The following is a 58,148-nucleotide window of genomic DNA, read 5'->3' as shown; positions in this document are numbered from 1 at the left end:
GTCGCTAATCAACAGTCCCTACTGTGAACTCCCCTTTATGCTTTTCTAGGAGCTTTCGCTTCTGAGGTCCCCACAGCACCTTAAGTAGATTAAGCAGGAATTATCTCAATTTTTAATGAACAAAATCTAGGTTGAATGAAGTGCGAGGGTAACTGAATCATAGTCGGCTTTCAGTTCAGTTCAGTTCAGTCGCTCCGTCGTATCCAAATCTTTGCGACCCCATGGACTGCAGCATGCCAGGCCTCCCTGTCCATCGCTAACGAGTTTACTCAAACTCATGTCCATTTAGTCAGTGATGCCATCTAACCATCTCATCCTCTGTCGTCCCCTTCTCCTGCCTTCAATCTTTCCCAGCATCAGGTCTTTTCAAATGAGTCAGCTCTTTGCATCAGGTGGCCAAAGTATTGGAGTTTCAGCCTCAGCATCAGTCCTTCCAATGAATATTCAGGACTGGTCTCCTTTAGGATGGACTGGTTGGATCTCCTCGCAGTCCAAGGGATTCTCAAGAGTCTTCTCCAACAGCACAGTTCAAAAGCATCAATTCTTCAGCCTTCTTCACAGTCCAACTCTCACATCCATACATGACCACTAGAAAAACCATAGATTTAGTGGACAGACCTTTGTTGACAAAGTAATATCTCTGCTTTTTAATATGCTATCTAGGTTGTCCATAACTTTCCTTCCAAGGAGTAAGCATCGTTTAATTTCATGGCTGCAGTCACCATCTGCAGTGATTTTGGAGCCCCCAAAAATAAAGTCCGATACTGTTTCCACTGTTTCCTCATCTATTTCCCATGAAGTGATGGGACCAGATGCCATGATCTTCGTTTTCTGAATGTTGAGCTTTAAGCCAACTTTTTCACTATACTCTTTCACTTTCATCAAGAGGCTTTTTAGTTCCTCTTCACTTTCTGCCATAAGGGTGGTGTCATCTGCTAACTCTTCTTTCAGCTCAGTTCAGTTCAGTCGCTCAGTCGTGTCCGACTCTTTGTGACCCCATGAATCGCAGCACGCCAGGCCTCCCTGTCCATCACCAGCTCCTGGAGTTCACTCAGACTCACGTCCATCGAGTCAGTGATGCCATCCAGCCATCTCATCCTCTGTCGCCCCCTTCTCCTCCTGCCCTCAATCCTTCCCAGCGTCAGAGTCTTTTCCAACCTCCTTGTAACTCATGTGGCTCCTCACAGGGTCTTGCACTTGAATTTTCCAGCTAGATTGTAAGTTCCCTGAGGGTGGGGACAGGGTCTTCCTTCAGCATCCCAGGTACTTAGGTGCTGAGTAAAAACAGACTGCAGCACAGTGGACCCAGAGCCAACATCCAGACCTCGTGTCTCCCAGTCTGCAGCCTTCACTGGTCAACAGCATCACACCAGGACCTTTCTAATTCAGCCACTGAAGTTACTGTGTTCGTGGAAGAGAGAGTCCACTTAATTACAGTCTTCTGTACTCGGAAAGCATTTTAGACAGGGAAGATGGCAAGCTGGGGGTGTTGGACAGATTTAGGACGCAGGAAAGGCAAAGTGTAGGTTTTCCAGACATGGCTGCTGGGGACTGGCCCATTTCTAAACTCCTCTCTTGCCACCTCCTCGGGGATTGCACTGGGTGAGTTTGTGTTGAGAGGTTTCATTGTATGTTAAGGCCACAAATGGGCTGCACGGCACTGCCCGGATCTGTGTGCCCACCTCGGTAAGTGAGGGTCTCCTGTCAACCCTGTCACTGCAGCCGCGCCTCCAACACACACAGGTGCACATAGGCTTGGCCAGTTTCCCGATTGATCCTGTCAGAACTTAAGAGTGTTTCCTCTCCAAGTTCAGTGATAAAACTGGGCCCCGCATACTTAATAAAAGTTTTGTTAATAGTTCACACTTAACAAATGTTTCCTTAACAGTTGAGTGAATGAATAAGAGAAATGGAAATGTTGGGGTTTATCAGCTGGAGGAACGGGACTTAGCTTGCAGATAAGAGAGTTAAATTAGTTGTCATTTAAGAATTTCCTGACTATTAAACTTTGGAATGATCTATGAATGGAAGTGGTGGGGTTTCTTTCTCAGGAGACTTTTACCAGGTCTGGGTTATTTACTTATGGCCCTGCCTACAACCATAACTAAATGATGATCTAATATTTCTGAGAAGGGCATGGCAACTCACTCCGGTATTCTTGTCTGGAGAATTCCACGGACAAAGGAGCCTGGTGGGTTACAGTCCATGGGGTCGGAAAGAGTCAGTCACGACTGAGAGCGACACAGTATTTCTGAAAAGTCCTAAAGAGGCCTGTGATTTTTATGACTCCATACCCAACATAACCAAAGAGGTAGGTCTGTGTTTAAGAATCCATTTAAAAAGAAACTTGCAGTAGAGAGGAGAGGCAAAGTACAGATACTCCACGGTGAAACTGTGTGTATTTAAATCCTGTGCCCCGTCCTCTCCCCGGCCTCCTATTAGCTGTGGGACCTTGGGAAAATGACTCATCTGTGCCTCAGTGTCTTCATCTGTAAAATGGGGGTCAAGTTTACAGGACTATTGTGAGGATTAAATGACAGACTGAGAAAAGCATGTACAACAACATTTGGCCAATTTTAAGTGTCCAATAAGCATTAGCTATTGCTGGTTTAAATAGGAAATTTCCTTAATGTATTCTTATATGTGAATTCAGATTATTATTGTAATTAAAAATTTTTTAATTTGCCTGCATTGGGTCTTAGTTGCAGCCGCATATGGGATCTTCATTTCAGCTGGCAGCTCAGTAGTTTCAGAGTGAGGGCTCAGTTGTCCCGAGGCACATGGAATCTTACTTCCCTCACCAGGGATTGAACTAGCATGCCCTGCATTGGAAGCATGGATTCTTAACCACTGGAGCAGCAGAGAAGTCCTGGATTCAGATTATTAATATGACAGAAAGTGAGAGAAGGATGAGCTCTAAGGTCTATGGTTTTGAATTGTAACTAGATGAAGGCTTATCAGAGGAAGTGATAAGGGATTCCAAAATGATACCTCCATAAATGTTTACAATACAGTTTTCATAAAGCATGACTGAATGTTTTCCACATACCAGGCCCTGTGCCTTTCCCATTTTATAGTCTTCGGCTTAGCCCTTTGAGTTCAACTATTTTAGAGAAGGACGTTGAAGCTTGGAGAAGTTAAAGGAGTGTCCAAATCACAAAGCTTTTAAGTTGCCAAGGCCAGATTCAAATGAAGTGAAAGTGTTAGTCACTCAGTCGAGTTCGACTCTTTGTGATCCCATAGACTGTAGCCCTCCAGGCTCCTCTGTCCCTGGAATTCTCCTGGCAAGAATACTGGAGTGGGCTGCCATTCCCTTCTCCAGGAGATCTTCCTGATCTAGGGATCTAACCTGGGTCTACTGCATTGCAGGTGGATTCTTTACCTTCAGAGCCACCAGCGAAGCCCATTAATTCAAATGACCCCAAGTCTATTTCTTCATTATAGTAAATGAATTAGAAAATAATGATGCAACTTAAAACACATACACACACACTTACCATGTTTATTTCAAGTGTAACTTTGCAGGAATGTAGATCAGTGGTCAGATATTGTGGAACTTTAAGTTGGGCTGGTTCAGTTTGGAAGTTGAAGAAGGGTTTTGAAAAAACACGCTCACCTCAACCATCCACGTCCCCCAATCTCTGGATGGCTGTTTAGTCCTCCAACAAGTTAATTGTTGATGAGGGTGCTACTCCGACAATGGAAGAGACACCTTCTTTCCATATTAGAACCCTTTTCATCAATAAGTGGGTTAGCCCTGGAGCAACCAGGCAGCTCTTAAAATCTTTGGCTTCAGTTCAACTATATCACAAGGGTGGAAGTTGCTGGAAGAAGTTTTTTTGTACATTTGAATTTTCTTCTTTAGCTAATGCTCTAAACAGAGAATAGAGGTCATCTTCTAGGACATTTGATCCCAGTAAGATTTTGGTTGGGGAAGAGGAGTGAAGAACGGCAACCTTAGTCATTACGAGGGCTACTCAGAACTTTTCCAGCTGGCAAACCTAGGGCTGGTTGTCTTGTGACAACAAAAGGATATTTGCTTGGGGCTAATGACATTTCTTCAAGGGAGTTCTGTAAAAGGATCAAAGAGAAATCATGAAAACAAAATTGAGTTGGAAGTCCCCTAGAGATCATTTTGTGACTATATGTTTTTACAGCGTTATTGAGGTATAATTGACATACAATAAAATGCACATAAAACATGTAGTTTGATGTTCTGACATCCATACATACCCACAAAACCATGACGACAGTTAAGATAATGAACGCATGCATCACACCCCAAATTTCCTCATGCCCTGTGTAATCTTTCTCTCCCAGCCCTCTCCATGACCCCTAGTTCCCAAGCCAACTCATCTCCTTGTTATTCTAGCTTAGTTTGTAGAATTATGTATGTATGGAAATGTGCTGTATGTACTCCTTTTGGAGGGAGGGGGATGTCTAGCTTTTTTTTTTTTTAACCCAGAATAATTACTTGGAGAGTCATCTAGGTTGTTAACTAGATCAAAAGGTTCCCCTTTCATTGCTGTGTAATATTCCACAACACAGTTGTACAACAGTTTGTTTTAGCCACTCAGATGTTAATGGACATATACACTGTTGCCTGTGATTTTAATCCAACATTTTAATTTCACTTCTGGAAAAACAAAGGGCAAAGGGGAGGATGTCTTCAGAGAGGCGGCTTGATCAATGTCCACAGTGCTTTAGGGAGTGATGGAGTGATAAGAAAGGAGTCAGCAACCCTGGGAAACTATGATGGAGGCCTGATGGCATGAAGTGTGGCTTGGCTTGGCTTGGTTTGCCTGGGGTGCCTCTTCATTTGAATCTTCGAATCCATAATAATATTAGGAATTTTTTAAAAGACTGTATAGCATTTGTTCTGCATATATTTATCCATGTTCTCAGTCACTAAGTCGTGTCTGACTCTTTTGAGACCCATAGACCGTAGCCCACCAGGCTTCTCTGTCCATGGGATTTCCCAGGCAAGAATACTGGGGTGGGGTGCCATTTCCTTCTCCAGGGGATCTTCCCCACCCAGGAATCGAACCCATGTCTCTTGCATTGGCAGGCGGATTCTTTACCACTGAGCCACCAGGCAAGCCCACAGAACTATTGGTGTATATGCTCGGAATGTAGATCTCAGCTCATCTTACTGAAATGAATTCCAAAGAGGGAGATCGCTTGTTCTTCAGAAGATGAGACATGGGGAGAGGCCGGGCTGTAAATCTTAGAGGGGAGGACTTTAATGCCACTTAGAAATCAGGCCTGAAACACCCATAATGTTTGTCAGTTCACATTTTAGTGTTCTTGAGTAAGTGTGCAGGGTGTGGGGGGATGAAATATGGCAGGTATTTGATTTAAAAAGCCTGCCCAGATTTAATGTCCTGATATAATGTATTAAATCTTTTAAGGTTTTAATGAATCTAGTATGTGTTTCATAAATCAAGAACTCTGCTAAGCCGTCTCCTGGTTTAATAAGAGTAAACTCGGAAATTGCTCTGAGCAGAAGCAAAATACATTTATATCACATTGGAAAGTAATAGATTTTTAAGCTGAGGGGGTCTTTCTGGGCCTTTTAAGCTGTTTGCTTATTACATTGCTCCAACTCCTTCAAATATTAAACCCCAGGCAAACACGTGCTTAACCGTATCAAGATGTGAACTAGCACAAAGGTAAAGATTATTTGAAGGAGAGCAGAAAACAAAGCCAGTATTTCCTGACCTGGAGACCTCAGACCAAGTTGCTTTCTGCACCGAAACAGGCTTTGTGTATCTAGGCTTATGGTGGTTGGCTAAAAATCATTAGTAACTGTTATTAAACTTCCTTTCCTAAGTCCTCTAACTCCTCCATTCTCACCCCAGCACATTTGCTGGACTCAAGCGGTAAGTATGTAACACCCTTCTTGGGTTTTACAGCTGTCCAGAGAACGGCTTGTGAAGATCGCTGGTCAGACTGTCTATAGAGCAGGCATATAGAAGCCTCTTCTTGTCTTCAACCTAAGGGCCCTATGTTGCTGTGCTTAGTCGCTCAGTCCTGTCCGACTGTTTGCGACCCTGTGGACTGCGGCCTGCCAGGCTCCTCTGTCTGTGGGACTCTCCAGGCAAGAATACTGGAGTGGGTTGCCATGCCCTCCTCCAGGGGATCTCCCTGGCTCAGGTAAAGGGTTGCTTTTGTTCCTTTCCCTTCCTTTCTTTCTTGAGTTCCCCCAGCACCCAGGGCTCCAGCTCCAGCAGGGGTGGGGAGAGGGCTCCTGGGGGAGTGGGTGTAACAGCTGGGTCTCTCTGAGCAGGCTGGGATGGGAACCTCCTGGTACCCATTTTGCGACCACGGCAGATTCTGGGTGAGATGGTGGTTCAGGACACTTGTTGGGGGGAGGTGGTGTTGGAAGAATGAAGTGGGGGTGGTGGGGCTGGAACATTCCAGAGCACAAAAGCTGGCAGGGCTTGTGAGCTCCGCAGGGGAGGGAGCCGGGCCCCATAAAGCTCAGTGTGGAGAAGCCTGTCCAACCTCATTAGCTGTCACGGGCAACAATACTGATCTGGCAATAAAGGCGATTCCAAACCTGTTGGTCATTAATCACCCGCCTGACAGTTGCGAATGGAAGTGGAAAAACCTCATCCCGCACCCCCTCCATCCTCCTCCCCGCCTGGCCCAGCTCTGGGGTTTCAGGTTACCTCTTGGTATATATGGGGTTCGCTGCTGGGGGCTGGTCCATCCCCCTCCGCTTTTCCAGGGGCCGGGTTCCGCGTGGACAGGCCACAGGTCGGCCAGAGCAGATTCCTGCCCGGGGACCAGGAAGCAAGGAGGTGCAGGGAGGCTCCCCCCACCCCTCCCAGGTCGGGCCCCTGGGATCCAGGCTGGAACTTGGCCAGCAGGAGCATGGGGTTGGGGAAAGCTTGTCATCAGCGCTCCAGCCTCGTCTCTCCACACCCCCTCGCTCTCCCTGGCACCCCCCCTCTTTCTCTCCCTCCTGCAGCCACCGGGTGCCAACATTATTTCCCCTTCTCTTCCTTTTCTAGTCTTCCCACCCCTTACCCTCTGATCCGCGCCAACCCCCCACCCCCCGCCCCCCGCCCCGCCCAGGCAGATCTCCCCTCGGGAAAAGCTTTCATCTCAGTCCTTTGCGCCCTGCTCTAAATGTTAGCCCCGTGTCCTTTCCCAGAGGCACTTGTATGGTCGAGCCTCGTCCTGAACCGTGGCATCTGGCGACAGGCGACTTGGTTGACAGTGATGGTTTGTGCGTGGGAGGACCGGGCGGGTCTGTCCCGGCGCCCCCTGAAGGCAGCTTTCGGGAATTGCAGCTGAGTCTCCTGCTCCGCGGAGTGGACCTGGAGTGACCAGTTAGGGATAGGTGATGGGCCAGGCCAGGTGAGGACTCGCCAGCTCTGCAAAGTTCCTGGCCTGCTCATCAGTACGCTTGAGCCACGTGACATTTTAGAGCCAGGCGGTACAACTTTGACTCCATTTCAAAGGACCTAGAGGAACAGGAGGGCTTCCCTGGTAGCTCAGGGGTAATGAATTCCCCCTGCCAAGCAGGAGACGCAGGTTCGGTCCCTTGGTGGGGAAGATCCTCTGGAGCAGGAAATGGCCACCCACGCTGATATTCTTGCTTGGGAAGTCCCATGGGCAGAGGAACCTGGTGGGCTGTAGTCCATGGGGTGACAAAGAGATTCTCCCCCCCCCCCCCCCCCCCCCCCCCCCCCCCCCCCCGTGACTTAGCAACAGAACATCAACAGAGGGAGAAAGGTGTGAAGAATTAGCTAGGACTTTCTGAAATGATAGCTTGACTTTAATTTGAATGCTTCTTTTGGCTGTTAGGATGGGCAGGCACGAGAGAGAGGAAACTGAATTCTAAAACCTAGGATGGGGAGAAATTACAACATAAAATTGCAAGTGATCCGAATTGATCCTCTAGTTTCCTCATACTTTTCGGACTCCCGTGGGCAAAGATTGACCTGGCCTGGCCCACATTAGCTGGTACCGTCTGTTCTGCCCACAGCAGAGAATAGCAGCGTTTGTCCCCAGCTGATCCATCCAGACTGCTGTGACAGAGATGAATTCCCATGATCGACTACCAAATGGAACAAAGTGGAAAAGAGCAGTTTTTAAGGTCTGTTTCATAATTTTCTTTACATTCCTCTTTCTTTTATTTCCTTCTTTTTTTTTTCTTCTAATAATATGGTTGTTCTTAATTCTACCTACACATTAGAATCACTGGGGAGCCTTTAAAAAGTAGTGATGCCTAAGCCACATTCCCTGATACTTTTTTTCCCCTAAACAAGTGACATTAAACTTTTTTTTGCCTATTTATTTTTGGCTGCACGGCATCCTCTTTGTTGCCGCTTGCAGGCTTTCTCTGGTTGTGACGAGGGGGGCTACTCTTCGCTGTGGTGTGAGGGCTTCTCATTGCGGTGGCTTCTCTTTCTGCAGAGCAGAGGCTCTAGGTGCTGAGACTTTGGTAGCTGTGACATGTGGGCTAAGTCATTGCCGTGCACACGGGCTTAGTTGCCCTGTGGCACGTGGGATCTTCCCAGACCAGGGATCAAACCCGGGTCCCCTGCATTGGCAGGTGGATTCTTAACCACTGGATCACCAGTGAAGTCCTCTCTGATATTCTTATTGATAACACTGGTGTGGGATGGGGTCCCCCCATGGAAATACCTTCAGGTGATTAAAATCTCTGGTTGGGCTAAGAACTATGGGTGTAACAGCTTTACACTTATCATGTCGCTTCCTACTGTGAGGTCTTTGCTTTTGAGTTTCCTCCGCCTGGAATGCCCTCCTCTTTTCTGTCTGCCTGTTGACCAACCAGCTGTGCCACTCAAGTCAGCTGCTTCTACTGTGAAGCACAGTCTTATTCGAGAGAGGAAAGCAGCAAAAGATGTGGCCCTGAGCTGGGGAAATAATACAAGTCAGATGCACATAATGTTTCTATGTGAAGACTAACTGGTCTGATAGCAGAAGTAGGTGCAGTCAGAGCTCAGAGGAGGGAGAAGTCAGGGAGGGCTGGAGCAGCCACGGAAATTTGTGTAGAGGAAAGGGCTGCACTGAGCGCCCATGGGTATTGGGGTTTGGGGAAGGAGGCAAGGAGGATAGAGGACTTCAGGCAGAGGGATGACATGAGCGAATGGGTAGAAGCTGAAATGATCTGGGCATGTGCTGGGGACAAGGAGAAGATTTGCTTGACTAGACAGAAAGTTCAGCCCTTCCCCCTCCTTCAGCCTTGCACTCGTCCCCACCAGGCTTCCTGGAGTGTCACTGTGGATTCCACTTCATCCCGAGTTGTTTTGTACTGTTTGCTCATTTTCTCTTCCTTTCTTTTCTTTTAGGCTTTTATTTAAGGGCACTGATCCACGATGGATTTTAGATCTTGTTTTACGCAGCCACGTCCATAGACGGCCCATACTTGTCAAAAGCAGTGATCTACTCCCCTAGTATATCTCTTCCAACTTTGTCGTCTTCAACTGCACACTGTATTTGAAGTTTCTTGAATTCCATACCCCACCAGAACTAGTTTAGAAGAGCCCCACACCAGGCCATCTGCCTACATGCTTCTGACGCCCTCCTCTAGTTTTGCCCTATCTGTATCATCACTCCAAGGTCTCACGTCTAGTAAGAGGGAAGACTTGGCAACAAGGGCTGGGATTTTGGCTTTCTTTGACTCGTGCTGTGCAAGGCATTCTTCTCTTAGCCTCCTGGCTTCTTCGCTTTCTCCTTCCTCATCAGACCCAAAGAGATCACCGTCATCACCGTCTTTACCATCTGTAGCTCCGCTTTCTGTGGTGTCTTCCGCACTAGTAGGGCCATACTTGCCCAAAGCTTTCTTCACTCCTGGCAGGCTGCCCTTTTCCTTTTCGTAAGATTTGATGTGATTGTGACCTACCACCACAGGTCATGGCACAAGGTGACAGGTGGTAGGTCCGAGATGGCTTCAAATACCGCCGCATTGGCTTGTGATGCTGTATGTCTCTTGATGTAGATTTTGTCTGCCGAGTAAGTCATTGAGCACCTGGAGGCCGATGGGGGCTCTCAGGTTTCCAAAACCCAAGGCGTGGGCTGACGGGGGCCTGGGCAGCAGTGGAGGAAGAGAGGAGCTCAGGCGGTCAGTGGCAAGTGCTAAGAAGAAAAAGGACGTTTGGTCAGTTTCATGTGTGTGTCTCTAGACCCCGCCAACAGATCTGTAAGCAACAGGGAACTTGTATTTAAGTTGGGACTGCAATTCAGTTCAACATATCACATATGGAATGCCAGTTATAGGCTTTTGGGATTCAACTAATCCCAAGCAGAGGATCTACGTCTTTTGAGCTGAGATTCTAGGCAGGGGTGATACAGACAACAATAAACACTATAAATAATATATAGTACTTATAACTTATATGGTTATTAAGTACCAGGGAAAAAAGAAAAAGAACAGGGTAAGAGGAATCAGGAGCAAGCAGGTGAGTGTGCACATGTGTGTTTGTGGGTAAAGTTATTAAATGGAAGGTGTTAAGTGCAAGGTCTGACAAAGTCTCATTGAGAAGGTGAGTACCAACCAAAGACTTGGAGGAAATGAGGGGTGTGTCCAAGTGGATCTCTGGGAGAAAAAGAGCCCTAGACCGCAAAAAGATTTCTGTGTTGCCCCAGGCCTGGCCTCTTGAGGAGAAGCGCAGAGGCCATGTGGATGAGGCCCAGTGTTGGAGGAGACGGTGATGGGAGGGGAGGCCAGAGAGACATAGAGATCTGGACCATGCTGGGTCTCAGAAGCCACCCTGTGGGCTTTGGCCCTTGTGGATTTCAGGCAGGTGAGTTACATGATCTGAGTGGTATTTTTAAAAGCTGTCTTGGGCTGCTGGATTGAAATAGACAATGGGGGTTGGGGATAGAGTGTCGGCAAAGGTATAAGCCAGGAAGTCCATCATGAGATCAGTGTTTCCAGGCACGGCTGAGCCCACGCAAGTAAGTGAAAGAGGACCTTCAAAGCATTCACATGGGAAGGCGGTGCATTATCATATGTGTGATCAGGAGCATCATTAGAAGATGCCCATTATTTCTATTGGGCTTCCAGGGTAGCTCAAATGGTAGAGTCTGCCTGCAGTGCAGGAGACCTGGGTTCGATCCCAGGGAAGATCCCCTGGAGAAGGGCATGGCAACCCACTGCAGTATTCTTGCCTGGAGAATCCTGTGGACAGAAGAGCCTGGTGGTCTCCAGTCCATGGGGTCATAAAGAGTTGGATACGACTGAGCGACTAACATAACAACATTATTTAGATTCTTGACCAAACTGAATAAGCCTGACCATCCAGCTTGGCTTCAAGAGACAGTTCTCTCCCTTGGAATTGCCTGGCAGTCTAGTGTTAAGACTCTGAGCTTCCCCTGCAGGGGGCACAGGTTCGATTCCTGGTTGGGGAACTAAGATTCCATATGCTGTACAACGCAGCGCCTCTATCCACAAAAGGGGCATTTGTCTCCCCTAATCAACACACACAACTTTGTCATTGCCAGTAAGGTATGTGATGGGCTTTGAAGATTATTTTAAAAGAGGTTCACAGCATTTCAAGGAAGGTAAGAGAATAGAATAAAATGTATGTCATTCCAAAGCATCCATTTTGAGTGGGACAGTAGTTTGATGTCTAAGCCCTGTTAAGTCTGTTAAAAAAAAATTCTGTTACTTTATAGTATTTCTTCCTCTGTACTCCCTTCTTTTACTGAGCAGGGAGGGGCTTGGCACTCAGCATGCAGTACTCTCAGTAAGCACTTGGGGAATGGAATTAAGCCTTGGGCATGTTGATATGTGCTCAATTGCAAGGCAGTATTAAAAATTCCATTTGAATTTCCAAATCCAGCTAGTTTCAACGGGGCAACGTCTTTTTTTTTTTTCCCCCTTAAAGAGAAGTGAGACCTGCATATTTAAAAGAAGTTCTTTACCTCCACCCCGCCTTCCCTGCCCTCCCCTCCCACCCACCAACAAGAAGCCAAGGTGACCACTTTCTGTTCAGTTTCTTACAAGTCCATTTAAATGAACATGCAACCAGGGGGGTAACCAGTCTGTCACCCAGTCAGCAACATTGTTGAGTGGTTTCTCTGAGTATTAGTCACCAAGAAAGGATACCAAAGAAATAGAAACGGTCCACTTTGTCCTTGTGTTGCTCCCAATCTGCCAAGGAAACCAGGAACCATGAAGGCAATAAGGACATTTACAAAGACACGCTGGTGGGCAGTTCCAGGAAGGAGACTCCTTATTGCCAAATGTGCATGTATCATTGTAAATCCCTCAATAACAGGATGTCTGTTATCCCCGTAACGATCCTCTGAAACAAGATCACAGTGTCCCAGCTGGAAAGAACCCTGCTAAGAACCCATCTTGTCCAGACCTCTCCCTCTGTGAGTGGGAAACCCGAGGCCCAGGTATGTGGAGTGCGTCACCCTGGGTCACCCAGGGAGCAGGAGGGGCTGGAACCAGGTCTCTGGACTCGCAGTCTTTCCTAAAGTTCAGAGTGAGAGGAAGCTTGATGAAGCTGGGAGAAAAGCTTGATTTGGCAGGAGGAGAAAGAACAGGCAGCTAGGGGGGAAAGTGCATAACGGTTTGTCATTTCACAGAGGAGGGGTCCAGGCGGGGAAGATGTACTGGTTCATCTGAGGGATGTGGAAGGGGAGGGGGTTCACAGCAGGGGGACCCCTCGGTCCAGAGTCACAAGAACATTAGCTTTTGATTATTATTTGCTGAGGCTGACCCTTCCACAGCTGAGGAGGCGGTTGGAGAGGTCAGGAGTGCCAGACCCACCGAAGGCCAGCTGGGTGGTAATGACACAGCGCAGGCCTCAGTGATAAATGGGATTTTTCAGCTGGGGTGTTTCGGTCCCAACCACTGAGCTGGAACAAAGACCCCAGACCAGGGACACCCAAGGGAGAGATTCACCTACTTCCGTGACCCACACGCTTCTGCTCACAGCGGGGATCAGATGTGGATGAGCCTTGCAAAGCCATCCAGCCGGGACTTTCCCATTGTAGCAAAGCCTGAAAACTGAGTCTGTCTGGCTGTCCATTTCAAGTCCCTGCTTCAAATGGAAAAAAAGCAGCAGGACCTACGCTGGTGATTCTCTGCAGTGTTCTGGCCATGGTTCACTGGGCTGCGGGGAGTGAGACGAGAGTGAGGTGGGAACCCGGGTCTTTTACGATGAGCAGCCCTGTGAACAGCCCTGCCAGGGGACTTGTTACTGCCCTGAAAATAGTTTAATCAGTACTGTCTTTCTAGATTCCATATATATACATTAATATACAATTAATGTATTAATTAATACTTATTAGTTAATAATGTATTAATTAATACACAAAAATATTTATTATCCTCTTTCCGACTTACTTCACTCTAATAGGTTCTAAGTTCATCTGCCTCATCAGAACTGACTCAAATGCATTCCTTTTTTATGGCTGAGTAATATTCCATTGCATGTACGTACCACAGCTTCGTTATCCATTCATCCGTCATGATGGACATCTAGGCTGCCTCTGTGTCCTTGTTATTGTAAACAGTGCTGCAACGAACACTGGGATGCATGTGTCTTCTGCAGTCCCACTACTAGGCACATACTCTATGTTTGGGTTTTCTGGCCCCGAGGCACATGGGATCTTAGCTCCCCGACCAGGAATCAAACCTGCACTCCCTGAGTGGAAGGTGAAATCTTAACCACTGGACTGCCAGGGCAGTCCCAGGGCCCACATTCTGAGGAGCAAGCCTTTCAAAGGGAATTCATGTGAGTCCAACTTTCTAAAACCCTCGCCTGGAGAACGGCCTTCCCAGCTCTTTCTACCTGAGGGCTGCCATCTTTCAGAGTACTTTGTGTATTCTCCGCCTTTTCTAGACATTTCCAGCCCTTCCTCTGAACTGACCTCTCCTCTGAAGGCTGGTGCCCCTGAGCATCTGTGCTGCTCCTTGGGCCTCAGCATCCGTGGCCCACAGTTCTCCTATACTTGTTATTTCCCCAACTCGATTGCAGCTACCTGGGTTCCCCCTCCCCCGCCCTGTCTCGGTAGAGCCAGGATTCCATGAGCCCAGAAGCCCTGACTTGATCTGCCCTCTTGGAGCCTGGATCTTCTCTCCTGTGCCCTTTGTCACCTTGCTCAGTTGGCCCCAAGAATCCTTGGTGGGCGCCATCTCTCTGTCCCTGTTGCCCAGGACTCTGTTTCTAGAACAATAGGATGGAGTGTGTTCCTCTCCTAAGAGAGGGCTGAGTTCCGGAATGGGGGTAAGAGTTCCCTCTTGGCAGAGCTGGGCCGGCCCAGTCAGGCGGCCAAGGGACCATTGATCTGAGTCCAGTGAAAAAGTGGCTTCTCGGGAGCCCTGGATCCAGGCCCACTTCCAGACAACTTCTTTCAACGCGCTTTCATGTGTTTTAACTGCACAAGCACGCCGGTTCCCAGCTGTCCCTGAGAGACGGGGATGGTGCTGGTGGTGACCACAGCAGGGGTCAGATGGAGGGGCCGGAGGGGAGGGCGGGCTGGGGGCATCTTGCTGTATTCGAGACCTTTTCGTGGTCAGGACTGAGGGGATATTGTGGGTCTGCAGATACAGTCGTTTGGACTCTCTGGCTCCTGCGACAACTTGGTGATGCCTATGAAAGCATAGACGTGAGTGTAGGGTGAATTCACATAGACATCTCACCTCTTTCTTCTGCCTTTTATACCTCCCTCTCATTTTCACTCACACACACACACACACACACACACACACACACACACACACGCTCACTCACAAACACTTAACCAATTAAGTCTGTCGGGCGCTATTTGCGGATGATGGTGTGGAATTGTGCCGGAGTCGTGTCCGGCATCATTAAATGTCAGCATTAACAATACGGCACTTGGCAATCAAGGCTGCTCTGTGGCTGTTAGTCATTAATCACCATCTGACAGTCCTGAATTGGAAACGAGGAGTCTGTTCACATGTGCTCCGTGGACCCAGTTACCCTCTCAGTCTCGGAAAACTTTTCTTTGACTCTCTGCCTGTGAGGGCCCCTGTCCTGGCGAGGGGGCGGGGGTCCTTAGGCTGAGTCCCTCTCCTCCCCTTCTTCCTCCTCCCCTTCCCCTCCTTCTCCTCCTCCAGCTGCGGAAAGGAGCCCAGTCCTAAAAAAACAGGGGAGAGAGGAGCATATTGTTTTTGGCCTACCCTTTCCCTCTTAGGCCTGTTTTATGTAGCCTTGTTTTTCTATTTTGGTCCCATGGCCAGGAAAATTCTTTTTCTCCCTGAAGAAATTCTGAAAGACAGCAGGGAGCTCGGTTCTGTTCCAAAAGCTGGTGGGGTCAGTTCGTCAAGTGCGTCCTCAGGTGTGGACCTGTGTCTGGTAGATGGGAGGGGGGAGCTTGACGAATTTGGGGGGTCGCTTCCAGCCATTTGGGTCTGAATTTCCACGGGTCTTCTGGGTCTCTTTGCAGAATTGAGGCCGAGGACTGTTTCTCCTTGGGGTCCAATCTCAACACCTCTCTACAGCCTTGCTCATTCATTTGTTTGTTCCAGAAATATCCACTGAGTGCCTCGGATGAGCCAGGCATGGGCTGGACCCTGGGGTGGCAGCGCTGAACACAGACCGGGGTCCCTGCCTCGGGGTGGCGGCTGTGAGCGGGTGAGACAGGGCTCAGAGACAGAGTCTGTGTGGCCCCAGGCTTGCTCTCTGTCGGGAAGTCTCTTCCTCTGCATTCTTGGTGCGTGTGCTGCGAGCCTGCTGGCTCCTCCTCGGACGCGAGCATCTGGGAAAATGGTCAGGTTCCAGAGCTTTCCCAGCTGACGTCTCGTTCCCAGCAGCTCCCCGCTCTCTGCCTACCCAGGTGGGGGCTGCTTCCCAACAGGTGAGCACCGATGTCTTCAGACATGTCTCCTTCTCTCTGGACCCCTTTCACAAACACATCTAATGATGTCTTTTCAGGATTTTGTTCCTTAACTCCAAGGAATGAGTTGAGTGGGGGGAATTTCAGCCACCGTGGCGAGTTGGTAGAAGAAGCATGTCAGTGATGGCCTCGTCCCCACGTGGGTCTCCTCTGCCTGCCTTGAGGGTTCGCCATTCCAACCAGGATTCCCCAGGTGACCGCCTTGTCCCAGGACCACCTCTGTGCTGACAAAAGGGAAAGGCTTCAGGAATCAGTGCAGGGCGTGCCTTCTGTTCTCTTCTCTGGCTCTGTCTGTGGTCCCTCCTCTGAGTGTCACCCCTGGGTCTCCTCTCTCAGCCAACTAAGGACTTCAGTTCATAGATGCTGAGCAATACTTAAACCCTTTCGCTGTTTTCCAATTACATAGAATTCAGCAAACTTTCACTGACTGTCCACCACATACCTGGAGCTGTCCCAGGCACTAGGGAACACAAGATGAATAAAAGATCCTTCTTGCCTTTAAGGAATTTATGGGCTGGCAGAGGGCTTCCCAGGTGGCGCTAGTGGTAAAGAAGTGAAGTGAAGTGAAATGAAGTCGCTCAGTCGTGTCCGACTCTTTGCGACTCCATGGACTCTAGCCTATGAGGCTCTTCCATCCATGGGATTTTCCAGGCAAGAGTGCTGGAGTGGATTGCCATTTCCTTCTCCAGGGAATCTTCCCTACCCAGGAATCGAACCCAGGTCTCCCGCATTGCAGGCAGACACTTTACCATCTGAGCCACCAACCACCTGCCAATTCAGGCGACCTAAGAGACACAGGTTGGATCTCTGGGTCAGGAAGATCCCCTAGAGGAGGGCATGGCAACCCACTGCAGTATTCTTGCCTGGAGAATCCCATGGACAGAGGAGCCTGGTGGGAGTTGCAAAGAGCTGGACATGACTGAAGCAACTTAGCATGACTTAGCACCTATGGAGGGTGATGAGGGGTCCTCTTATAGAGAAGAACTAGAAAGAGGATAAAATAAGGGGCTCTAGGGGTTCAGAGAGAGGGAAACCGACAAGTGGCTGGGGTCAAAGGACCATCGAACTCGTGGGGAAGGGAAGAAGGAACATCTGGGTCGACTGGTCTGTGTGGGCCATTTTGTGGCAGACTTGAAAGCTGGATTAAAGGTTTGGCCTTAGGTAGATAAGGCCCATGGGTTTCCAGGAGTAAGAAACACACCCTTGCCTATTTCATCAAAAATATATCTTTCAGAAAGAGAGAAGGCTGAGTTCCCCTTCAGGCTTTACATTCCATGCCAGAACCATGTAATTATAGGTTGATTTGAGTGATCACCAGTTGAACTTTGGTCTCTATTAGCAGCCGTCCATGCCACAGCTCTGGGAGCTGGAAAAACCTCGAAGCTCTGTTCTGGGGTGTCCCTGTGACTCTGAGAGGTCCTGGCAGTGCCAGGTCTACCTCCATCTCCCTCTGGTTTGCGTGGGTTCGCAGCCCTGCCTCGCTCCTGTGGCTGGTGGCCCTGGGCGCGGGCTGACTGAACGGTCTGGTCTCTTAGCCCCAGTATCCCTTCTCCCAATTCATCCCCTCCTGGTTCTTCCAGGGCCCAGGCTGCATTTTTGTCCTTCCGTGGGGGCACAGCTACAGGAGATAGTGTCTGCACGACAGGGGAAGACCTGGCTGCTGATCGGGTGTGGACTTCTGAGCCCGAGACACTCTCCCCACCTCACCTGCCTGACTGCACTCAGCCTTCACGGCTCAGCTGCAAGGTCATGTTCCCAGAGACTCTCCCTGGCCACCTTAGTTCTAAACAAGGACTCCTTATTACCTGCTCTTTGTACGCACCATGAAACAGTTTGTCACTGCTGCCACCGCAGTTTATAATTGTTTTTTCAGAGGTTTGTTTGTTTGGCTGTAGTGGGTCTTTGTCGCTGCACTCCGGCTTTCTTTAGTTGTGGGGAGCGGGGGCTACTCTCTGGGTGCGTTGCTCAGGCTTCTGCCTGCAGGGGCTTCTCTTGTTGCAGACTCTAGGGTGTGCAGCCTTCGGGAGTCATGGTGCACGGGCCCTAGAGCTGCTGGTATGTGGGATCTTCCCGGACCAGGGATCGAACCGGTATCCCTTGCATTGCAAAGTGGATTCTTAACCACTGGACCACTAAGGAGGCCCCTCAGTTTATAATTATATATTGCTCTGTTTCATTTTTCCCCTGCATTAGCTTGTAAGCGCCATGAAGGCAGGCGCTGAGTGTCGTTTTCCAGTTGTACAGCCCTGTGCCAGGTGTGTCTTGGGTGCTCAGGAGGTGATGTGGAATGAATGCCTTGGGTCCGTCTGGTGGCTGGATGATCTCAGAGCTGGTTGGGCATTTACCCAGTGGCCTGCTGCTGCTGCTGTTAAGTCACTTCAGTCACGTCTGACTCTTTGTGACCCCATGGACTGTGGCCCCCCAGGCTCCTCTGTCCATGGGATTCTCCAGGCAAGAGTACTGGAGTGGGTTGCCATTTCCTTCTCTACACAGTGGCCTAGGGGTAGGGAAACTATGGGATTTCTTTCTCTTTTTCAGAAGGAAAGGGAGAGCAGAAAATGGGAAGTGAGCAGCTATGAAAATGAATGAAATAGTACCATTCGCAGCAACATGGGTGGACCTGGAGATGATCATAGTGAGTGGATTAAGTCAGAGAAGGATAGATATCATATGACATCACATATGTGGAAACTAAAAAAAAAAATACAAGTCAGCTTATTTACAAAATTGAAAGGGACTCGCAGACATTGAAAACAAACTATAGTTACTAAAGGGGAAGTGGAGGAAGGGTAAGTTAGAAATTTGGGATTAACATATACACACCAGTATATATAAAACAGCTAAACAACGAGGTCCTACTGTATAGCACGGGAAACTATATTTAGTATCTTGGAAGGACTGATGTTGAAGCTGAAACTCCAGTACTTTGGCCACCTGATGTGAAGAACTGACTCATTGGAAAAGACCCTGATGCTGGGAAAGATTGAAGGCGGGAGGAGAAGGGGACAACAGAGGATGAGATGGTTGGATGGCATCACCGTCTCAATGGACATGAGTTTGGGTAAACTCCAGGAGTTGTGATGGACAGGGAGGCCTGGTGTGCTGCAGTCCATGGGGTTGCAAAGAGTCGGACATGACTGAGTGACTGAACTGAACTGAATAACCTATAATGAAAAATAATCTGAAAAGAAGTATGTATATATAACTGAGTCAGTTTGCTCCATACCTGAAACTAACACCACATTGTAAATCAGCTATATTTTAATAAAGAAAGGAGGCGAGGGGAGGGTAAGCATGACTTGGCATTCTTGGGGACCCGCCCCCCGCCCCGCTCATGATCTGGCCCCATGGAGGATGCTTAGCTTCTCCAATAAGAGACGCTGGGAGATGGCCCTGGTTTCAGGGACCAGCTTCTCCTTAGATGGAGTCCCTAGACCTGGGAGCCTGGCTTGAAAAAGACAGCTATGGAGTTCCAGAAAGAACCAAACAGCCCATTCCTGATCCCAACCGTCCTCCACCAGCCTGTTCTTAACGGCTTCTGAGCTTGGAACCCCCAAAGATGTTTTGGGGACCATTCTTTTGCTGTACCCGTGGACAAGCCACAGTGTGGGAGGTGGGAGAGGAGAAGAGGAGGGACGAAAACAGTTCAGAGCAGGGCTGGCCTGAGGGGAGCAGCGTGGGGGGTGTTAGTGTCGGGGGTGGGTGGGGGCGCACCCGCTTCCTCTTTCCCCACTTTCAGGGGGTCTCCCTGCTGAGCGGGCTTGAGGGTATGAAAGCTGAGGAAGGCAGGGCAGTGGGCAAAGCCCTCAAGGCATGAGAGATGGGGAGGAGACCCTTGACTCCAAAGGTGGTCCTCAGCCAGGGCTGGTACCACCCCGGGGGCACTGGGATTGTATTTTGTCTCTACGATTGGTGGGCATGGGGTGAGGAATACCAGCAAGTAGTGTCAATTTTTAAAATTTGTTTTTGATTGGAGTATAGTTGCTTTACAATGTTGTGTTGGTTTCTGCTGCACTGCAGCATGAATCAGCTGTAAGTACACGTAAATCCCTTCTCTCTTGAGTCTCCTTCCCACACCCCCCACCCCGCTAGGTCGTCACAGAGCAGTGAGCTGAGCTCCCTGCGCTATGCAACAGGTTTTTGTTGTTATTGAGTGACTAAGTCGTGTCCAAAGCTTTTGCAACCCCATGGACTGTAGCCTGCCAGGCTCCTCTGTCCCTGGGATTTCCCAGGCAAGAATACCGGAGTGGGTTGCCATTTCCTTTTCCATACTGCAACTTCTAACCAGCTTCCCACCAGCTATCTATTTTACATGTGGTGGTATTAATATGTGTGTATATATAAATGCAATGACACCCCACTCCAGTACTCTTGCCTGGAAAATCCCATGGACAGAGGAGCCTGGTAGGCTGCAGTCCATGGGGTCGCTAAGAGTCAGACACGACTTCACTTTCACTTTCACTTTCATGCATTGAAGAAGGAAATGGCAACCCACTGCAGTGTTCTTGCCTGGAGAATCCCAGGGACGGGGGAGCCTGGTGGGCTGCCGTCTATGGGGTCGCACAGAGTCAGACACGATCGAAGCGACTTGGCAGCAGCAGCATATATAAATGCTACTTTCCCAATCTAACAGGTAGTGTCTTGAGACCGAGGATGCTAACCTTCCTGCTCTACATGGGAGATGTCTTCCCAGTCGGGAATTGTCTTGTTCCCAGGGTCCCATCTGAGAAACACTGAGATGAGAGAAAGATAAGGACTTTGATGCTTCACTCTTGGGGGTATAGGATGCCTATGGTTTCCATCCCCAGAGCTCCTGAGATCCTTGGTGCAGGGGAGAGTGGACAGGCCCACCCCTGACCACGGGGGAGTGTGACATGGCGCTGAAGGACAGCCTGGGTCACCGCCTCCTCATCCCCCCTCTTCATCCCCTCTGCATCCTGCAGGCCCGCAGGGCTCCCCAGCAGGCCCTGCGCACCCCGCCCCAGGCCTCACCGGCTGTGCCGTGTAACTTTTTCCATATGCGGGGCGCTCCAGTATCAGAGAAAGGGAAAACGGCCTGGAGAGCTAGAGGTGGGTGTGGGCGGAGGTGAGGTAGTGGTGGGGGGTGTGTGTCGGAGGGTTTGGGGAGAGGCTATTTTTTGGGGGCCATGTTGCTGGGAAGGGGGCGGGGCTGGGGGAAGTGGATGGCCAGCCTCTGGCCTGTTGGGAGGACGCCGTTGGCACCCGGAGAAATCCATCCAGCGGAGCCAACCCTCATTAATCATCCGGGCGGCTGAACTGCCAGCTCCTTTCAAGATCTTTCAAGAAGGGTTTTCACCCAAAATAGAGTTGAAAATGTGCTGGGCCCTACTCAGAATCCCATCAGTCTGGGCATTATGGAAAGTGTCGGGCGGGCTGTGACGGACAAGGCACACTCTGTTGCAGGGGTCCTGACTCCCACAGCCTGTCATATCAAGCGCCTGATCAAATTTGACAGCTTCATTTGTACCTACAGAATAGATAAAAGGGGCTGTTCATTGAAACAAATGGAGGGGAAGGGGTGGGGGAAGGACGGGAGGTTGAGGGGAGAGGGGCGAGTGTGTGCGGTGCTGGGGGGACGGATGGCACCCGGGAGGCGATGGGGGAGGGCCATGGTTATAGGGGCAAGGGGGTGCCAAGGAGGATGCTGCCAAGAGCAGTCTCTCCTGCAGCACCCCCGGAGCAGGGGGCGGGGTCAGGGAGAGACAGGTGAGTTTCAAGTAAAGGGGGTTGGCAGTGGAGACCTCCACCTATCAGGGTCACACTGAGGGGTTCCCCAGCCCCTTCTGGGGGGCTCCGGGTCCCGAGGCTATAATTGGAGCCAGGAAGCTGGCCCTGGAGCAGGAGAGTCCAGGGTGACTGGCTGTGATGCTGGGATGTGGGCCAGCAGTGGGAGGCGCGTCTCAGTTCCGAGCCCCGAGCTGAGGCTTGCGGGTGGCCCCCAGCTGACTTCCTGAAGGTTGCATCTGTAGGTGCCTCTGTGTTACTTGCAGATGGCAGCTGGTTGGCGTGGGCTGGAGGATGTCCCTGCACCCCTGGCACAGTCCGGCTTTGGCTTCGTTCAGGCTGCCCCGCTGGCCTGCAAAGACCCCTTCTTCCTCCTTCCGGGGGGTTTAGTGAAGAAGGCAGTCCTCCCAGACCCCCCAGAGCGCTCCGAATGCCTCGCAGTTTTCGCGGCTCCCCTTCGTTTGTTAATGTCAGACTTTATGTCATGTTGTCAACATGTGTTTATTTTCAATTAATTTTATTTTAATTTTTAAATTTTGGCTGTACAGGCTCTTCAACTGGGGGCTTCCCAGGTGACACTAGTGGCAAAGAAACCACCTGTCCACGCAGGAGATGCGGGAGACGCAGGTTCGATCCCTGGGTTGGGAAGAGCCCCTGGAGGAGGGCACAGCAACCCACTCCAGTATTCCTGTCTGGATGATCCCATGGACAGAGGAGCCTGGAGGGATATGGTCCACAGAGGATGCAGAGTCAGACAGGACTGAAAGGACGCAGCGTGCATGCTCAGGCTCCTACTTGTGGTGTGGGGGGGCTTCTCTCAGTTGTGGCACACTGGGCTTAGCTGCCCCGAGGCATGTGGGATCTTCGTTCCCTGACCAGGGATTGAACCCACGTTCCACGCACTGGAAGGCAGATTCTTAACCACTGGGCCACCAGGGAAGCCCTCCTAGCATGTGTTTGTCTAGGTTCTCCTACCAGACTGCAACCAGTTTGGTGTGAGGGTTGGGGGTATGTGTCTGACACGTCTTCTGTCCTCTGATAGCATTTAGCACACTTAGCAGGTTTTCAAGAAAGATTCCCACAGGAGACTCCACAAGGCTCAGTGGTGACATCAGGAAGCCAGCCTGGGATCAGGGGGTCCAAGTTTCCTATCTGACCTCTGGTCTTCAGAGGAGAGGGTCAGAGGTCAGCAAGGCTCTCCGTATCCTGACCCTGCCCACCTGGGGCCTTTGGAGGACTTAGACGCTCCCTTCCAGGTTGATGCAGCCCAGGCTGGTGGTCATGGGTGGCCCCTGGAGCGCCCTCAGGCTCCTGTGGCTGGACAGCTCTGGTGGCAGGAACATAGGTTTCTGGAATCGGATAGACTTGTTAGGGGGTCTTGCCTTTTCTGCTTACTGACTTGGTGACGTTGGGCAAATGTGCTTAAGAGTAGATTTACTGTAGAGAAGAGGTGCTAGGATTACATAAAATCATGTATGGAAAGTACTTAGCACAGTGCCTGGCATACAGCAAGCACTCAATTAATGTTCGAGAAGGAAGAAGGCCAGGTCTGGTCCTGTTGCCCAGACCTTTTCCCTTTGAACTTAAAGGACATCCTGTTGATGGCACGTGTTTGTTAGTGACCATCGATTCTTATCACTCTGAATTGATCCTTAGTTTTTTGTAAGTTTCATAGATGGAAGCTTTGGCTGAATGCAGTGCCCGGAAGTGCAGCGCACGTCTACCCCTCTTGTCGGGAGTGGATGTTACGATGCTGCCTCAGGGTACTTCCCTCGTGGTCCAGTGGTTAAGAATCTGCCTTTTAATGCCGGGGACGTGGGTTCGACCCCTGGTCAGGGAACTGAGATCTCACGTGCCTTGGAGCAACTAACCCAGCATACCACAACCAGAGGGACCCTGTGCTACAACAAAGATTCCATCCGCCACAGCTGAGACCCAGTGCAGCCAGATAAATAAATACATAGATATTAAAAAAAAAGGTTCTGCTTCAAGATTACAGGGCATGTGGACGGTCACGAGCCTCTTTGAACTTCAGGATCTCCTAGCCCTGGGATGGCTGTCCTACTGGAGTGAGGTCAGCCATGTCCGGCTAAAGCATTCCATCCCAGTGGCTTTCCTGTAATTTCGACGTGAACTTTCTCCAGGTGAACAGGGCTGTGTGAGCTTGGAAGGGCTTCTGTTGGGGAAGGTCTGGGGAAGCAGGTGGAGGTGAGGGAGAGAGGGGGAGGTGAGTTCTGTCTTGGCTTTCCCCCAACACACTTTGTGGCCCGTGGCAGTCTCTGCATGCCCTCATCTCGCCAGAGAGTTAGTTTTGCCCTGGTTATGGGAAGGGCAGGGTGAAAGCCAGTGAGAATGCTCAGAAAGCACCTTTGGAGGGGGTTCCTCTCCTGCTCCCCTCTCCTTGTGGGCACAAGGGAGGAGGGTCAGTGACTTGCCTTCGCAGTTAGGAGGGGCCAGAGGATTAAGAGCAGAGGTTATATGTGCCATTTTTGGCCTGAGCTGTGTGACTGCTCATGCCATCTCTCCCCGTGCTGAGACTGGCAGGGATGTCGGGGGCCTGGTTAATTATGTGCAACAATGTGATGCTTCTGAGGTTCACCTTGGTTAGACTGAACCAGAGTCCTAGTTATTTAATCAAACTCTGCTTCCAAAGGAATTCTGTGGATGTGATTGAAGTCCCTAATCAGATGACTTTAAGTATCTCTAAAGGGAGATGACTCAGGGTGAGCCTGACCTTATCAGTTGAGTCCATTAAAAGATGCTTCTCTGAGCTCAGAGACTCTGTAGAGATCATGCTGGTAGAGTTTCAGCCTACTTGTGATCTTGACTGCCTGCCTGCTTTAAGAATTTCCAACTTGCTTAGCTTGCCACCATGATTGTGTTAAGTCAACACCTTACAATAAATGCCTTGCTATTAATATATTACTGGTTCTGCTTCTCTGGTCAAATTCTAATTTATACGAGATCCCTGTCAACCCATGATGGAGATGTAGTATAACTGAAAAATAAGCTTTTGTTGTGTTAAGCCCCCAAGATTTCTGTGTTAATTTGTTACTGCAGCATGCTGCTACTGCTAAGTCACTTCAGTCGTGTCTGACTCTGTGTGACCCCATAGACAGCAGCCCACCAGGCTCCTCTGCCCCTGGGATTCTCCAGGCAAGAGTACTGGAGTGGGTTGCCATTTCCTTCTCCAATGCATGAAAGTGAAAAGTGAAAGTGAAGTTGCTCAGTCGTGTCCGACCCTTAGTGACCCCGTGGACTCCAGCCTTCCAGGCTCCTCTGTCCATGGGATTTTCCAGGCAAGAGTACTGGAGTGGGGTGCCATTGCAGTATCTAGCCTATACCGACTTTTGCAATAGCATTAATAAATCCTGAGTCCATCGTAATTAGCTTATTTATCTATCTCCTACTAGTCTGAGGCTCCTTGAGGCTAGGGCCAGGGTGTCTCTCATCTTTTTAGTGCCCAGAGGAGACCATAGTACCTCATATGCAGTGGGCACTCTGTAATGTTTAACAAGTGCAAACTACTGCACTCAGCAGTCTCAGCTCTTGGAATGACCCATGGACCTTCAATTGCACGGTGTCCAGCAGGGTCCCAACACATGTAGACACACAGGCCAAGACATTCTGATGGGACAGTTCCCCTTATTCTATCCATCTGCAACGTTGAAACCCACCTGGGTACAGAGTCTGAAGCTACTGGCTCAGTGCAAAGAGTTTTATAGTCAGGACTGCGTTTGTGTCCTGACTCCACAGCTCTTTCACTGTGAAATCGTGAGCGATTCCCTTAACCTCTCCAAATCCGTTTTTTTCATGAGAGTGAATGGCAGGTTTGTTGTAAATATTAAAAATTTAACTGTGCCATGGCATACACAAAATGACGCTTACAGAGATGCCACAAGGCAGCGGTCCCCAACCTTTTTGGCAGTAGGGACCGTTTTCATGGAAGACGATTTTTCCATGGACCAGGTTGGGGGGATGGTTTCGGGATGATTCAAGTGCGTTAGACTTACTGTACACTGTTTCTATCACTATCACGTCAGCTCTGCCTCAGATCATCCGGCATTGGATCCCGGAGGCTGGGGAACCCTGCTCCTGGGTGTGCCTGGCTTATTGTGTGTGTGTTTGGTGCTGCCTGTATTTGAAGTTGTCAAAAGTGAGAAGGATAAGTGTGACTGTGTAGTCATACTATTCCCTTTATGGACTGGGTACGAGCCTGTGCATAACTCACACAGCACACACACACACACACTCACACATCCACCTACCCAGGAGAACAAACGACACGGGGAATGTACAGCAACATCTTCCAAATGACTGTTTCCATTCTAAAATCTGGCCTCTGATTCAAACTCCAGGGGGATCATTTTATTTTATGTTTCAAAGATCGATGGAGATCCCCACTGCCCACTCAGAGGAACGGTCTCCCACTGTGGTTTGATTTTCCTTTGCCTTTCATTTCTTCCCTCGCCAGTTCCATTTTCCAAAAGCAATTGGCTGTAGGCTGAGAAAAATAAGAGTCTTTATGTAGACCTTGGTTTAACCTCACAGGATTCTCAACGCTATTTAAAATAATAATGTTTGACCCACTTAGGCATCCAAGCAGCCTCTGAAATACCGGCATCACTGTATCCTCAGTATTTTGTCAAATGAACAAAGTATTTTAATGCTTCCTTCTTTCCCTGGATGGAAAGTTCGCATTACAGTATTTTTGTGGACCCTCCACCCGCCCTCCATCACGGAGGTGAAGTCACAAGGTATCTTTTTCTGGATCTTCCATATTTACTGTCCTGATAGGAATTTCAGAATCGCATTAGACTGAGGACCACTGTCAGAGCTAACTCCGACCAGCATAGTGCATCACCCTTGAAACATTTAAAAACTCATAGACTATTTCGATTAGAAAGAGCTTAAATGTGGAGGAAAGGAAACTCTTGTGCACCCTTAGTGGGAATTAAATGGGTGCAGCCACTGTTTAAAAAAGAGTATGGCAGCTCCTCAAAAACCTAAAAATGGAACTATCGTATGATGGAGCAATTCCACTCCTGGGTATATATCCAAAGAAAATGAAAACACGAATTCAAAAAGATACATGCATCCCAATGTTTGTAGCAGCTCTATTTACTATAGTCAAGATGTGGGAACAACCTAAGTGTCCATCAACAGATGAAGAGTGGATAAAGATGTGGTGCGAGTGTGCACGCACACACACACACGCACACGCACAGGCACAGGCACACACACACACAGTGGAATACTACTCAGCTATGAAAAAGAAATAAAATCCTGCCACTTGCAACAATGTGAATGGACCTGGAGAGTATTATGCTTAGTGAAAGAAGTCAGAGAAAGAAAAATGCTCTCTATTATCACTTATATGTGGGGTCTAAAAAAATGAATGAATGTATAACAAAACAGACAGGCAGAGAACAAATTGGGACGGCAAGAGAGGGGTAATGGAGTAAGAGGTACAAACTGCTATGTATTAAAACAGATAAGGTATGAGGATATATTTTACAGCTCAGGGAAATATAGCTATTATTTGACAATAACTTTAAATGGAGTACAATCTATAAAAACATCGAATTGCTATGTTGTATACCCAAAACTAATATAATATTGTAAATCAACTGTACTTCAACTAAAAATAAATAAAATACTTCACGGTAAAAAAAAAAATGCTTAAAGATGATGAGGACCAACAGTTGCACTTCAGAAATGGGAAAAAAGAGGCTCAGAGAGATTAAGTGACTTCTCCAAGGTCGCACAGCAATAAACTTCAGAACCAGAGAAAAACCCAGGTTTTCTGGCCCCTGCTTCAGAGCTGTTTCTAACTATATGTATGATGACTACACTTTCTGGACTTACCAGGGGCCAGAGGTGCGCCTCCGCTGATCTTGGAACCGGGACGACCGAGGGGAGGCAGTTTCCTTCTTTCTCTGGGCTGCAGGTTTTTAATGTCTTCTTTGTTGGTTTGGGGCCCTGGAGACTGTGCTGAGGGGAGAGTCTTTCAGTTTCTCCCTCAAGCTACCAAAGGACACTCACACCCTGGGTCTCTGTTTTGAGTCGTACAGTCACTTCATTTCCACTCAGCTGGCAGGTTCCGTTTCTTTTCTCTTAAGAGGTTTCCTAGCACCTCTGTGATCCAAACCCACTGACAGCTTTTCCTGTCTTGGGAAGTATTAATAAAGCTGGCGATAGGCCACTGCCCCTGGGAAAAACTTGTAAAGGCACTTCATCTAGGAAGAAGCATAAACCATTTCCAGGTCTGGAAGGTGCAAGCGGGTTAAGGGAAGCCTGTTCCTTGTATTCCAAGGGGTGGTTCCCGGACCAGGGATTGAACCCAGGCCTCTGCAGTGAAAGCACCAAATCCTAACCACTAGGCCCCCAGGGAACTCTGGGGAGCCTGCTCTTTGATTTGCCGGCTTGGAGCTCTGGCTCAGCCTGCTCATCACCATGGAATGAAGGCCTCATCCATCTTCCAGCTTTCAGAAGAGGACGTGCCTGAGGGGAACTGGGGAGCCTCCCAACAGATCAGGGTTCCCGTGGGCAGGTAGCCCCAGCGAGCTCTCCCTCCAGCTGCTGCAGCCCAACTGCTGATCTGCACAATTAGCCCCTTATTGTAAATGGTCAAGTTCCCCACTGTCTGCACTGCGTAAGTAAACGCTTACTAGATCAGCATAAATGCAGTGGTAGAGAATACTATCTCATTCTCCATCTCATGGGTGTGTCTTGTCTCCCCCAACTAAATTGGGCAGGAATCTGGTCTCAGTTTTCTTCTGTGTCTCCTGGCATCCGGCATTGCGCTGGTCACGTAACAGGAATCTTGTAACCTCTGTCTGCCTTGATGATCCACCTCCTGGAAGTTTGACTGTCCAACACCAGGTCTGTATTTTCAAGCTGCCATTTCCATGCTGGTCATTAGGTACATCATTTGTCAAAACAAACTGTGCAAGTGGAATGAAGTCAATAGCACTCTTGTGTCCGCCACCCACCTTTTAAAAGTTGAAATCAACCATGTTGTGGTTTGGTTGCTAAGTTGTGTCCGACTCTTTTGTGACCCCTTGGACTGTCTTGCTAGGCTCCTCTGTCCATGGGGTTTCCCAGGTAGGAATACTGGAATGGGTTGCCATTTCCTTCTCCAGGGGATCTTCCCGTCTCAGGGATTGAACCTGAGTCTCCTGCATTGGCAGGCGGATTCTTTACCACTGAGCCACCAGGGAAACCCCCAAATGAACCATGGAGCTCCATCAATTTCCCGCAATCCCCCGACCTTGTTCCCACCCCTGAATGGCAGGGTGGCTTCGATTCTGTTTTTAGTTTGGCCGAGCCCATTGGCCCCCTCCCCGGCCTCCCTGCTCTGCTGGGTGCCTTTCCTGTCCTTGGACTCAGGGGCTGACAGCTGGTTTGGGGGGACCGGAGGAGAGGATGCGGGCATGCTGAGTGTGACAATAGGGCGGGCTTTGTCCAGGGGCCAGGGTGCGCCTCCGCTGACCTTGGAACCAGGACGACTGAGGGGAGGCAGTTTCCTTCTCTCTCTGGGCTGCAGGTTTTTAATGTCTTCTTTGTTGGTTTGGGGCCCTGGAGACTGCGCTGAGGGGAGAGACTTTCGGCTGCTCCCTCCCTCCCGGACAAAACCGGTGCATGCTTTTCCTGTTTAAACAGGGCACAGTTGTGAAGTGCCCTGACTGCACACACCGAGGCCCGGCAACGGCTGCAATAAATCAATAGGAAAATAGAAGCTGCCAGTTAGACTAAACAAGTGCATTTGCAAAGACGGCTAGCTCTCATTAATCACTCTGACAGTCCTAAAAACACATTTCCCCTTTAATGACTGTATTTGGATAATCAGTGCTTTTTCCTCCTCAGTCAGAGTTTGAGTAACAGACAGCTGGTGTTATTACGGGCCATCAGGGAGGGGGTGTGGGGTTTAGGGTCGAGGGGGAGCCGACCACTGGAGGTCTCCTCTAAGGGGCCGGGCTGCCATGTGATAATGAGGGGGAGCTTTTGTGCTGCCATTGATGGCTCCTGGGCAGCCATGTGCAAGTTCCTCCCCAAACTTTTGACACCCACCTGCATTCTGTGGACATAAAAGCCTCAGGAGGCGGGGGTGGGGTTTTGGCGGGGAGGGGTTGGCAGGTTTCACCTGGCTTGGGGAGGAGGCAGCCAGCCGAGGAGCTGGGTCCATGTGATCTGGCTTTGTTTCCGTGAGGTGACTTTGGCTTTCAGGAGGAAAGTTTGAAACCTGGGACATTCCTCTTTATAAATGATGTAACACATTAATGCACAGCGCATTATGAAAATGGTAATTCAAACCCATAGTGCTCCAAATTAAACCATACATTATCGGATGCACTCAACCATCTATTTCGCAAAAAGACAGGATGAATGAAATCAAGTCAAACAGAAAACTGGAGTGCCGCTTCCCCTGCAGAATGATTAATACAGGACAGAGTCGCGGCATTATTGGAAGACAGATTCCACGGAAACCCAGACATCCATCAGGAAGGGGTTAGTTCATGTACTGAGACACATCCCAAGATGCTGGAGAGGCCAGGGCAGCTAGGACTGCAAAGGATGGAGGCCCCTGCACCCCACACCTCCCCCGTGGGCTGCAAATTCTGAGGATGGGTTTGAGGGGTGACTGGGAAGTTAAAAACAACCCCTTGCAATTCTGTTGAGCAATATCTGAGGGTGAGTGAGGTCTCCCCCCCTTCTCTTCCTCTCCCTGCTGTCCATGAGGCCACAAAAATAACCAGGCAGGAGGTGTGAAATTATGACCCCGAGCCAGGAACGTCCAGTGTCTAAAGGCCCAGCTGTGTGGCTGTCACCCTTCCCAGTGCCTTGGGAACACAGGCCCCCGGTTCTGGCGCCTGGAAGAGATTAGGAGAAGGGGTGGGAGGAGGGCTAGGGAGAGGAAGAGGAGGTGGAGTGATGGAAGGTGGAGGTGATGCTGGAGCACAGAGTTGCTGGATGAATTAATTATGCAAATGAGCAGCTGGTGGGCAGCATTATGGCTCTGAAAACAGCAACTTTGTTTCTGTAGCTCCTGCAAGCAACACACTCCCCCCGCCCCACCACCCCCAGCCCCAGTGAATGAAAACAGCCACATGTCTTGGGACCCTCACCCTTTTATGGTGGGGAGGGCTGACGTGGGAGGGTGAAACCTGGGCCACTCCAGGCTACAATGCCTGCTTGCCCTTATGAGTCACAGTGGGAGCTGGCACCAGCCTTTTCCAATCAGGCCAAAGGCATCCTTCCTGGTCTGCAAAAGCCGATGATACATTTTCTGGGGGAAATCTCCTCTGAGGAGGTCTAATGTGCATTCTCACACCTTTCGTGTAAGCCAAGTACCTGGAGAGAACTTTCACTATATGGGGAGATACCAAGTCTCTTCCTTTCTCCTGTTCCAACAAGGGGAGCCTGTGGTCCTTAGGAAGGTCTGAAGACCATAGTGTTAGTTGCTCAGCTGTGTCCAACTCTTTGCGACCCTATAGACTGTAGCCCATCAGGTTCCTCTGTCCATGGATTTCTCCAGGCAAGAACACTGGAGTGGGTTGCCATTTCCTTCTCCAGGGGAATCTTCGCCACCCAGTGATCAAACCCAGGTCTCTTGCATTGTAGGCAGATTCTTTACCACCTGAGACACCAGGGAAGCCCCTGACCATAGTTTAAGAGAAAAGTTTAACTCCCCCTGCAGAGGGAGCAATTTCCAGCAGTTTTAGCAGGCATTAGAAACAAACATACAAACAAAGGTACCTGAAAGAAAAAGGGAGATGTGAGAGGAAGGGAAGTTTAACCAAGAGCAAACAAAACAACAGAGATAAAAAAATAAAGCAAGTCACTACAGTTCAGTTCTTTTCAAGCTTCGGGCCAATTTGAACTCTGAGAAGTCTGGTAAGGATGGTCCCTCAGGAAGACTCTGAGCTGCCCTCAGGGGCGACTTCTTCAGGGCCTCCAGCCTCTCCCGTACCCTGTTTATCACTGTGGGCGAGGATGCCAGCAGACCAGGTTCCTTCCCTGGGGACACATATAGGATCTTACTCCAGGAGTACTATTTTCTGCAGATGACAGGTTCTCTTGACTAGGGAAGGAATTTTGCCTGGAAACAAAGCTGTAGGGGCAACCCCTCAAGTCCCAACCCCCATGAAACATCTTACGCTGAAGTTCTGTCAAATACCGACTGATTGACGCCGGATGAGGCCAAGACCCACCCTGTGATTCTCTAAAGGAGTTTGGGGCCATTTGTGGGATGAATCAGCGCCAGCAGAGAGAGACCCCCTTGACCTCTGGGTCTCCGGACGTTTCTAAAGCACACAGTTTGTGGAGCAGGAATTGCCCTAAAGTCGCATTCCTCACCGAGAACGTCAAGCAAAACAACACGAATGGCAACAGCAGCAGCTCCCAAAGCTGCGAGGCGCCTGACGCAGAGGAGCGCGGCTCGGAGGGGACGAGGGGGGCATTTTTCAGCGCGCCCAACAGGTGGCTCCACGCCTTAGCGCAGGAGGCCGAGCATCCGAGCGCCGTGGCCCGCGGTAACCCGAGAGGTGGGTGCCGGGCGTCCTGCATCGGGAACTTGAGAGGGGCCAGCCGCAAGGGGCGCCCCCTGCCCCGGGGAGGGTGGGGTGCGAACGAGAAAGCACCAAGGAAGACGCGCAGGCCCCGGGGCCCCCATGGTCCCCCCCTTCGGACCCCGGAGATTCCCAGCACAGTAGAGGGGTGCTCCGGCCCTTTCCTCATCATCCTGAAAAACAGCATCCCCGCTGTCGCCTGCTCAAGGATACAGAAGCCAGTATCTATCGTGCCGGCTCAAGAAGACGGGGAAACCGAGGGTGGCTCCTACATGCCAAGTCATTGCCGCGCCTTCTCCGCAAAACGCAAACTGGGGGCCCACTATCCAGCGCTAGACTTAGGGAGTCCCCAAGCCGTGAGAAGCGCCCTTCGCGGCAGGTGCGTATACCCCTGGACTTTAAGGTGCATGTAAGGCACTGCCAGGGAGAGGATATCCTCATTTTTTGAGTGCGAAGCGCGGAAGGCGAGTTTGCGGCGGGCGCCAGTCGTTCGCCTTTCTGCCACCAGGTGGCGCCAGAGGCACGTCGTCTTCGCCTGCTCGCGGGTCCCAGGAACGGTGCAGCCCAGAGTCTCTGAGCCCCGGATCTTGGGTCCCTTCTCCGCCCCTTGGGTCTCGAATCTAGACCCTCATCTAGAGGAAAAGTCCTCATGCACACACTGTCCCCGCCCCCTTCCCAGGTGATGTCAAGGCCTTTGAAGTGAGCTTGGGAGCTAAATAACCGAGTTGGGGGGGGGGGGGAAGCGGGGGGCATTTTAGTATTTGTAACGCGCTGGCAGTTTGGTTTTCTCCCCCCTCCCGCATTCCCCTTCCTCCCCCTTTCTTGAGAAAACGCATTAAACTCGTTCTTGAACGGAAATCCGAGAAGGAAACCATAAGGTGTTTTCAATGAGAATAAAAGAAGGGCATCTGCTTAGGTGTCTGGAAGTGGGCCGTTGGGTGAGGCAAGACAGAAACACACCACGGTGTGAATATAGCCAAGTACTCCATTTATTAACAAAATAAGTCTTACCAAGGGAGAGCTCTATTCATCTCAAATGGGCCCCGCAGCCCCCTGCATCAGGCCCAGAGGATGGGTGGGAGGGAGGGGGTCGGGAGAAGACCCTGGGCCGAGTCTTCAATCCCAGTAACTGAGGGAGCCCACGGCCAACTCTGGGGACTCTTGGGTCAGGCCTGGGAAGGGGTGACGGGCTCTGCTGTGATCCGCGTGCTCCCTGACTCCCCTCCCACACCCCCCAAAGGTGCTAAAAGGGTTGTACTGCCAGCTGATACTGCCACTGGTCTGCTTTGGAAGGATCTAGCAAGAATCACCAACCCAGCCCCCATCGCCAGGACAGGGACCCCTGCCCCAATTATCAGAGAAAAACAATGACTATAATAGCACTTTGCAAACTATAAACAGCAAAGTTTCATGCCAGCAGGGCCTTCTAGGACTTTTACTTGAATGAGATGAGCCCTGCCAGCCCCCTCACCAGCAGGTGGTGTGACCACCACCGAGTGGTTGGGGCCTTTCAGAGTCTGGAAAGGGGAAAGGCTATTGGAAGACTCTCCAGCCACTGACTCGTGCTCAGAGCAAGATAGGGGAGCAAGGCTCTAATCTGGGGGACCAGGGAGCAGACCAAGGAGCCCAGAGGGGAGAGAGTGGCAAGGGAGTGGTCACAGGGCAGAGTCCCCGGTCCACAGAGCTCAAGACCTTCAGCCCCCAAGGTCGCTCCCAACACCTCCGAATGCGTTACAAAAAAATACCTCCTCTCTGTTACTTGTACAAAGAAAAAAAAAAATCCAACAAACCAGAACCTCGAATGGACAGAAACAAGAAGGAATGAAGGGCAGAGGGGCGGGGCGGGGAGGAGGAAACGTAGTTTGAACGTTAGGAAGCATGCAAGCAAGTCCCCCTGGAGGGAAAACAAAAAGAAGCTCCCACGCTGCCCCCTCCTCCAGATAAAACCAAACCAATCCAAAAAAAAAAAAAAAAGGCAAACTTACATCTAAGAAGAAATAAAACAGAAAAGAAAGGCGGGGGGGGGGGGCGGGGGCATGTAGTTACTGGTGTGATTAATATTATTATTCGGGGAGGGAAGGGGCGAACAGACTCTTTGCATACCATTGACTCTTGTGGGTCGTTAATGCACTTATATTCCCAGCTTGTAAGCTAACATTATAGTAAATAAATACACAGTCCGGTGGGGAGGGGAGGGATCTGGGCGGTGGGAGGGGGGGTTCCGGCGGCGGGGGCAGGCGGCGGCGGGGGGCTGCAGCGGCGGCGGGTGGGGCAGGAGGGCGCGGGGAGGAGGCAGGGCTGTGGTTACTGGTACCCGAGTGCCGAGGCGGAGGCCAGTCTCTGTCCGTACAGCGCGTACGGTGAGTAGTAGGGTCCAGCTGTGGGCAGCGACGGCACGGCCAGGCCCCCGGCTGTGGACAAGTGGCTCTTGCCGTACGGGTGGTACCGGCTTAGCCCCAAAGTGTGTGGACTCCTCAAGGACAGCGACCCCGGGCTGCCGGGGGCGGCGGGCGGGGGCAGGTGCAGGTGGCAGGAGGCAGCGGCCGCAGCGGCTGCGGCGGCGCTGCCCAGGCCCGAGGCCCCCGGGTAGGCGGCCAGAAGTTTCTCGGCGCCGGGCAGGGCCGTGTGAGTCCGCAGGTGGCTGAGCAGCTCCTCCGAGGTGGCGAAGCGCTTGTCGCACGGCCCACTGGCCGCCACCCAGTTGCAGCTGTGCGGCAGCGGTTCGTTCTGCAGCATGAAGCCGTAGGTGTAGAGCGGGTGGCCGGGGAGAGCCGCCTGGGCGGCGCTGGACGAGAGCGCGGCCGGCTGCAACGGGTGCCCCGGGTACACTAGCGGGTAGCCCCCCGCCTTCAGGCCGGGCCCGGCCGGGTCGTGCGCGCTGCACGTGGAGCAGCCCGAGCCGCCGAGGTGCGAGGCGCCGTGGTAACCTCCCAGGCAGTACGGGTCTCGGCATAATCCCTGCAGGAAGGACGGCGGGGAGGCCCCGGTGAGCGGGCTGGAGCTGGGGGGCTTGCCCGGCGGCAAGCCCAGGCCCCCCGACAGCTGGCCTCCCACGAGGCCAGACTTGCTGGGATCCAGGCCAGGCACGAACTGAGACGGGTAGCCGGCGTAGGCACCCACGATGGAGCCGTGGTAGCCGATGCTGGAGGGAGGCAGGGGGAACACCGAGTGGCCCGGCTTGTAGGGCGACACCGGTGCCACGTGGCCGGCCCCCACCAGCGCGGAGGGCGGCTCCGACTTGCGCCCGGAGGCCCCGGGCTCGCCGCCGCCGCCACCGCCGTGCGGGCCGGGGTCCCCGCTGCTGCCACGGCTCACGGCCGCCGGCTCCGGGCTGGGCTTGGACTCCTGGTCTTTCTTGTCCAGCTCCCCGCTGGCCCCGGTCTTGCAGTCAGAGTGGTGCGGGGAGCCGCCCCGGGAACCGCCAGGGGAGGACGAGGACGACGGCGCGGAGACCGGCGCTCCATGCGGGGGGAAGGGCGTGCAGGCGGCGCTGGGCACCCTGAAGCCCGCCTTGTCTCCCGGGGACAAGGAGGAGGAGCTGGAGGAGCTGGAGGACACAGAGGAGGAGCCGCTGTCCTTGCGGGAGTCGCCGCCCCCGGAACCCTTGGAATAGGGCTTGAAGCTGGACTTGTCTTCGGCCGGGGAGTCCCCCAGCTGCTTGAGTGCCGCAGAGGCCGAGGCGGCGCCCGAGGCCGAGCGGCCGGGGTCCTTCTCCGCTCCCAGCCCGTTGGCCGCCGCTACCGAGTTGAGCTTGGACGAGGGCGGCGGGTCCGGCTTGCCGATCTGCGAGCAAGTCTGGGCCAGCAACGCCAAAGGACTCTTCTTGGCGTCCAGCTGTGGGAGACAGCGGCAAGGGGAGGGAGAAGGGGATGAGACCAGGGACCCACGGAGCGGCCGGGGGGAGGGGGTTTACCTGGGGGGCAGGGTGGGTGAGATGGGAAAGGAGGGCCTCGGGGAGACCCGCTGCGAGCGCGGGGGCTGAGCGCAACTGCGCTTACACTGCGCGTTGGTAGTGGTGGGATCCTTCGCTGCCCCGGGTCCCGGAGGGCGCCGCAGGCCCTGGGGAACGGGCCGTGGAAGGCGTCCACCGAAGACCATCCCGGGGGAAGGTGACTTCTCTGGAGTCGGGGCTGGGGGAGGGGCCGTGACTCGCCCCCTGCTCTCTCATCTCCTCCTCCTCTCTAGGCCTGGGTTAAAAACTTATGCCTTCAGTTTGGGGAACTTCGCTTGGAACGGGTTTCTGGCGGTGTCGCCGCGGGGTGGGAGCAGGGGAGAAGCTGGATCTTGAGCCTGGGCGGCCGCAGGCGCTCTCTTCGGAGCCCCCTTCCCTCCCGGGGAGGGCCCCCAGGGGAGCGGGAGAAAGAAGGAGCCGGGGTCGGGAGTGCCCGGGCGTCGTGCGCTCCAACCGGATGGGGCAGAAGCGGAGTGGGACGGGGAGGGAGGGGGGCGATCGGGCTTCAAAGAGAACAAACCTGGGTGGAGAGGTGGGGGTGGGGTGGGGGTGGGGCCGAAAAAAGCCCAGGAGACAGACTCTATGGCCTGGGGACTGGGTGCCGAGGAAAAGTAAAGGGCCCAGTGGACACTCCAAGAGCAAATCCAATCCGAGAGAGGAAACGCGAAGCTCCGAAGGGCGAGCGTGGAAGGGGAACCTTTTCCCCCGGGGAGAAGCCCGGAGGAGAGAACCCAGTGGGCTCCGATCCCTCTGTATCTCCGTCCCTCCTCTCACTCCGTCGGCCACTGGGGCCGGACCCGAGCGTCGCACCGAGCCGCGGGGCACAGGGAGCCGGGCAGTGGTGGGCGGAATGGGGCGGGCGCTCGGCGGGCAGCGACCAGGGGACTGACCTCGATGGGGCTCACGGGCGTGGAGGACAGCGGCTGCAGGTACTCCGGGTGCAGGAGGTGGCCGGTGTGAGCGCTCAGCATCTTCAGGACCCGGATGGGGAGCCGGTTCGCCTGGCGCAAGGGGTCCGCCGGGGGCAAGAGGGACACCGCCGCCGGCCTCTTCCCGCCGCCGCCGCTGCCGCTGCCGCTGCTCTCGGGTGTCCTTGGGTTAGATCCAGCGGGCGAATCGCTCATTTGGAGGAGGCAGCGCCGCTGGGGGGGCGGGGAGGGCGGGGGCGCACCGGGGAGGCGAGCTCCCGGGGCGGGTGGGCTCGCTCCGCAGCTCCGAGTGCGCTGCAGCGGTCGCCGCGTCTCCACCCCTCCTCCGCCGCCGCCGCCGCCGCCGCCGCCGCTGGCCCCGGCGAGCAACACAAAAACCTTCGCCTTCCGCGAGCCGCACGTCAAATAGCCGCGATCGGCAGCCACACTTCAAAGGGATCGCCGCGCCCGCCCAATCGCCGATCTCGCCGGGACCCCGGGGCGGGGAGAGCGCCCGGCGCAGCCGGTGGGCGGGGAGAACCTTAAAGGGGCCGCGCCCGCTAGCCGCCGCGCCGCGGCCTGGCCCCACCGCCGGCCTCCTCCCCTGCCCCCAACCGGGCCGGCCTGGGCCCCGGGGTCCCGGCGAGATCAGGGCTTCCCCGGGGACCCTGGGCTCTGCGCCCTGCCCTCCGCGGGCTTTCCTGTCGCTCTGCGCTCTCTCCCTTCGCACGGCTGGGGTGGGGTGGGGTGGTGCTTGTCGGGGAAGAGGGACAGGTCACCCGCAGTCCGTGTGTCTCTGGGGTGGGGTGAATTGGGTGGGCTGGGGGATGGGGTAGGAGCCCCTGGCGGCCGGCTCCGGGACTGCCAAGTCCCAGCCGCTCCCGGAGGCCGCCTGGGGGCGGGCCGCTCTTCCAGAACCCCAGCTCGGCTCGGGTTTTCAGCTCTTTCCCCCCCAATTGGCTTCCTCCCGGGTGTGCTCACTAGGAAGCGCCCGAACCTCGGAGGCAGCCACGGTTCTTGCGACGCGGCGAAAACCGCTCCAGCAACTTTGAGCCAGCCCTGTCCGCAACCTGCAAGTTTGAGGACTCCCCTTCCGGGGTGAGATGGTCTCGATAAGGCGCGGTCACCGCTTGTGGTGCACGCCGCCGGGACGCGCCTGGCGCCCGGTGCCTGCGCACCGATTTATAGGTTCGATGCTTGGGTGTGTTCCGGGTTTCTTACGGCGTGCTGCTTAAGGGCACACAATTCTCTCATGGCACCGCGCCTGACTGCTGTTTCAGGGGTAGCGGGTGGGTAGGGACGTGGAGGGGTTTGCATCCTAGAAGAGGCGGGTCTCTGTAAACACTGCACGTCGATGTAAGCGCCAAAGATGCGGCCCCTCCACGCCCCGCCCCCTTTTCTTCTCGAGGGGGAAGATGCCCTAGGTTTTCCCAAGGGAATTTCGGAGTTAAAAACTTTTAAATGAAAATAATAGTATCCCCCTGTCTCCTTCCTCCCGTGCCTTTCAGATAAAGTATGCATTGCCAGCTTCGCACCCGACAGAGATTTCACATAGTCCCTGTCCTGGCGTTAGAGTTCCCCGTCCGCTGATCAGAGGGTGAAGTTGGCCCTTTGTACGCAGGCCTTGGGGAGAACCCTTTCCCGGTTCTCTCGGCGGCCAGTGGAGGCGCGCTGGTGTCACTGCCCTGCTCTGAGCACCCCTCTCCCAGCCCGCATCTGTCACTCGGATTGTCGGGCCTGTCACTCGGGGCATATTGTTCCCCGACTGCCGGTCCCTGACTCTGCTGCTCATTGATCAACGCCTTGAGATCCCCAGAAGGGCAGAGACGATTTCAAAGGCGTTCTTCCAACAGAAACGAGTATCACAGAAATAACAAATGGCAGTCTTTACGATGCTCAGTAGAGAAGGCACCAGGCACCACTCCCAGGCCACGTCAATCAAACACTAAACTGAGTGTACTCCTTGGATCGGTCTGGTTTTTGGACAGGATGTCTAGACCTCTAAGAAATTACACAGGCGTTCCCTACCCCGATTTTAATCCTGATAAAACTAGGTTACAATGAATGCCAAGGGATGTCCTGATTGGGTGATGTATTCCATACCGCAGCAAGGGGGGTACAAGAAGGAGGGGGGAGACCCCATTTATTTTATTGTGGTGGTCCCTATCCCCTACCCACTCCTCCTTCTCCTACCAGCCTCTGAGCACTCTGACATCCTTGCCACTGCCAGTGTCAAGTTTAAATGACCACTGCAAGGCTGCTTCAATCTACCAGGTGATTTGGCCTTTGGGAGACTTCTCTGCAGAGAGAGAGTGCAGAACCTTCCAGAATGAAGATGGTGGGCCTTGGAACGCCACTTTGGAGGAGGAGGAAGATCTGGCAAGAGGGGAACCCTAGGAGACAGGAAAAGATGAAAGACCCCTTCTTGATGATCACAACCGGCCCAGCTGTGAACACCAGCCAAGGGCTCCTGCTCCGACCCATGCAGATGTGTGTTCTGAATGATTAATGGGGAATCAGTTAGGAGCAAAGAGGAGGGGAGAGAGAGACAAAGGCATGTAGGAATTTGGAAGGAATAGGGGGGCAGGAGGCAACAGAAAGAGGGGAGAAGAATGCAAGGTGATAAAATATTTACTGTCTACTTGGGGAGGAAAGGCGAAGAAGAAGGTAAGGAATGAATGAAAGTGGGGGCGGGGAGAGGAGGAGGTGAGGAGGAGGTGACCAGGCTTGGGGTGAAGGGTGGGGAGTTTGCCCAGGGAATCACATATTGTCTTCAAAAAACCCTGCTCCCGTAGTTCACAGTCATCACTAGGAACTGGGGGTGCCAGATGGCACTTTGGTGGAGACCAGCCCTATTTCCCCTCTCCTGGAAAATGCTAGCAAGGGATTAGGGCCATGCTTCCCTTTGGGATGCTGATGAGCCAAGTGGGGCCCCTTTGGCTGGATCCATCCAATCACCTTAGTTGGGAAAATGAAAAATCATACTCAGCCAGGCCAGAGGCCTAATTAAAAGATTGTTGTTTAGTTACTAAGTCGTGTCTGACTCTTTGTGACTCCATGGACTGTAGCCCACCAGGCTCCTCTGTCCATGGAATTCTCCAGGCAAGAATTCTTGAGTGGGTTGCCATGCCCTTCTCCAGGGGATCTTCCCAACCCAGGGATTGAACTTGCATCTCCTGCATTGCAGGTGGATTCTTTACCACTGGATGCTAGAGGATTATTACAATCGGTAATTGATATTCATTTAGCTGAAATGCTAACCTCTACAGAGTCCTAAATGGGGTCCTAGTAGCCTATTGCAAGGGCCATTTTCAACGGAATGACTTGTCACCTGGGAGAGAAAAAGGTTAAAAGAAGTTTTCAGTTGGGCTGTGTTTATTGATAGGGTGTGGCTGAAAAGGCCATATGAGACACTGTCTTGCTCAGGGCCCAAGTGCTTCCCTTGCAGAAAAGTGGCTCTTGCGTGGCTAAGAGGCCCTTCCCAGATTGCCCTTCGAGGGAGGGCACCATGACAGTAGGGCAGGGTGGGGCTGCTTGAGCATACCCCTGCCAACGTGGTGAAGAGTCACATTCTGTGCTTCAGGCTCTCGATAAGCTTCGGGTACCTTTGTCATTCCCATGTATAGCATGGAGAGGTGAGTCACTCACCCAAAGGTCCGTGACCAGTGGGTGACAAAGTCCTCTCATGGAGGTAGGTCTCTGGGAACTAGGCCTCTGCATCACAATCCTGCAGTGGTCCCGGGCAAGGAAACCCCACTGAGCGTTGAGTTCCTCAGTTGTAAAGCCTAAGAGTGTGGGACTTTCCTGGTGGACCAGTGGCTGAGACTCCATGCTTCTAAGGATAGGGGACCCAGGTTCAATCCCGGGTCAGGGAACTAGAACCCGCATGCCACAACTTAATAAAAAAAGATCACCCATTACGCCGCTAAAGATCCCACATGCCACAACTAAGACTAGATGTAGCCAAATAAAAAAATAGAAATATTTAAAACTAAGCAAAAAAAAAAAAAAAAAAGCCTAGCAGTGACCGCCTCAGGGTTAGCAGGCCAAACCAGACAATGCATATCACACATCTAGTGCTTGGCACAAGGGAAGTCCCGAGTCAGTGATAGCTGTGACCAGTAGCGTCCTCAGCATCTGTGGGGTGATTGCTTAGAACAGTCGCCCCAGGCCTGGAGGATCCGAGGCTAGGGCCCAGCCCCCTACCCAAGTGAGGGTACCCCTTCCCCGGTCTCCACTCAAACAAGTCTTTGAAAAAAAAAAAACAAACCTCTAGAAGCCATCACGAAAATCCTTTAGGAAATTCTGAATATTTATAGATATTTTTTTTTCAAGATTTCAATTTACATAAAACTCGATACCCAGGAAAAAAAACCCTGCCTGAGTCAGGCTGGGAGGAGCGGTGGGAGGTGCGTTGTGTACCGTTAATGCGGAGTTTTCCATCGTCGTGGGGCCGAATTGCCTGAATGATGGGTTCTCTCTACATGACACTCAAGCCCTAATGGCAACAACAGGAAATAATATCGCACTGGGTAACTATTTACATTTTTGGTTTTTTTTTTTTACAAGCTGTAAGAACTCTGAAAAGTCTGCCTCATAGAGGACTTGGTTTTCCTCCCTGGCGCTTAATATCTTTCAGCGGCTGGCAATTACTGCCTTGGCCAGGAGCCCTGATTCAGCACTACCTGCGTCTGCCTAGCTTCAGACACAGCCCCGGGCACCGGGAGGCCAGAGGAGCCCGGGGCACTGTAAGAGCAAGCGGGCAAAGCTAGAAGGACCGGCCTTGCTGGGGAGCCCACTTTGGTGGCCCTTCTCCGTTCTCACAGCTCCAATTCTGTTCTGTTATTACACTCATCACCCGGCACCTGCCAGTATTTATTGACTTGTCCATCCTCCTGCTGGACTGCGGATGCTTCCCTATAGCTCTCATCCTCTTTGTTTACTGTTGCCTAGAGGGATGCTTAACCATCGTGGTCACGGCAGCTAACACAAGAGCCAAGCATGTGTAAGCGCTTTGCACGATTTCTCTTTAGTCCCCACTGGAGCCCCAGGAGGTAGGTCGTATGGTTACCCCATTTCACCAGGAGGATGTGGAGGCACAGAGAGGTTAAGTACTCCTGCCGCCAATTCGAGCTGGTAGGAGATGGGGGCTTGAATCCATGCAGTCTGAATGCCATCCATGTCCAGTGCTAGTTTGCTGATGAATGAATAAGAACTTTACGTAGGAGGGTTATTTAGCTCTGTCTCCCCTCTCCATGTAAACAAAAAGGTGGATGACTTAGTATTTTTCAAAATGTCAACTGTATGAGCCTATTAAAGGATCTTTCCCCAAATACCTGTTTGCATTCATCATCTTGCAGCAATTTTCTGAGTTATTTTGGGCAGGTGTCTGGCGCCCCACCCCCCCGCACCCCCCCCCCCCCCGCCGGCTTTGACAGATAAAGTCGGGGCCCCCAGAGCTTCTGGGGGAGCCTGAAGCCACGTGGTAGTCCTGGCAGAAGAGGGCCTCCTGGGTCTCCTCTTACAGCCCCACCACCATGGGGACGGGGAGGTGACTCCCTTTGATGAAAGAAGGAGGAATTGCCTCCTTTCCCTCCCCCACCTGGAGTTTCCTTTGGAGAAGTTATGGGAAGGAACGGAAATGTAGACTGAAGCTTATCTTCCAAGCCCCGTGTTTGATCATGGTCCTTGAGCTGGGTGCTTTGAAGAAGTGGTTTCGTTTATCTCCTATCAGCCCTCGGGGAGATAGGCAGGGCGGCTGGTGGTAGGGGGCGGTGGCAAGGAGGGGGGTGCCAGGAGGTGTGCTTTTGAAGTTCTCAGCCCTGCACCAGCCCCGCCCCAGACATCAACCTTAGCCCTGGGCAGTCACCCTTGACGACTTTGTTCCTTTGGGCCTTCAGGTTTCTTCCAGATTCCCCTTTTAAGTTGCGGATACTGCTGGGAGGAATCATCCTTTAGTAATCTGCCAACACCTTGGCTGTGATTAGCAGAGAGTGTTTGACCCTGGGTAATAATAACATTTATGGAGCCTTACGGTATGCCGGCCTGTCTGAGCTCCTTACCTGTAAGAACTCATTCACCTCTCACTACAAACTGATGAGGTATGGAGTATGCTTGTTTTTATAGGTGAGGCCCTGAGGCTCAGAGAGGTTAAGTAACTTGCCCAAATTACACAGCTCAAAAGTGGTAGAACCAGGATTCAAATGCAAGTATCTGTTTCTGAGCTAATCTGAATGCAGGCCTGAGAGAGCAGCAGGAAAGCTAAAGACTTCAGGGACTTCCCTGAGGGACCAGTGGTTAAGACTCAATGCTCACCATGCAGGGGTGTGGGTTTGAACCCTGCATGGGGGACTAAGATCCCACCTGCTGTATGGCACAGCCTCATTATCAGTATCAGTTCATTCAGTTGTGTCCTACTCTTTGTGACCCCATGGACTGCAGCACGCCAGGCCTCCCTGTCCATCACCAACTCCCGGAGTTTCATGTCCATTGAGACGGTGATGCCATCCAACCATCTCATCCTCTGTCATCCCCTTCTCCTGCCTTCAATCTTTCCCAGCATCAGGGTCTTTTCCAATGAGTCAGTTCTTTGCAACAGGTGGCCAAAGTATTGGAGCTTCAACTTAGCATCAGTCCTTCCAATGAATATTCAGGACTGATTTCCTTTAGGATGGACTGGTTGGATCTCCTTGCAGTCCAAGGGACTCTTAAGAGTCTTATCCAACACCACAGTTCAAAGGCATCAATTCTTCGGCGTTCAGCTTTGTTTATAGTCCAACTCACATCCATACATGACTACTGGAAAAACCATCGCCTTGACTAGATGGACCTTTGTTGGCAAAGATTTTTAAAATGTGGTCTAAAAAATAACAAATGACTTCAACCGTTTTCCAGAATACTGCTCTTCACAACCAGGTTTTAATTTTTATCTCCAGCTAGTGGTAAAGAACCCGCCTCCTAATGCTGGAGACTAAGAGACACAGGTTTGACCCCCAGGTTGGGAAGATCCCCTGGAGGAGGGCATGGCAACCCACTCCAGTATTCTTGCCTGGAGAATCCCATGGACAGAGGAGCCTGGCGGGCTATGGTCCATGGGGTCACAAAGAGTCGGAAACGACTGAAGCGACTGAGAACTCGCACCAGGACTGAGAATATGGTAGAAAGGAAGCTGACACAGAGAAGGGAGCAAGGTAAACTTTCATTTCATTAATTGAACTGGATTGGACGAATTCATTCAAGTACTGTTTATTGGCTACTTGGTAGGTACAGGCCTGAGGTGATCCCAGGGGAGATAAGGACCAGGGCAGGCCGGCCAGTCCTGGTCACCGCCAAGACATGCACATTGCTGGCTCCTAAAAGGCAGGGCAATCTTCTCCTTTGGGAACCTGTGGGCTTCTTTTGTAGATTAAAAGAAAAAGTCAGGTGGCTGTAACTGAAATCGTGCTCATTACCTTGTACTGTAGTTGCCCAGTAGTCTTTTTTTTTTTTTTTAATTTTTAAAGTTGAGGTACAATTGGCTCACAAGATTATATTAGTTTCAGGTGTACAACAGTGATTCACAATTTTTTATAGATTATACTCCATTCAAAGTTGTGATAAAATGTTGGTTGTATTGCTTGCACTGTACCATACATCCTTGTGGCTAATGTATTTTAGACACAGGAGTTGGTTCTAGTTGCTCACTGTTCTAAAAAGCATTTGCTTCATGTTCAATTCAGATTCTACCGCATTTACTGAGCGCCTCTGGGTGCTAGTATGCATCATTTCAGGTGCGTTCATGCACCATCTCTCATTTGGGTATTAGGGGAGTCCAAGAGCAGGGCGGAGGCCCCAGAAAGGGAAGCGGGGACCAGGGTTCCTCAGATGTCCTGCCCCTGTGCTCTAAGCACACCCTCCCAGCCGGAACCACTGGGCCCCCAGAGATCCTGGTAGCAAACCGACTATTTCAGTTGCACGGGACAGATGTCACACCTGTTTCTGACACCCATGGGCTTCAGCCATGAAGGTGATGATAGTTCTCTGATGCCCACCCCTCCCTTCTGGTGGATAAGCCTCTCAACTTGCCCAAAGCAGGCCCTTTGCTAGGCTGGCCTCCCAATTAGCAGGGATGTGCAGCTTCAAATTCATTTCAACAAACATGATTAGAGAAAAGGGAAGAGCCGCTCAGGCAGTGGCTCAATTACTGCTGCTTGTATTTGATAAAACCAAATTCCAAGATGTCAGAACAATTTCGAGGAGTGTTTATTTCCGTGGCCCTCTGCCAGCCTCTGCTGGGAGATGGAAATCCAAGAGGCGGGGTCCCAACCAAGCCGCTGGCTGCAAGTATCCAAGTATATAGTAGTCCATTCAGAGTGGAGATATCCATAATAAGCCCCCTTTAAAAATGATTTAAGCTATTACTTTTTTTGGAAACATGCACTTATTTATTTATGATTAAGTGGATTCCCATGGCACCAAATTCCCAAACTATGAGAATGCACATTGAAAAAGGCCTCCCTCTCGCAATTCAGTTCTTCTCCCCCATGCATCAATGCTATGAGTATACTGTCCATCCTTCAGAGGTATTCTGTACATATATTAACAAATACATATGTATTCTTTCTCCCTTTTATACACAAATGGCAACATACTACATACAATGTTCTGCACTTGCTTTTTTAAAAATTAATATAGTTTGGAGATTGCATCATGGGCTTCTGCATTTTATTTTACTTTTTTAGTTTCACCGCACTGTTACATGGATGTGTGATGAGTTTATTTGACCATTCCCCTGCTGGTGGACATTTAGATGGTTTCCAGTGTTTGTTCCTATGGTGAATAACCATATATTTGTTTACGTGTGTATTTATGTACCCTACATATGAACTGTCAAGTTTCGAACTTTCAAAGACGCAAACATCCGTTCTATCAACATCAGGTGTGAGTGAAATTGCAGCTTGCCCTCCGTCTCCTATCGCTGGTGGCGATCCTTCAGCTCTACCATCTCCCACCTCCTCTCTCTCCTCCAGTCAGTGACTCTTCTCTCCTCTTCCCTCGATGCCAGCCCCTGGATGCCAGTCATTGTACTGTCCTACTGTACTGTACTATAAGGTTAAAAATCTCTTTGTGTGTTTGTTTTATATGTATCTTTTGTGTGAAAACTATTATAAACCTATTACAGTACAGTATTAAAACTGTTACAGTATTATAAACCTAATACCTGATTGTGTTAGCTGGGTACTTAGACTAACTTTGCTGGACTTATGAACAAGTTGGACTTACGAAAGCACTCTTGGAACAGAACTTGTTCGTATGTAGGAGTCTTTTTTTTTGTTTGTTTTGTTTTGTATTTATTATTTTTTAAAATTTTTATTTTTACTTTATTTTACTTTACAATACTGTATTTGTTTTGCCATACATTGACATGAATCCACCACGGGTGTACATGCGATCCCAAACATGAACCCCCCTCCCACCTTCCTTCCCACAACATCCCTCTGGGTCATCCCCGTGCACCAGCCCCAAGCATACTGTATCCTGCATCAGACATAGACTGGTGATTCGATTCTTACATGATAGTATACATGTTTCAATGCCATTCTCCCAAATCATCCCACCCTCTCCCTCTCCCTCAAGAGTCCAAAAGTCCGCTATACACATCTGTGTCTTTTTTGCTGTCTTGCATACAGGGTCATCATTGCCATCTTTCTAAATTCCATATATATGTGTTAGTATACTGTATTGGTGTTTTTCTTTCTGGCTTACTTCACTCTGTATAATCGGCTCCAGTTTCATCCATCTCATCAGAACTGATTCAAATGTATTCTTTTTAATGGCTGAGTAATACTCCATTGTGTATATATATCACAGCTTTCTTATCCATTCATCTGCTGATGGACATCTAGGTTGTTTCCATGTCCTGGCTATTATAAACAGTGCTGCGATGAACATTGGGGTACACGTGTCTCTTTCAATTCTGGTTTCCTCGGTATGTATGCCCAGCAGTGGGATTGCTGGGTCATAAGGCAGTTCTATTTGCAATTTTTAAAGGAATCTCCACACTGTTTTCCATAGTGGTTGTACTAGTTTGCATTCCCACCAACAGTGTAGGAGAGTTCCCTTTTCTCCACACCCTCTAGGAGTCTTACTGTGTATATAATATATATAATTCTCCATGTGTGCTAATAAAACTATAGGGTAAGTTCCTAGGAATAGAATTGCAGGGCTGAAAGCTATATGCGTTCAAAACAAGCCCCTTTCAAGAAAGTAGGTAGGACCCAACACACCCTTGGAGTGAGTTAGAAGTTCAGCCGAGGGACTCAGGGAAGAAAGCCAGGGCAATGCCTCCAGGAATGTCTGGTCGCATTCATCTGGAGAAGGCTCAGTAAGAAGGGCTCCATTTCCATCTCTGGATTTAAGAAAATGTGCGTGCTTCTCTTGCTTTGCTCTGCCTTCTCGTCCCACCTTCTCCCTCGTTTAGCAGAAGAAAGAGGAGAGGAAAAATTACGTCCAGCCTCAAGGAATCCATGATTTTGATAAATACACATTTTAACATTGCCAACTTTCCAATCAGTGAACCCTAACAGAAACGCTGGATTGTCTGCACCTTTTTTCGTTCACGCTCACAAGAAGGCAGAAGTTCGTGCCAAAGATAATACGTAAACTGCTGTTGTATCCATGGAGGTTTGTATCTGGTTCTCACTGCGAATTTCCAGCACGAGGCTTGCGATGTGTCTGAAGACATCAAATCATGACATCAGTAATTACTATTAGCAGAGTGCTTGCCAAAGCGGCTGAGCAGTCTTCACTTTGTTCTTATTTGAATATTGTATTTTTGGATAGGCATTGCCTACAGAATTCAGAGGCACCAAGGGCATGGGTATGTAACTTCTCAACAAGGATTGAGATGATAAGAGTTTTCTGCTTTATTGACCATTTGCCAAGGGAAAAAAAAAAAAAACAACTAAAAAAAGAGCAGCAGACGATGCCGTTCTGCAGGTGTTTGGACACTTTAGTTTCTCGTGGCAAAGATGCACAGGAAAGCCTCTGTCTCCTCTAGTTCAGGCCCAGGGCTGGGCCTCCTTGGTCTGCTGCGTCCAAGCTCACTTTTTGTGAGTGACCTTCACCCTGTAACACTGGGAGGAGTCAGGACTGCATGGAGTATTGATGGGCCATGGAATCAGGATAAATGTTCATTCCAGACCATCTAAAGTAGAATTCTAGGGGGTGTCCCTGGTGGTCCAGTGGCTAAGACTCCATGCTCCCAACACAGGGGACCTGGGCTCAGTCCCCGGTCAGGGAACTGGGTCCCACATGCCACGACTAAGATCCCATGTGCGGCACAGCCAAAATAAATACTTATATATAAAAAAAGAATTGTACCATCTTGAAGACTTTTCTCAGGCATCCTGAGGGTACCCCTTCCACGTTTCCCAAGGTCCATCTTGATACATCGTACACAACCACTTTCTGCCAGGCTGTCTTTGTTTTTCTTATTCATTTCCTGAAATAAATAATAAATCAATGCATAAATGATAAAAACCACAGCAACAACCAAAAAAAAGAAAAAGAAAAAAACCCAAACAATCCAAACCAGAATGGTAGCTGAAAATGCTGAGGAGACCTTGTCCTTTTCCTTATGATGTTTATGCCTGTTCCACATCAGGCCCCGGGTGAATTTTTCCCCCACTGCAGTCGACATGCATAATGACAATCTTATTTATGACAGGAGACATGTTTTTGTTTTAAAACAACTGACAGAGCTGCGAGATGGGGAACGACAAGAAAGTGCGATTGGGTGGGTGGGTGGGTGGGGGTGGGGCTGGGGGAGGCGGGTAGGAGTCTGGCGAAGGAGAATGGCATTTTCTTGATTAAAAAGCTGGAATCCATCCTTGTGGAGCAAGTGAGGAACGGTGTCCAGGAAGAACGCTGGGGTGGGGACGTAATGTAATGACAGTCCTCTGAGGTCTGGACAAGGGGCCTTGGGTGGCCTTTGAACTGCCTCTGATTGGGTGGTGTCAGAAGGGACCATGTGTATGAAGGTGCAGAGAGAGTGTGGACAGAGGAGAAAGGTGAATTCCGCTCTCCAGCCCACCTCTCCCTGGGTGATGTCTCCAGTCAGCTCAGCAAGCATCCGTGAGCCCCTAGAGGTCTGCCCTTGACGTGCTGACTCCCAGTCCAGGCAGAGAAATGAACCCAGAGCCCCTGGGAATCGTGGGAGAACAGGGAAGTTTGTATAGATGGCTCCTTTCCCTGTGGGTTTAGGGAAGAGAAATACACTGCTCTCACTTGTGTTTGAGAAGCTGGCTCTTTCCTCTGGCCAACCACTGGGAGTTGCAATCTTCTCCTTAGAGCTGTTCCCCACTAAAAGTCTGGAGGGGAAAATGATAAAAGATGAAGCCTGACCAGGAGAGGAGAAACAGCAAAAATCAAGAATGATCTAGAAAGTGAAGAGAAAGGAAGAATTTGGATGAGAAAGATGTTAATGACTCCATGGTAAGAGTAACTTTTAAAAAAGTCTCCCATAGAAAACAGTTTTATGGCTACCAAAGGGGAAAGAGGATGGGGGTGGGGGAGCAAATTAGGAGGTTGGGATTAGCAGATACAAACTACTCTTGTGAAGTAAGTAAACAACAAGATCCTACTGTATAGCACAGGAAACAATAGTCAGTGTCTTGTAATAAACCATAATGGAAAAGAAAAAACAAAGTCTCTGGAGATAGTGATCAGAATCAGGGCTTGTGGAAAGGAATTAGAGTACTCCTGGCATATCTTATTAGAATCTGTGTGTGTGTGTGTGTGTGTGTGTGTGTGGTTGGGGGGTTCTGTGTGTGAAGGGAAGGGTTGACCAGAAGCAGCTAATTCCACTGGAGGATTGTTAGCTATTTCTCTCTTTGATTTCTGGATGTGATTAAGTTGATATGGACATGATATGGGCATGATATGGACATGAGTTTAAGCAAACTCTGGCAGACAGTGAAGGACAGGGAAGTCTGGCGTGCTGCAGTCCATAGGGTTGCAAAGAGTCAGAGATGACTTACAGCAACTGAACAACAATAATGTTGATACGGGATCCATCGGACCACTGGGCTAATTCAGCCAGCTTTTCTTTTCTGAGACTGGCAGTGATACAGCTCTGGGCGACAAGGGCAGGCAGTCCAGGTCGGCAGGGCCCTGCATCAAGAAGCCTGGCCGTGCCCAGTGGTGGGGCCAGGCTGCCCCCACTTCTTTAGCTCAGACTTGCATAGGATGGATGGTTAAAGCATTGGGTCAGCTCCTTCTTTAGGGACATAAATTCAGACCTTAAAACACCACCCCCCCAAACCACCCTGCAAACAAAGCTGAACATTGGTTTCTTAAACCCTAATATATTTTGCCAAATAAGAGAGTGTTAATATGCCTCCCTCCCCCTCTCCGAATGAATTGGATTACTTAAAGCATCTTTTCGGAGACGTCAGCAGTTTAATAGAGGCAATAAGTCAGGGCTGCCCTTGTGTTTTATTTTTCTGCCAGTATTTAGTTAATTAAAGAATGCAAATTAAAACACCTTAATTTATATAATATCAATACCAACGCCTTAAAACATTTGGCATAACTGCTATGGCATGTCCCTTACATAAACTCTTCAGAGCAGTGCTAATAAAAATGAAAAAGGTTGTAAATCACATTTAATTTATTCATCTTCTGTTTGGTACCAAAGTGTATGCCAAAATCAAGTTATTTATGAGCACGTCATAACAATAGGCACTTTTGTTGGTTGCAAATGACATAAAAGGTTTCTCTGAGGGATGTGTGTTTTAATTTGGAAATGTCTCCAGGTGCCTCTATTTTCTGGGCTCTGATTTTCTAAAATTGCTAAAATTTTTGCACCAAGAAAAAAAATAGATTTAGATATTGGAAAACATATACAGCCTAAAAATACAGTGACATCTGCTCAGAAAGACACCTGCAACCATCTGTGTGTAGATAGATGTATACACCAGACGTCCTATGGCACATGAGTCTTCCGGTGAGATAAAAGGTTGGTGATTTATATCTGATTTCTTAAATATTCCATTAAGAGGATTATCTCACAGGAGGCTTGGATACAGAAGACATTGGAAGGGATTTGGTGCAAACCTGCTTTTTGAGAAGCGACCCCATGGACTGTAGCCCTCCAGGCTCCTCTGTCCATGGAATTCTCAAGGCAAGAATACTGGTGTGGGTTGCCATGCCCTTTTCCAAGGGATCTTCCTGATCCAGGGATTGAACCTGTCTCCTGCACTGCAGGCAGATTCTTAACCATCTGAGTCACCAGGGAGGCCCCTAAACAGAGATGAACTGCATGTATTTGAATAAATAGCCAAACACTCATCTTCCTCTTTCCCCTCCTTTGCTGATATACCTTTCTTTCTCTGGTGGATTGGAGCCTAAAGTACATTTTTTTCCAACCTGGAGGAAGAATAGGAGGCTCCACTCAGGAGTCCCAAGGGATGGTGTGCTCTTTTTGTGGCCCATGGCGAAGCTCCCTAATGCAATTAACCTTGTTAAACTCACTACTTTACCCAGCTTTCACCTCCACTCTTTACTCAGTGCTCTGTGGATCTTAGGGCATGTGGGACAGTCAACAGAAGTTCTAGAAAAACCCTCTCCATCCTGAAAACCCCATGGAAATTCAAGAATGCAATGCCCAAGACAACTGGCGGCTTCTCCACATGGGAGCGAAGAGCCCAGTGCAATCCTATGCCCTGTTTTATTAATTTTCTTCTTTTCTTTATCTGTTAACCATCTTGATATACCAGTTAGCTTCCCTTGCACCAAGGTGCCCAGAACTCACAGGAGCTCCACCAGATGTTCTAAAATTTAAAGGAAATACATTTCTTGGATATCACACTAACTAGTAGCTCAAGATGGTTAACAATTTCAACATTAAGCTGAGTTACATTCAGTTTGATTATGTCAGTCCTTGGGAACCTGGGTATTCATTATCTTTTAAAAGTTTTTATTTGTTTTATTTATGCCTGTGTGGGGTCTTTGTTGCTGTGCATGGACTTTCCCAGGCTGTGTGTGAGCTCCTCAGTGGGGTGGCTTCTCTTGTGGAGCACTGGCTGTAAGGTGAGAGGGCTTCAGTAGTCATAGCTCATAGGCTCTAGCGCTCAGGCTTAGTGGTTGTGGCAAAGAGGCTCAGTTGCCCTGTGGCATGTGGAATTTTCCTGGACCAGGGATCAAACTCATGTCCCCTGCATTGGCAGGCAGATTCTTTACCACTGGATCACCAGAAGGCCCTGTTCATTATCTTTTAACATGAACATTACAAGCTTGGAAGAAGAGGTAGAATATTGGGATTCCTCACTTGGGATGAGGACGCAGAAGTGGCAAGTGGCATCTGTCTGTGATCTTAAAGAGTCATGGGTCCTGGGCTGCCACTAGGGTTGTGGGGAGGCCCTGCAAAACTCCAAAGGAAATGGGTCCTGAAGTCTCTCTTTCTGATCTTAAAAACACTGATAGGCCTCCTTGAAAACACCGATAGACATTGGTTCCATTTGGAGCTCGTGGGATGCTCTGGTTGCCTCAGACTCACTGCACTAGTTCCCTAGAAACTCACACTCTTTCAGGTATATGTTCCTTTTTTTTGAGGTGGGGAGGGGATGTGCCAAGCAGAGCCAGAGAAGATCTTAAAGTTAGCTGCCCTCCCATTCCCTCTCAAAATTCCCCGCTACCCGCTTGACCTCCTAGTGTCTCACTGGGTCATGGGAAAAAAGAGTCTGTTGTGGCAGACAACCTAGCTTGAGGGGGTGAGCTGAGCTCTGAGGACATCTGGCATCACAGTCCCTTGTAGGACTGGAGGGTGGTCTGTAAGCACTTTTTTGACGTGTTGGTACTGAGCCTATGTACCCTTGTGTGTTATCGTGGACATGTTTCTCTCTCCTTTTTTCTTGCTACATGTCATCCTTAAAAGCTAAGTTTTACCTTTATACTTATTTGTACCTCTCTTGCCTCCATAAAAGATTGGAGATCCCTTACTATCCAAAACACAGATACAGTACAACCCAAAGCCATAAACAGAAAAGTAACAGGATCAGGGCCAAGGACAAAGGAGGAAGAGGGAGGGAGAAGCAGAGTAATTGCACCAGAGAGGGAAAGCTTCAGTTTAGGAAAGCAAAGGTGATAGAGAACAACACTCAGCTCCTAACTCCCCGGCACCTTGGTGGGCCGTGGTCAGCTCTTGTAATAACTGGATGAGTGCACTCTAAGGGCAGGTTGAAATGCCTACTGGGGGCTCAGTGCTCTGTGAGCTGGTCAAGCTATTGCATCTCTTGAAGTCTCTGCTTCCTCACCTATAAAATGAAGATTCACTTGCCCACGATAGAGGTCTTAAAGGAAAGGAAAGTGAAGTCACTTCAGTCGTGTCTGACTCTTTGCGACCCTATGGACTGTAGCCTGCCAGGCCCCTCCATCCATGGGGATTATCCAGGCAAAAGTACTGGAGTGGGTTGCCATTTCCTTTTCCAGATAGCAGTCTTGAGAGAATGCAATTCAGTGATGAGGACAGTCGCTCCCTTAGCGTGGACTGTGCAGTCTCTCTTCTAAGTGTTTTGCACAGACAAGTTTAATCAATTCTAAGGGTTTTTTTTTTTTTTTGGTTTGCATTTTAATGTCTCTGACATTGATTTCTTAAAAAGAGCATTGTATCACAGATTATTTTGCAGCATTTTTCTTTCGTTGTTGGATGTGAAATAAGGGTGTAATGTAGATGACTAGATGAAATGTGTTATTAACTCATTTAGTCCTTACAATAACTTTATGAGGTAGGTGGTGTTTTTGTCCCATTTTACAGATGAGGAAGCTGAGGCAATGTAAGATTTAAATGATCTGACCAAGGGCAAGCAGTGGAACTAGGAATATATCCTAGGCTGTTTGACTCTACTGTCACACAATACTGTGGCCTTTCTTCAAATAGTTCAGCAAGAATCATTTCAACAAAAATTTCACCATTACGTACTGGAATGTACTTACCTGGTCCCTCTTAATGGCTGTGTTTTCCAAATGTTCTATTGTTATATGAAGTAATGCTGATACTATTCTTACACATTTATTTGTACAAATGTTCCTTACATACCTGTTTATTGTCACTTGACTTTGCTTGTAAAATATGTAAAGATAAATTACGTAGACAAATTTATCCATCATTTCTATTATGACTTCTGGGCCCTGATTTTTATACTTTAGAAAGGTCTCCACTCTGCAATTATAGAGTAAAATGATTCATTCGTGAAAATATTTTTTTTTACTGTTAATAGAATTACAGTATGATCCAACAATTCCATTCCTGGATGTATATCTGAAGGAAATGAAAGCATTAACTTGAAAATATACATGCAACCCAATGCTTCCAGAAGCGTTATTCACAGCAGTCAAGATATGGAAGCAACCTAAGTATTCATCAACAGATGAATGAATAAAGGAAGACATGGTACATTTATACAGTGGACTATTACTCAGACATAACAAAGAGTGAAATGTTTCCATTTGTAACAACATGGATGGACCTAGAGGGTATTATCCTTAGTGAAGTAAGTCAGACAAAGATAAATACTGTATATTGTGATATATATGTGAAATCTAAAAAATAAGATGAATGTATATAACAAAACAGCAACAGACTCACATACATAGTGAACAAACTAATGGTTACAAGTGGGGAGAGGGAAGGGAGGAGGGGCAAGATAGGGGTAGGGACCCACAGGTACAAACTACTATGTATAAACAAGCTACAAGGATATATTTTATAAAGGAGGAGGACTATAGCTAATATTTTACAACCAAGTCGAGTATAATTATAAAAGTATTAAATCACTATGTTTAACATCTGAAAGTAGTATAATATTGTGAATCAGCTATGATAAAACATTATTTTCAGAGACTTCCCTGGTGGTCCAGGAGCTAAGACTCTATGCTCCCAATGCAGGGGGCTGGGGTTCGATCCCTGGTTAGGGAACCAGATGCCGCATGCCACAACTAAGAGTTTGCAGGCCACAACTAAAGACTCTGTATGCCACAACAAAGATGGAAGATCCGGAGTGCCAAAACTAAGACCTTTAATTATTTAACAATAATTAAAAAAACAACAAAGGAACAGCTTAATAGTCTCCAGGCTGCAGCGGGGGTGGCGAAGGAAGGAGCAGACTTGGAGGGAGATACCTGAGTTTGAGAGCCAATTCTGCCTCTTGGGAATGTGTTATCCTTTGAGTCTCAATTTTAGCACCTTCTAACGGCCATAACAACATGCCACTTACTAACTCACATGGTGGTTAAAGGCCCAATTAAGATAATATATGTGAAATTACTTTCCAAACTCCACAATGCTATGCAAATGTGAGTTATTATGATGCCTTTCTAGCCAGGTATCTACTCTTTCACTTCCTGGCCCAGTGATCTTGGTTCAGTTACTACAGAGGAAGAAGAGAAACACAGGGAACAGGGCTTCCCACAATCACTAAGCAGCTTGACTTAGAACTTGAAGCTGGCTGGGGTGTGGGTGGGGGGTGCCGGGAGGGATGTCTCACTGACCCCTGACTTAGTGAGGAAGCCTGAGGAAACCCTTCGGGAGTATAGGGGCTCTGCCCCATGGGTGGGGATGAAGTCCTAGCCTTCAGTACTCAAAATCTCTAACACAATAAAACCTCTATGATTAAAGCTTCTAGCCCAAACAGAAATGGGATGGAAACCCCACTGGACCTGGGTCCCTGCCTTTAGGCCTCTGTGGCCCTGGTCACTGTATGGCCACCTACAGCAGTGTAGGGAGGAGGGGTCCCAGGGTGCTGCCAGCTGAGGCCTCGCCACCTGCAGCCTGAGAAGGGAAGGGGCGGCCGTCCCGGGAGAGCGGGGACTGGTTTCAGGCCGGGGGACAGCAAAAGCCAACTCCACCTCGTGGGGCCTTTCCCAGCAGAAGGAAGAATGCGAGGGAAGAGAGGAGGAGTAGGCAGAGTCCATGAGCTGGGGAGTCAAGCAAGGGCTGCTGCTGCTGCTGCTGCTGCTGCTAAGTCGCTTCAGTCGTGTCCGACTCTGTGCGTGCGACCCCATAGACGGCAGCCCACCAGGCTCCCTCGTTCCTGGGATTCTCCAGACAAGAACACTGGAGTGGGTTGCCATTTCCTTCTTCAATGCATGAACGTGAAAAGTGAAAGTGAAGTCGCTCAGTCGTGTCCGCCTCTTAGCGACCCATGTACTGCAGCCCACCAGGCTCCTCCGCCCATGGGATTTTCCAGGCAAGAGTACTGGAGTGGGTTGCCATTGCCTTCTCCCCAAGCAAAGAGAAGAGAGTTGCAACAGGGAGAGGAAGTGAGGACAGGAGGAAGAGGTGAGCGGAAGCCAGCGGGCCCAACAACAATCGGAAGAACAAAGAAGCGGTTCCGGTTCGCAGGCCCCGCCGTCCACCGCCCCCCCCCCCCTCACCCCCCAACCGGGTCCTGTGGACCGGTTCTCAGCATCTCAGACTCCCCTCCACGCCTCATCCTCCTGGGAGACCGGCCGGCCCTTCCGAGCAGGGCCTGCCTTCCTTGGCAGCAGACAAAAGGCCATTTCTGAGTTGCACAGAAAGACGTGTTACTTTGCCAGCAGGGCCGGGTCAGGGCTGCCGGGCCCAATCCTCCGGCGAGGGGAGCGCGGGCAGAAGGGGGGCTGTCAATCACCGGGAGCCCTCCTTGAAAGGGGCCCCTTGTCAACTTCCCCCGCCTTTGAAGTGCCTGGGATGGAGGTGCTCAATTAAAAGCCCATCAGTCTGTAAGTAAATCAACGCCTATCAGGCTTGTCACATCAAACAAACGATTATTACCCCAGCCCGCCCACCCCATTAATCTGGCAGTTCCTTCTTGACGGCTCAGGGTCAGGGCACCGTAAATCCTGTCCTGGATTGTAGCCACCTGGATCGGGATGAAAGCGCTGGCGCCACGAGCTCCGTTCCCAGGGTCTCCTGGAGGATGGAGGAGAGAGGAGAACCCAGGGACAGAAAAGGAGGCAGGGACGCGGGGCAACGTGCAGAGGCCTGGAGCCGGACAGAGGGAGACACACACAGAGAGGCAAAAATAAACTGAAGGAGCCAAAAAAAAAGAGATGGAGAGAGCGCCCGAGAGAACGGACCCAGGCAGACATCATTGGAAGACACCCAGAGGGGTTGAAATAGGTGCCATAAAAACTCACCCAGAGCATTAAGAATGAATAGGTGCTTCTAGAAGACAAGGCGTCTGGAGGAAACTTCTGTCACTGGGTTCTGAGCCTCAGTGTCAGAGAGCGATCCGGGTTAGGCTCCTCCCATCCCCAGGGCACCCGCCCCCCCCAACCCCCCCAATGTGGCTCAGCCAAGGGAAGGGGGGTGCTTTGCTGACGGATGGATGCCCTGTAGGGGACATCTCAATATGCAGTGACCAGAAGTGGACTTTGTGCAATGAAAGGATCTGAACAGACAAGCTGGGCTGAGTGTCGAGTTCTGATGCTCTGGTGAGCGAGGCCCCCAAGAATCAGTTTCGTTCCAGGGCATTTCTTCCAGGCTCCGTGGGCTGTGTTGTAGACTCTGCTCCTGAGATCAGGCTCTGGCTTTCCCCAGGGCAGACCCGGAGGAGGAGGCGGGGAGGAAAAAGAGAGGACAGGACAGCTGTGTTTTGAGCTTGAAGGAGCCGCGGGGTAGGAGACGGACTGGGGAGGAGAGAGGAAGGGGGTTAGCATCCGGGTTGGAGGAACAAGGCCTGCTATTTAAGGGACGGCAAGGACAGTCTTTCCCCAGACGTCTGTTCCAGAAGGTGCCTCGAGGCGTCCCTCACCCTGCCTCGTGATGTTGCCTATCTGAAAAGGGCCAGCATGTGCCTCCCCACTGCTGGAGGAGTAATTCCCCAAGGAAAACCGGAGATGGACATGGAGCAGGGGAGACGGAGGAGGGGAACTTCCTTCCCTTTCCCATCACAAAGCTGGATGTTGGTGGTGACTTCTTTTGAAAAAAAAATTTTAATCTACTTTTAATTGGAGGATATGGTGGTGATTTCTTACAAGACAAAAAAAGAAAATCCTGAAGAAGGAAACTGGACCTCTATCTTACTCCCTACACAAAAATCAACTCAAACTGAACTAAGGATTTGAACATGGTACAAACTACTAGATAAA

At 50.3% G+C, this 58,148-nt stretch overlaps 1 protein-coding gene, 3 long non-coding RNA genes and 1 pseudogene across 4 annotated transcripts; 2 read left to right on the top strand and 3 right to left on the bottom strand.

Moving 5' to 3' along the window:
- Positions 1–9,363: 9,363 nt before the first annotated feature.
- On the bottom strand, positions 9,364–13,468 carry LOC138430788 (elongation factor 1-beta pseudogene; annotated as a pseudogene).
- A 1,740-nt stretch (positions 13,469–15,208) lies between these two features.
- Positions 15,209–24,564, top strand: LOC138430811 (uncharacterized). The gene is made up of 3 exons (XR_011253388.2): positions 15,209–15,822; positions 15,900–16,054; positions 22,155–24,564. It is a non-coding gene; the product is annotated as an uncharacterized lncRNA (long non-coding RNA).
- An 8,580-nt stretch (positions 24,565–33,144) lies between these two features.
- Positions 33,145–37,483, bottom strand: ZNF703 (zinc finger protein 703). Its single transcript, XM_069572678.2, has 2 exons — positions 37,020–37,483; positions 33,145–36,011 (listed from the first exon to the last, which is right to left on the bottom strand). Exons 1-2 carry the CDS (start codon positions 37,251–37,253, stop codon positions 34,482–34,484), a joined length of 1,764 nt encoding a protein of 587 aa, XP_069428779.2. The 5' UTR covers positions 37,254–37,483; the 3' UTR covers positions 33,145–34,481.
- Positions 37,484–37,643: 160 nt separating this feature from the next.
- Positions 37,644–40,065, top strand: LOC138430823 (uncharacterized). Its single transcript, XR_011253394.1, has 2 exons — positions 37,644–38,135; positions 39,234–40,065. It is a non-coding gene; the product is annotated as an uncharacterized lncRNA (long non-coding RNA).
- Positions 40,066–46,382: 6,317 nt separating this feature from the next.
- On the bottom strand, positions 46,383–57,275 carry LOC138430893 (uncharacterized). Its single transcript, XR_011253442.1, has 2 exons — positions 57,195–57,275; positions 46,383–48,519 (listed from the first exon to the last, which is right to left on the bottom strand). It is a non-coding gene; the product is annotated as an uncharacterized lncRNA (long non-coding RNA).
- Positions 57,276–58,148: the final 873 nt, after the last annotated feature.

This window comes from Ovis canadensis, chromosome 26, assembly GCF_042477335.2.
Source record: "Ovis canadensis isolate MfBH-ARS-UI-01 breed Bighorn chromosome 26, ARS-UI_OviCan_v2, whole genome shotgun sequence".
NCBI classification, from domain to species: Eukaryota; Metazoa; Chordata; class Mammalia; order Artiodactyla; family Bovidae; genus Ovis; species Ovis canadensis.
This window is presented reverse-complemented; position numbering and strand designations above follow the sequence as displayed.

What these genes read in the sequence shown, in the direction of transcription:
- ZNF703 (XM_069572678.2), bottom strand. Translation starts at nt 37,253, where the DNA reads ATGAGCGATTCGCCCGCTGGATCTAACCCAAGGACACCCGAGAGCAGC. An exon ending in CGCCCGTGAGCCCCATCGAG is followed by an intron (nt 36,012 to 37,019) that starts GTCAGTCCCCTG and finishes TGTCTCCCACAG; the next exon opens with CTGGACGCCAAGAAGAGTCC.